This window comes from Phyllobates terribilis, unplaced genomic scaffold (genome assembly GCF_046119375.1).
Source record: "Phyllobates terribilis strain yellow unplaced genomic scaffold, ASM4611937v1 Scaffold_1336__1_contigs__length_319888, whole genome shotgun sequence".
NCBI lineage: Eukaryota > Metazoa > Chordata > Amphibia > Anura > Dendrobatidae > Phyllobates > Phyllobates terribilis.
In genome coordinates this window covers 170,404-242,492 of record NW_027364096.1, presented here as the reverse complement: position 1 = coordinate 242,492, position 72,089 = coordinate 170,404, and the positions used below count along the sequence as shown (strand labels likewise).

The 72,089-nt window shown below is 46.5% G+C and overlaps 1 long non-coding RNA gene across 2 annotated transcripts; it reads left to right on the top strand.

The window, feature by feature from the left end:
* The first annotated feature begins 13,957 nt into the window (after nt 1-13,957).
* LOC141244078 (uncharacterized) lies at nt 13,958-68,809 on the top strand. Of its 2 annotated transcripts, none has more exons than XR_012308062.1 (4): nt 13,958-14,666; nt 16,024-16,104; nt 23,889-23,978; nt 67,145-68,809. It is a non-coding gene; the product is annotated as an uncharacterized lncRNA (long non-coding RNA). The 2 variants fall into 2 exon arrangements; XR_012308061.1 differs by lacking the exon at nt 67,145-68,809 and adding an exon at nt 32,631-35,415 and having other exon boundaries at nt 13,960-14,666.
* Nucleotides 68,810-72,089: the final 3,280 nt, after the last annotated feature.

The window sequence follows — 72,089 nt, the reverse complement described above, 5'->3', positions numbered from 1 at the left end:
TCTTCATCAATCTGGGTCCAACTTTCTCTGATTGCTGTTGCCAGATCAGCTTTGCAGGTTGGAGCCTTGTCATGGACCATTTTCTTCAACTTCCACCAAAGATTTTTAATTGGATTCAGATCCAGAATATTTGCAGGCCATGACATTGACCTTATGTGTCTTCTTTCAAGGAATGTTTTCACAGTTCTTGCTCTATGGCAGGATGCATTATCATCTTGAAAAATGATGTCATCATCCCCAAACATCCTTTCAATTGATGGGATAAGAAAACTGTCCAAAATATCAATGTAAACTTGGGCATGTATTGAAGATGCAATAACAGCCTTCTCCCCAGTGCCTTTACCTGACATGCAGCCCCATATCATCAATGACTGTGGAAATTTGCATGTTCTCTTCATGCAGTCTTTATAAATCTCATTGGAATGGCACCAGAGTTCCAGCATCATCACCTTGCTCAATGCAGATTCGCGATTCATCACTGAATGTGACTTTCATCCAGTCATCCACAGTCCACAATTTCTTTTCCTTAGCCCATTGTAACCTTGTTTTTTTCTGCTTAGGTGTTAATGATGGCTTATGTTTAGCTTTTCTGTATGTAAATCCCATTTCCTTTAGGCGGTTTATTACAGTTCGGTCACAGACATTGACTCCAGTTTCCTCCCATTCGTTCCTCATTTGTTTTGTTGTGCATTTCCTGTTTTGGAGACATATTGCTTTAAGTTTCCGGTCTTGACGCTTTGATGTCTTCCTTGGTCTACCAGTATGTTTGCCTTTAACAACCTTCCCATGTTGTTTGTATTTGGTCCAGTTTTTAGACACAGCTGACTGTGAACAACCAACATCTTTTGCAACATTGCGTAACGATTTACCTTCTTTTAAGAGTTTTAGAATCGTCTCCTTTGTTTCAATTGAGATCTCTCGTGTTGGAGTCATGATTCATGTCAGTCCACTTGGTGCAACAGCTCTCCAAGGTGTGATCACTCCTTTTTAGATGCAGACTAACGAGCAGATCTAATTTGATGTAGGTGTTAGTTTTGGAAATGAAAATTTACAGGGTGATTCCATATTTTTTTCCTCAGAATTGAGTGATTCCATAATTTTTTCCCTCTGCTTGGTCTGAAAAAGATTACCCTTACTGAGTACCACATTTTTTTTCTTGATTTCTTTTAGTGTTTCTTAAAGCCCTCAAGCTGCTATTTCAAATGACTTTAGTTTTGTGCCATGTCTGTGATCTGCTTTTTTGCATGCTTTTTGCATGCCAGTAGTAATAAAAGGTGAGAGGTAGAAAGCTGGGCCACTTTTTTTTTGTAAAAAATTAGGTTTTTTTTATATTATCACTTTTCATAGTTTAAAAACCTACACAAAGCTCTGATTGTTCATGTTTGACAAAATTTTACTTTTCTTGTCTGTCCACCAGTCCTGGTCAGCACCAGCATTTTGAAGAGCGGGTGGACATTATCATAATTTACATCACAAAAGTGGCAAAAATTATCACATAAATGTTGTCTAGCTCCACCCACTGTTCAGAAATGTCGGTGCTGTGGCTGGGACTGGTGGAAATACAGGAAAAGTCAAATTCGGGCAAAACTGAACAATCAGTGCTGTGTGTAATTATGTATGTCATAAAATGTGACAATACATCCATCCATTTATAATTCCTATGCCACTAGATTGGAATCTATGATGAGCTCCTGGAATTCACTCCATTCTGGAGGTTTCAGTCATGAGCCGTCTAGATTGGATTTGAACCTATGAGGACATCGCTCCAGCAACTCCATTCTAGTCAGGTCAGCAATGAACTGTACAGAATAGAGGCTACATGGAGATCATCTAAAAATCCACTCCGATCTAGAGGGACTGGTAGAGTAGAATATACATCACCTGCTGGTTAAATGGGGGGGAGTGCAAGGTCAAACAGGAGGCAGTTACCTCCTTGCCCCCCCCCCCCTCCCCCATGTATATTCTACTCTACCAGCCCATTTAAATTGTAGGTGTTTCAGCCCAGAAGTGACATGTTCTGTCCAGAGTTATAGGCTTGTAGCCCAAGAGAGGCATGTAGGCAGAGTAGTACCCATTAGATGGGAGGTCACCTTGCAGCGGTTGATGGGCACACATGAATTGGCCAATTTATGCTCTAGGAACCTCCGTATTTTGTAAGTAAAGAAGTAAAGGTCATTGAGTAATAACACAGTTTAAATCAAACGTTTTTATTGTCTATGTATTTTGTCCATAATGGAGTGCTGCTGCGCTTTCTTTTTATATATCTTATTCAGTTTCTGCAGCTTGCACCTGCTCACATTAGGATGTGCTGGTCAGTTCTTTTTACAGATCACTAGTAAATCAGCTAAAATGGAGTTGCTAAAATGAGTCCTCAAAAATCCACTCCAATACAATGTTGTAAATTATGAGGACTCTGTTGCTGCGCTCTGTTATGTTTCTCCCTGCGAAGCGAAGCTCACTCTTTGAAAAACTTGATTCCAGTCACCTCAGCACCAAACTGTACAGATTGGAGGCTACAGGGAGATCCTCAAAATACCGACTCCGATCTAGATGGCTCTCTAGTGAATCAGGTAGAATGGAGTTACTAAAATGAGATCCTCAAAAAATCCACTCCGATCTAGACGGCTCACTAGTGAATCAGCTAGAATGGAGTTGCTCAAATGAGGTTCTCAAAAAATCCACTCCGATACAATGTTGTAAATTATGAGGACTCTCTCGGGTGCACTCTGTTACGTTTCTTCCCGCGAGGCTCCACCCGCTCTTTGAAAAACTCGATTCCAGTCACCTCAGCACCAAACAGTACAGTTTGGAGGCTACAGGGAGATCCTCAAAATACCGACTCCGATCTAGACGGCTCACTAGTGAATCAGGTAGAATGGAGTTACTAAAATGAGGTCCTCAAAAAATCCACTCCAATCTAGACGGCTCACTAGTGAATCAGGTAGAATGGAGTTACTAAAATGAGGTCCTCAAAAAATCCACTCCGATCTAGACGGCTCACTAGTGAATCAGGTAGAATGGAGTTGCTCAAATGAGGTCCTCAAAAATCCACTCCAATACAATGTTGTAAATTATGAGGTCTCTGTTGCTGCGCTCTGTTATGTTTCTCCCTGCGAAGCGAAGCTCACTCTTTGAAAAACTCGATTCCAGTCACCTCAGCACCAAACTGTACAGATTGGAGGCTACAGGGAGATCCTCAAAATGCCCACTCCGATCTAGACGGCTCTCTAGTGAATCAGGTAGAATGGAGTTACTAAAATGAGGTCCTCAAAAAATCCACTCCAATACAATGTTGTAAATTATGAGGACTCTGTCGCTGCGCTCTGTTATGTTATGTTAAAACTGAACAATGAGCGCTGTAATTATTTATATTACAAAAAACGATAATAAAATGCAAGTTTGATTAATCATGAAAAAAATAAATTTTTGCCCTTTGAAAATACGTAATAAATATAACAGTTTGAGCAAGTACTTAAAAAATAAAAACATGAAATCATTACAATTATAAAGTTGATATATATCTACAATGTGTGTACATTCCAATTCCACTACATTGCAGGCTATGAGGAACCAGGAATCTACTCCATTCTGGACATTGGAGGTGAGTTTTTGAGGAACGTCACTGTAGAAACTGAACAGTCTAGAATGGAGAAGCTGCAGAGAGATCATCAAAAGATCAACTCCAATCTAGTCACCTCACCAGTGAACCGTCTAGAGTGGAGATGCTCGAATGAGGACCACAAAATATCCACTCCGATCCAGTCACTTCAGTAGTGAGCCGTCTAGAGTGGAGTTGATAAAATGAGACCTCAAAAAATCAACTCCAAACTAGACGGCTCAATGGTGAATCAGCTAGAATGGAGTTGATTGTTTGAGGATCACAAAAAATCAACTCCAAACTAGATGCAACCACCGCAGCATGCCACCACAGAGCACCCAGAGCCCGCAGCTTGCTCCCCCCACGCGTGCATCATCCCCCCCCACAGAATGTCTCCACAGAGCCCGCCGAAACCCGCAGCATGCCCCCAGCAGAGCCACAAGCCCACAGCATGCCCCCACAAACCCGCAGCATCCCCCCAGAGCCCCCACAAACCTGCAGCATCCCCCCAGAGCCCCGACAAACCTGTAGCATCCCCCAAGAACCCGCAGCATGCCCCCAGCGTCCCCCCAGAGCCACAAGCCCACAGCATGCTCCATAAACCTGCAGCATCCCCCAGAGCCTCTACAGAGCACGCAGCATGCCCCTAGGGCCTCGACAGAGCACCCAGAGCCAGCAGCATGCCCCCCCACACGTGAATCATGCCCTCACAGAGCCAGCTGCATCCCCCCACCAGCCCCAAAGAGCCCGCAGCATGCCCCCAGAGCCTCCACAGAGCCCGCAGCATGCCCCCAGAGCCTCCACAGAGTCCACAGCATGCCCCCAGAGCCTCCACAGAGCCCGCAGCATGCCACCAGAAACCCCACAAACCAGCAGCATCCCCCAGAATACCCGCAGCATCCCCACAGAGCACCCAGAGCCCACAGCACGTCCCCACAGAGCCACCACTAGCCCCCACAGAACCCCCACAAACCCGCAGCATCCCTCCAGAGCCCGCAGCACTGACCTCCTCCTGCAGCTTCACCGGCAGCTGTGTCTCTCTGCCTGAGACTATGGAGTCTGGTGCTAAACTAGAACACGCCCATAATGCAGTCAGGACACGCCCCCCGGAAATGAGGTCAGACCTGGAAGGAGTTTATACATTCTAGTGTTTACCGTGGTGGGTGGTGAGGCTGCTGATGATTACTGGGGAGACATGGCGGATGGCTGTGCACCCCACACTGAGCTCCTGGGGGGGCAGCCTGGCTTCCTGTGGATGTGGTTAGTCCTCTGCACTATAGAGAGCGGCACATAGACTGCTGTATAGCAGCAATGGTCGGTGACGGGTCAGAGCCGGTGATTACAGGGAGCCGCAGCCTCTCACCTGTCAGCAGTTGGACTATAAACCAGGTTTCCAGTCACTGACAGTATGGCTGGAGCGCTGCCCATTATGCACTGTTAGAATTTAGCGATTTCTGCCATGTTTGGGGGTTTCCAGATTCTGTATTTTTCTGCACAGTGTTTGTCCTGGAGGAAAAGTAACACAGAGCGCCAGTCCTGGCCACAGGTTGTGTCTGGTACTACAGCTCCGGTCTAGTGACGTGACAGGTGCTGAGCTGTAATGCCACACACAGCCTGTGCCCAGGGGTGGCGCTACAATCCAACAGCTCTGGCTTTCTACTCTGGGAAAACTTATGTAAGGCTGAATTCACACATCTGTGCTCCACGGACCGAGCTCAGATCTGACAACCGCTGGGTCACCAGTGCTGATCTGTGATTACCTCCTAGGAATAGATGAGGCATTGATCAGGTCCGGAGGGCCGGGCCGGGTGGTCTCGTCCCACCACGGATGTGTGAATTCGTCCTTAAGTTAATATCTTAGTGTTAGAGTTCTCCTTTAGAATTTGTGTTCACATGAGAGTAATTTATTATAGTTTATTGTGTAACTTTCGAAAAAGGTATCGATTACTAATCCTGAGTTACAGCCAGTGTTATAGTCTAGAGCTGCGTTCAGAGATCTGCAGGCTTCTGAGCTGAAATCTCCCAGCAGTCTTTGCTGAGATCACTATTGTTAGCGTTGCTATGTTAAGGCAGGCGCATACAACCGTGTTTTCGGTCGGAGTGCGATCTGACAAAACATTGAATCGCACTCTGACCAGTGTTTGTCCAAGGAGAAAAATCGGACATGTGCACGGCCCCATAGACAGTCTGTCCAAGGACAAAAATCACTATGCTTGAGTTTCATCTAATATACGGATCGCGCTCGGCCATGCGAGTTAATGAGTTCTTGGAAAAGATCGGACTGCACTCAGATGACATCTGAGTGCAGTCCCATTTTTCATGGATTGACGTAATGGAGAAGATGGAGAATTTTTTTTGACCTATGTCTTGTATCTTGTTTTGTGTCACTTTATGTATAGTCGTGGCCAAAAGTCTTGTGACTGATACAAATTTTGGTGTTCACTTCAGTGTTTCTAGATCTTTTAGTCAGATGTTTCTGTGGTTACCGTAATACAATTATCAGCATTTTTATAAGTTTTACACTTTTATTGACAAATACATCAAGTTTATGGAAAGATTCAATATTCACAGTGTTGACCCTTATTTTTCAAGACTCGTTCCCTTCGCCCTGGCAGCTGGATATCGGCTGCTGGGCCAAATCCTGACTGAGGACGGACAATTTTTGTCTAATCAGTGCTTGGAACTGACTACATACATTTCTGTTTGTCCACCCGCTTTTTGAGGATTGCCCACAATCAAATTGAGATCTGGAGAGTTTACTGGCCATGAACCCAAAATGTCAATGCTACCCAGACACTTAGTTGTCACTTTTGCCTTGTGACATATTCTCCGTCATGCTGGTAAATGCATTGTTAATCACCAAAATGCTCCTGCTGTGTTCTTAGGCAAAATTGTGAGTGAGCCCACTCCCTTTTGATGATGGATAACTCCACACATGACTTCTCTCGGGGTGCTTTACTGTTGGCATAACACAGGACTTAAAGTAGCGCTCCGCTTTTCTTCTCCGGACATTCATTCTTCCATATGCCCCTAACAGCACTGACGTCTGCCTGCTGCCATTCTTGAGCAAGCTCGGCACTGGTGTTGAACCAATTCCATAGCAGAATCCTATGTAGGAGGTGATACAGGGACTTGCTGGACTTTCTTCGGAGTCCTGAAGTCTAAACAGCAAATTAACCTCCCCCTATTAAGTTATTTATTATAGTGCTATTTATTACATGGAGCTTTACATGTGAAAAGGGATATACATAGCAAAAAACGAGTACAATAATCTTGAACAAAATCAAATCACCGACTGGTACAGGAGGAGCGAGGACCCTGCCCGTGAGGGCTTACAGTCTACAATGAATGGGTGAGGATACAGTAGGTGAGGGTAGAGCTGGTCGTGCAGCAATATGGTGGAGCGGTGGTTACTGCAGGTTGTACGCTTGTCGGAAGAGGTGGGTCTTCAGCTTCCTTTTGAAGGTTTCCACGGTAGGTGACAGTCTGATATGTTGGGGTAGAGAGTTCTAGAGTAGGGGGGATGCACTGGAGAAATCTTGTGTGCGATTGTGGGAAGAGGAGATAAGAGGTAAGTGTGGCACCCCCAGGGGTCTGGTTGCCACAGTAATAGAAATATTATGTCTGAGAGTAAGTGGGAGGTTTCTCTGGTCAGGAGCCCTAAGCATGCAACACGGCCCACCCAGACCTGGGAGGGGAGGAATCTGCCCTTATAGACTGGGTCTGGGGCGGGAGTAGAGAGTGAATTCCCAGACAGAGACGCAGTCTGGTCTGGAGGACAGCAGACACAGGGAAAGGAAGACCTAGGAGCTCTGTAGGAACAGTAGCTGAATACCAGGGGCTGGAGCTGAGCAGAGTTCGCCCTGGTTGAAGACACTAATACCGGACACGGAGTCCGAGGCAGTGGGGACATCCAGGTCCAGCAGCAGAATCCAACCGGCAGGGGATTTCATGTCCTCTGGCCATAGAAACCCGAAGGCACGGTCACAAGCAAGGGACCAGCAACGCCATTGTGAAGCGGAGGCTAACAGAAGGCCTCAAGTCACCGGCCATACGGGTGAGCACCACATGGTATACTCAGGGACGTGGGCTACTTTGATCCGCATACAGCAAGGTAGCCAAGAAAGAGTACAGATAGACGGGGAGGCCTACAACTCCACCTGGCCAGGGGGAGATCCTGCTTGCTCACAGACTGACCAGGCCTCTACTGCTAACCAGTACTCCCGGGAGGGTCTGCGTTATACCATCAGTAAAGACCCTGAACTGCACCACATGTCTCTGTGTTTCATCGCCGCACCAGCACCATCAGTATTGGGACGCTCACACCATCACTCCCATCATCCACACTAGCTGCCCTGAGGCAATACTTCTCCCTTGGGGAGTTATTCCATACTTGGCTGCGCAAACTACATCAGCCTCAGCGGTCTGCAGCGCAGCGGCGGTCCCCACTGACCGCAATCCACGGGTGGCGTAGTCAGACATTGTTATCACACTCAGACTGCCACTGGTTTGACCGCCCTGGGCACGGACCGGGTCACCGCCACGGAGGACTACAACCCCCAGCGATCCAGCTCCGGGTATCCCCCTGCACAGCACAGGCCCAGGGGGCGCGTCATAAGTAGAGAAGATCTTGTGAGGATCGGAGGTTGCGTGCAGGAAAGTACAGGGACTCGAGGTCACAGTTATATGGAGGAGACAGGTTGTGGATGGCTTTGTATGCCATGGTTAGCGTTTTCAACTGGAGTCTCTGGATAATGGGGAGCCAGTGAAGGGATTGACAGAGGGTAGAGGCCAGGGAATAGCAGGGGGACAGGTGGATTAGTCGGGCAGCAGAGTAGAGTTATCTGACAGGAGAAAACCAACTCCTTTGCCAAGCTTGCCGATGGGGCGAGGGGTGTGGGAAAGGTGGAATCCAACATATGAAAGTGCAGCTGGAGAGGCCATGTCAGAGGGGGTGAGTCAGATACCATTGATGCCAAGGAAGGAAAGTTTGTTAGTAATGAAAAGGTCATGGATGTAGGAAAGTTTGTTGCAGACGGAGCCAGCGTTCCATAGAGCTCCTGTTAGTGGGATTGGGGAAGTGGGGGATGGGCAATGGGTATAGGGTTAGAAAGGTTGCGGAAATTTGATAGATTGTGGATGAGAGGTAGAAGTGACTGTGGGTATGTGGTGAGGAGGGCCATGATTTGGAGAGATATCGCCAGCAGTGAGGAGGAGCAGAGAAAGTGATATTAGTGGGAGCAGGAGAGAGTGTGAGATGGCTGTCTGTGTTTGGAGACAGAGGATTGTATGTTGAGGAACAAATCTGAGGAGGTGAGATGGAGGGAGAGATGATCACTTCATTACTAGGTGTATGGATGAGAAGGGTTAGTAGAACGTGTAGGACTATAGTGGGGGGGGTGAAAACCAAGAGAAACATTTTTTACTTTGGCTGTGCAGTTACCCTCGGTTATCTTCTGGTTCAATTCTGGTCTAACTCAGTGCTGCACACTGTAAGATTGCTGCCGGACAGGTCGTGGACGGGAGGTATGTGTCCCCAAAGTACCAAGCTTTGGTGATGTAGGACCCGAAGAAGCAGGCTCCAGCACACATAGTGTAGGGAGTTAATGGGCCCAGATTAAAGGGCCGAGTTTTACGAGCAGCAGAAAGAGCTGTTATGTTCCAAGTTCACTGATGAACATCTGCTTTCTTCATATTTCGTTGCGATCTACCAGTGTCTTCGTAAGATTTGGCCGCTCTCTACTGTTATATGCAAGAGTGTGCCAATTTTCCAAAGGAACAAGGAGATTGAGTACCTCAACAGCCTCTTGTCACTGATCGGCAAACAAATTTGGAGAAAATAATTGGACAAAGCCTGAAGGACGCAGTAATGCAGGGCTGTGTTCTGGGGGATCGGTGAAGACATAAGAAGTATGATCTGTGCTGAACAGTATGGATGGTAATCCAAAGCCTCCATAACTAAGCTTGGCATGGAAGGCACTCGGGAAATAGGAGTGTGAGTTGGGGGTCTCCCAGTGGTAATACAGTTGGAATCACTGCCTTATTAATACAACGGGGAACTGTTTTTATTTCAATTAACAATTTAAAGGGGTTGTCTGAAACCAACACTGATTTAATTCTAAATCTCTATTTAATTTAATAATCTAATTGCTTTTCTAATATACTTTAATTAAAAGTTAATCTGAATTTATCTAACTGGGGTGTGTTTGTATGTGTGTGTATATATTTGTTTTTTTTTTACCAACTTCCTGTTTGATAACATTTAGTTTGAAAATCCCCAGTGCATCCTGGGATATGAAGATGGGGGCGATCAGGGAGCAGAGGCTGCGGTCACTGCTGCTGCCTCTTTCCGCACCCTGAATGAAGAGTCATCAGTGATGCCTGTTTCAGGGGCTGGGCTAGTCCTTGCTACTCAGCGCATGTGTCGCTTGTCCATTCCAACTCTCAGTTGCTCAGCAGGATCTTGTCATTGTGCAATATTCTTTTTAATGCGCAGCTTCAGGGATTCCTCAGACGACACCGGGGAGATCACGCAATATCTCACCCTGCCATCACTGTGTCACGGATTTCGTCCGGAATCGCGAGCACACAATCCAGATTACTTGACAGTTTAGCAGTTTTTGGGGATTATGAATCTCAAGACTGCTACCTACCGGAAGCTAAAATACAATAAATGAGGGGCCAGGTGAAGAAAGCCATAGCAAATTCGATCATGTCCCTTAGAGGTGCAATGTACCTGTTGGGTACCCTGACATCGTGCTTCCCAGGGGTTCTGTGAGCACATTACCATTCCAGGGTTCTACAGTGGGATGTGCTACATAATGAAGTTTCTCTTAAGGGGCACTTGGAAGGGAAGATGTCCTTATCACCCCGGTCAGTAAAATCTTTATAGTGGTGGCAGGATGAGCCTAACCTATCTCGAGGGGTTCCCTGGGTACTTAGGGTCACTAGAACAATTACCGCAGATGCGAGTCCCAGAGGGTGGGGAGCCCATCTGGGAGATATGGTAGCCCAGGGGACCTGATCAGATATCGAAAAGGGTCTCTCCTCCAATGCAAAAGAACTTCTGGCGGTAGACAAGGCGGTGAATAATTTCTTACCTTTCCTTCAGGGCCAGAATGTAAAGATCCTTTTGGATAATCTAGTTGCGGTAGCATATGTGAACTACCAGGGGGGTACATGGTCAAGATCACTGATGAGAGGGACAGATCATCTCTTCCAGATTACAGAAAGTCACCTCCTTTCCCTGATGGCCCTCCATATAAGGGAAAAAGAAAACACCAGAGCAGATTTCCTAAGCTGCTATCCTCTGATGCAAGGGGAATGGGAACTAAATCAAGGAATTTTTACCCAAATAGCCTCCTGTCAGGTAGATCTGTTTGCCACAAAACTAAATCGGAAGACAAAGATCTTGTGTTCCCTAAATCCCCTAGCTGTGGACGCTCTCCTGATACGTTGAGATTTCAGCCTGGCGTATGCCTCCCCCACCCCGGTTGGCTCTTCTTCTCATGGTCATAAGAAAGATCAGGGAGGACAAGGCCAGGGTTCTGCTGATCGCACCCTTTTGGCCCAGGAGGCCCTGGTTCTCATGCCTGAGGAGCATGTCCATCTCCGATCCTTGGGTTCTTCCAGAGATTCCGTATCTCTTTCTCCAGGGTCCAATATTCCATCCTCAAGCAACTGGCCTCCACTTGACGGTGTGGAACTTGAAAGGACACTGCTAAATCGGAAAGGTTTTTCCCACGGTCTAGAAACCATCCTGATGCACAGCAGAAAACCTGTTGCAACCCAAATTTATGCCAGAACTTGGAGAAAGGTTTTGTCTTTCTCTGGTTCTGGGGTTGATGGGGGGCGCCAATAGGAAACATCTTGGAGTTTTGACAAAAAGGTCATGAACTAGGGTTATCCACCAGCACCCTTAAAGTTCAGGTTTCTGCCTTGGGTGCCCTATATAGCTGTGATCTAGCGGGTAACTACTGGGTTTCTCGGTTCATTAAGGCAGCTTTTAGATCTAGACCTATTATTAAAAGCAGCTTGGTTCCCTGGGATTTAAATTTGGTTCTAAAGGCCTTGACTAGCTCGCCGTTTGAGCCAATAGAGTCAGCAACCCTTAAATCCCTCTCCCTTAAGACCACTTTGTTAATAGCTTTAACCTCGGCCAGGAGCATTAGTGACATCCAGGCCCTGTCTATGGCCTCGCCGTTTACTCAAATTCTGGATGATAGGCAGGATCTGGTCTAAAAATCACTCTCTCTCCCTAAGGTAGCCACTCTTTTCCACAGACTTCAGGAAGTCCTCCTACCCTCCTTTTGTCCAAATCCTAGTAACCAGAAAGAGGTGGAGTTACATACGTTAGAAGTGAGGAGATGTGTGGTTAGGTACCTTTCAGTTACCAAAAGCTTTAGAAAAGATAACTCGCTGTTTATATCCTACCAAGGGGCTAGGAAACGGTCTAAGGTCACGAAGTCCACCATAGCTAGATGGAATAGGGAGGCCATTTCTCTAGCATATACATCTAGCGGCGAGGAAGTGCCAGAAGGGCTGAAGGCTCATTCCACCCGGGCTGTGGCGACCTCCTGGGCTGAGAAGGCAGGTGTCTCGACAGAAGACATATGTAGGGCTGCTACCTGGTCCTGTCCCTCTACATTCCATAGACACTATATAGGTTAGATATGGTTATATCGGCTGACCTCACCTTTAGGAGAAGAGTGTTCCAGGCTGTGGTCCTTCAATAGATTACTTCATCTCTGTAATTCTCTCGTGGTGCTGTCATGGTCGACCGATAAAATCTTAAGTTACTTACCGGTAATGGTATTTTTCGGAGACCATGACAGCACCCTCACATTCCCTCCCTTCACGTTTGTGGGAGCACTCCCCTTTTATTAATTATCTCACACTCAATAGGTGTCGAGTGGTATGGCAATTTTGTGATTGTTTGCTGTGTTCATTAACCTGGCGGTACTCTCAATGCTCTGTAATCCAAACTGAGGCGGGAGAGAGGTGGCTCCCTTTTTAGCCTGTAGGTTTCCTCTCCTTGGTGGGCGGATCCCCTCTCTCGTGTTGCCGTCATGGTCTCTGAAAAATCCCGTTACCGGTAAGTAACGACTATTCATTTGATGGAGCAATCAAAAAATTGTTCCCCAAAATGGTAAGTATTAAAAACGGTCTTAGAAAGTTGAAACACAAGCCAATTTGTTTGCAAAGTTTAGAATTTTTTAAAAGCAGTAAAATGTTTTTGTTTTTTTCTTCTGCACCATTTCACTTTATTTAGAATTCATTGCCCTTTTTTTCTATATCTTGCACAGTAAAATGAATGGTGTCTTTTAAAAATGCTGTAATTTTGTCCCACAAAATACCTCTCAACCCTGCTGCATTGAATAGTGTCTGTGTTATTCACTATGTAATATGTTGTTGTTTTTTATGGTATACTAATGTATAGTGACTAGTGATGATCGAGCGTGTTCTATGAACCCCTTCGGCGAGCACGCTGTCTAACAGCCGTGGCACTTGCAGGCACGGCGACCTTAAAAGAAATGCCGAGCATGCCAAAATACTCAGCGAGCACCCGAGCGTGCTCGCTGAAGGGGTTGATGGAACACGCTCGATCATCACTAATAGTTACCAGATGCCTCTAAGGAATCGTTTTTGGCCTCTGTTTTACTGATGCTTGAAGTGCAAATTTTTGTAGCGCTAATGATTAAGTAATATACCCCTCCCTCCTATTCCCATTCATGACCATGCAGGATTTGGAAAGCTAAATCCATAGACACCTCTATATCTTTTATCTGTTGCTGCATTTGAGTGCTCTGGGTGTAACGGAGCACTTACCGAGCCTCAGCCTTCCAAGGTTGCTTCCCTGCCCAGCATCAACCTCTTTATTTTGATTGATAGCTCACTGTCTGATTTTCCTTGCCTGGTGCCTGACGTTCCAAAAAACTGTGAGCTTTCATTGACACCTGAGGCTAAGTTCCCACCATAAGCTTTCGTGAGTTTTTGATGTTACAGATTTAAAGCAAAAAAAAAAACAAGTAACCTATTTTACTTAATAGGTGCAGGAATGCTGTAGAAAATCTGCAACATCGAAAACTCACCAAAAGCAATGGGAACGTAGCCTAAAGAGACCGGATGCTTGATGTGGGAGATAATCTCAGGAGACAGAGACTTAACTCCTTATTTGCATGTGAACCAAAATTCTAATTACTTAGAAGTGCAGCAACAGATAGAAGATATAAAAGTGTCCATTGGTTTAGATTTACATTTCAAAGGCCTGCATGCCCACATCTGAGGTCTAACAGATTTCCTTTTAAAATTAGTGTATTGCTTTGAACTGGAGCTATTGCTCAATCAGTAGCGCCACACATAGTCACAAGGTAGCCCTAGCCTAATGGAGCACCATAGACACTAGCACTGGGAACTTTCCCTCCGTACACGCAGAACATAAACAAAAGCAAAAAGCTATTTGGCACATTACTTAATTATTTATGTATATTTATAGAATGAAATGTTGGATCTCGTACGAGCTCTATCCTTGTTTTTCACAGAACTCCTATCTATTATAGTCTAGGGCTGTTCACATATTTCTGCGGACCGCGTATTTTTCACTGAAACGCGTTGACCTGTCGGATTTTGATCCAAATCAAAGTTTAGAACTTCTCGGATGGAAAACAAAGCTGATGAAAATCGGTCATTTTTTTTTTACCTACAAGAGAAATCACTGTGGTCTGAATGAGGCCTTACTCCATTATTTATTTTTTTAAGCAGCGTTCATTCCAGGCTGCTCTACAATGAAGAGGGTTTACACACCTAAAATACATATATAAAACACAGAAACAAGCTACCATTGACAGACTATTATGGAGGGGGACACTGCCACCACGAGCTAACAGTGTGGATTCTGGGGTCTCGCTCCTTCCCTCAAGGTGTATTCCAAAAGCCGCCTCCAATAAGCAAGTTCTGGCCAAGCTGCAGGTGGAGAGGGAGCCAGGATTACGGTGAAGGCCCAGACTGCGTCTCTGTTTTACACTTACGAGAGGGAAAGAAGTATCTCCTGAACCTGATCGACACTCCGGTGAGTGTGACGTTTCTTCTTGATTTGTTTCTCTGTGGTCTTGTTGCGGATGTTCAGATACTGAATGAGTTATACAAAATGCAGCAGCTGCTCTAATAATAATAATTAATTTACAGGATGGGCCATTTATATGGATACACCTAAATTAAATGGGAATGGTTGGTGATATCATCTTCCTGTTTGTGGCACATTAGTATATGGGAGGGGGAAAACTTTTCCAGATGGGTGGTGACCATGGTGGCCATTTTGAAGTCAGCCATTTTGGATCCAACTTTATTTTTTTCAATGGCAAGAGGGTCATGTGACACATCACACTTATTGAGAATTTCATAGGAAAAACAATAGTGTGCTTGGTTTTAACGTAACTTTATTCTTTCATGAGTTTTTTACAAGTTTATGACCACTTATAAAATGTGTTCAAAGTGCTGCCCATTGTGTTGGATTGTCAATGCAGCCCTCTTCTTCCACTCTTGACACACTGATAGCAACACCGCAGAAGAAATGCTAGCACAGGCTTCCAGTATCCGTTGTTTCAGGTTGATATCACCAACCATTCCCATTTAATTTAGGTGTATCCATATAAATGGCCCACCCTGTAGATATAACACTGTTTTTTTGTTTATTTGTTTGTTTTTTATAGACGCCCATAAGAGCTATCCAATATTTTAACATTGAAAGAGTTTGCTCTCAGATTACAGCTTATCACTTCTCCACAGAACAGATTGCTTGCTAATTGCTGGGGGACCCATCTCTGGGACTCCCAATCACAGGAAATCAGGTGCACGAGCCATATTACGCCCATGGATTGGCAGATGAGCGTGTGCACTGCTGCTCCACTCAAAGGCTAATGGGCTGCCGGAGATGGCCGAATTCAGAGCTCGGCTATCTCCATCAGTCCCGTAGACAATGGCACCACTCCATTAAAAAAGGGAATGTGAGACATCTGTTCTTCTGATCATTGGAGGTCCCGGTTGTCACACCCGTACAGAATAGCCAAAAAGTTGCGATCTTGGCACAGCCTATTTAAGAATGCTATAGAAAAAAAAACACCAGCTCACCCACAGCCCGGAGATCGTGTGGCCACACGTGTGTAAATCACAGGAAAAAGAAAAGGAACTCCAGCTCCATAAAATCGATCTTTATTATTTCATCTTTAAAAGTTCATTAATCCACAAGGTTCAAGTGAAAACTTTATGCAACATAGCAGCATGTTTCAAACGCTCAGCATTCTTTGTCCATCTACATAAGAAATGACTCCCCTCACATTTAAATATGGTTATTTAAGAATGCGCCTTGTATCCATCAGTCCATAATTGTCCAACATGTTTTCCCTTTTAACGTTTTTGTACTTTTGTAGGGTCATGTTGATTTTAGCTACGAAGTTTCAAGGTCCCTTTCTGCATGCCAAGGTGTATTATTGGTGGTCGACGCAAATGAGGTACTTTTTCTTAGTGACGTTGTATATAATTATAATGCTTATGCTACCTGTAAGGTAGATATAATTTATGATATACTGTTACTTCTTTATTCTTCCAGATTTATTGTACACTTGCATCTATACTCTTATTAGATTCTGATTATATAGAGACAGAGACTCTGATTCCAGCCAAGTCTCAATAACTGGCTGCTTGTTTTAGTTTTATCACTCAAGGACTAGTAAACCTGCTACCATGTAGTCCTCCACATTCATGAGCTCTATATATAACCCCACCCGCACCACTGATTGACAGCTTTCTGTGTACCCTGTTCATAGACAGAATATCTGCAGCTAATAAAGGGATTTTATCAACACTGCATCAAGCAGCTCAGTAAGTGACACATCGCTGGAATCCAGGTACTACGGGTTTACCGTAACTAGAGGGGCCAGAAGACTGCGGCGTCTGAGCTCCTCCACTGATTAGAAGCACTTCACTATAATATTAAACCGTGAAGGTTTCTGCTAGCAGTGCAAAGGTTAATCTGTTCAGTTGAGAGCTGCTAGAGCTTTCCAGCATTGATGGTCTCAGCTGTTCAGTGTTGGCCTCTCCCTCTCCTATATATGCTCGCCTCTGGCAATCTGGGATTCCCAGTGTTAGATTTATGCTGCCTAGTTCCTAGTTCTGGAGTCGGAGGTGTTGGTTGTTTGAAGAGGCGTTTGTGTGTTAACTGCCATCTTTGCCAGAGACATAAGGAGACACTCCAATTTGCAGGGGGCCTGGGGTCAAGGGCACCTAGGTTTGAGTTAACTGAAGAACCCATGCTGTTGGGTGTGGCAACTTGTTCTGTTGCTCCAACTGTAGTTCGTCAGAAAGGGTGTCTGTGTGTGTGTGTTTCTATGTGTGTGTGTGTTTGTGTGCGCGCTTTTCCTAAACACCCACCGGAAAACTAAGGTGCCCGAGTTGTGGAGGGAATTGGCAACTCGGGGATGTACTTAATTCCTCTGTGGGTAGGTCACAATTTTTTTTACCGTTCAAGATCCATCTTGGCAAAAGTATGGTGGTAATTTCTGACTTTTTTGACAGTGGGGCGGGGTTTAGTTTGATCGACGCTAGGTTCGATCAGGACCTCAAACCTCATAAATTCTCTAGATCAACACCCATAATCGCCATTGACTCTGCACCCTTGAGCTAGGGCTATTTTACTCTTGTCGTTCGTGTGCTACATCTGCAGGTAGGGGCATTGCACTCAAAATTTATTGACTGTTATGTGCTAGAGGGCTTGCCCGCTCCTGTGGTCCTTGGACTACCTTGGTTTACGCTGCACAATCCTGTGGTAGGCTGTGTGCCCACTATGTGTTTTTTTTAAGCATTTCCGCAGCGGCAATTCCGCTGCAGAAACGCTTAAAAAAACGCTTGGTAGAAGGTCTGCAATGTTCCCCAATGATAATAAGCATGTGCTATGCACATGCCGCAGAGATTTCCGCTGCGGATTCAGTGCGGAAAAATCCGCAGCACTACCTATTATTTTGCGTAATCGCGGCGTTTTCGCCGCCATTGACTTGCATTGAATCACTTCATATCCGCATGACTACATGTGCACATGCGGATATTAAGCGATTCAATGTGCGAATGGTACCCGGGTCTGGAGAAGAGGAGACTCTCCTCCAGCCCCGGGTACCATGGTACCTGTAGAAAAAAAAAAATACATTATACTTACCTTCTGATGGCCCCCGGTCTTTTCTCCGCTGCGTCCAGTCCACAGGGAGCAGCACAGAAGCCGGTGCAGAAGGGGAGACAAGGGCTGAGCCACTTACACAGACAGAAAGCTGAGGAGAGGAGGACATGTTATTACTCCAGGATCCGCTCCATTCATTCCCTATGTGGCGTACAAGCGCTGAGCTCGGCTTTTCCGGAGCCCCATAGAGAATGAATGGAGCTGCAGTTGATCCCTGACTTTCCACTCCTTCCCGATCAGACGATGGTTCGCAGCGTCAGACCCCACGATCAGTAAGTAATCACCGAGCCTGTGGATAAGTGATAACTTGTTTTCTTCAGACATCCCCTTTAAGCAATGGAGCATGCCAGCAGAGAAGGTGGGAGGAGGCGCTGGTTACAGGGGAGACTTTACCTCTGGAGGCCCCATATAGGGCATGTGAGGGGCAGACACTTCCCGTATTCATCATTACTGAACCCCCGCTCTGTACGGCTCTTATCTGAGCTGCAGGAGATGCAGCAGTTACTAATCAGCCGCTCTCCGTTCACTTGCAGCCGCCCGAGCTCTGCTATGCCTGTTAGGGGTGAAGTTCGGGTCCTAGGAGGCAGCGACTATGCAGCCTGCACAGCAGATCACAGCCCGGGCACCGCGTTGCCGGGTAAATTTCCACTTTGTGAGTTGATTCTTGTGCAGCAGCCCCATGCAAGTTGCTCCGCTCTCCTCGGCCAGCTTCTGCTGAAGACTGAGCTCCTCTGCCCAATCTAGGAGCTCAATAGCCCTGATCACGTCAGTGGTAGCCCAGCGCTGCTGGATCAGATTTACAAATGGCAAACTAATCAGCCCTAGGTATTTCTAATATGTGCAGAGCAGGCGACATAAGTCTGACCGGTGTCCTCATAGACATTTCCACAGCCGGGGTCTAATAGGAGCAGTAAGATGGCCGTCATGGGGTCCATTGTTAGATCTCGGCTGCCATAGAAACTCATCGGCACCAAGATCGCGCCTCCCTCTCCTGTCTAAAGTGCCTAAATGCTGTGGAAGCCCCCTACTGTGTCATACAATGGATTAAGCTGCCAGGATCAGGGTTGGCTCTACTGTCGGCGGCTGAGGCAGGAGCAGGACTGTGTTATTCAGCCACACTTCTGCCGCAGATCTTGCTGCTTCTGGTTGAGACCTTGCCCTCATTTATCAATGACACGACGGATGTCCTTACTAGGTTTGACAGCATCTTTGTGGATGATAATACTCTTTTTGTCACTGCTGATGTGGAGACACTATATACTTGCATTGAACATGATGTTGGTTTTGGAGGCTGTCCGCCTCTTCCTGGGTGCCTCCGACCTGGACGGCCCTTTGTGCGGGTTTATCCTTGGGCTGCTGCGCTTTATACTTACCACAATTTTTTTTACTTTTAAAATCTGTTTTACCTGCAGAGGCGCGGTACGGCCATGGGTGCGGCCTGTTCCCCCTCATATGCCAATCTCTTCTTGGGTTTATGGGAGAGACACATCTTTGGTGGCGAGGGGGTGTGGGTCACTGACCATGTGCTGTGCTGGCACCTGTATATTTGTTTTTGTGGAAAGGTACGGCGCAGCAGCTTGGGACTTTCATGAACAGACTAAATCAAAACAATTTAAACATTCATTTAACATATAAATACCACTCAACGAAAATTGATTTCTTGGACGTCAGCCTTGGGGTCGACTCTCTGTCGTCCGTCCAGACTGTCGTCTTTAGAAAAACAACAGCAGTCAATGCTCTTATTCATGCTTCGTCTGCCCATGATCCCGCCACCATAAGGGCCGTCCAGGTCGGACAGTTCTTCCGGGTGAGGCGGATATGTTCCTCCAACCAACTGTTTGAGGCACAGGCAAAGGACCTCCAGACCCGATTTATACAACGTGGCTATAGCCGTGATTCTATTAAGAGAGGATATGCCAGGGCTAAAACAACCCCAAGATCCCAATTATTATACCAACGTAGAAGAAAGGACACAGGGAAAGGCCAAATTCATTTTATTTCCACGTTTAATAGCGAGTGGAATAATATGCGGGCAATTTTAATGAAACACTGGCCTATCCTGAGTGAGGAAGCATGTCTGGCTCACCACTTGGGCGAACGACTGTCTGACACCCAGAAGGTCTCGCAATTTAAGCGATCTTATAGTCAGCAGCCATTACGTTCCTCCTAACAGTATGTTTTTGTCATCCTTCAAAAATACACTGGGGTTCTACACCTGTGGCCACTGCCTGGCCTGCACGAATGTACTTCGCTGCAAGACCTTTGACTCTGCTGGAGGTGACCGACAATTTAAGATCCTACATTGGATCTCGTGTAGTGATCTATTATGCTTCATCTATGTGGGACTCGCCTCCAGAGAACTCAGTCAGGGTCCGCGAACACGTTAGGGACATTAATGCGGCGAGGCATGTGACCGATACCTCAGAACTTAAAACGATTCCCCGTCATTTTAAAGAATTCCACAACTGCGACCCTCGATCCCTCATGATTAGGGGTATCGATTTGATACACCTCGGGACGAGAGGTGGCAATATAAAAAAAACTTCTTGCACGATGGATCGTTACGCTTGACACCATGGCCTCCAAGGGCCTCAATGAGTCTTAGTTTTGCCTCTTTCCTCTAGATCAGTGATTTTCAACCAGTGTTCCGCGGCACACTAGTGTGCCGTGACACATGGTCGGGTGTGCCGCGGGGAAAGTTCCCCAAACTATGGTGCCCCCTCTGTTTTGTTTCCCGGCAATGCGCTCGATGCGCAGTCACGCCTTCTTACAATGTAGGAGACGTGTACAATAACACATGCGCAAGCTTTGAACCTCGCGCGACTTAATGACGTCACCGAGGCCGGCGCGTCATCCTGAGAGCGGAGAGACTCTCGCATTTGCCCGCCGCCAAGGTAATGCCCGCCAATAATGCTGACTATATGAGCTTTTGCCTGAGTATATGAACTGTTGGCAGAATACTCAGCATAAGAGCTGGTACTTTTAGTACTCCAGCAGTATACTGCATATAACAATGAGAAATGTAAAATGAGAAATACTATAGTCATGAGGCTGGAGTACTACAAGTACCAGCTCATATGCTGAGTATATGAGCTGGCACTTGTACTCTGGCCTCATGGCCATAGTACTTCTCATTGTACCCCTTTATATTGCAGTATATGAGCCACATAATAATCAGCACCATATACTGTGGCGCTGTACAGTGCACATCACCACAGTATATGATGCTGATAATCATGTGCTCATATACGTGGGACTGTATTTATGAGGTTACATGGGATTGAATATATGAGGGGGTTATCCTTTTTTATTTCACTTTTTTAAAAATAAATAATTTATTGAAAGGACCTCTGCCAGGCATATTTCACTCTTGAGGGCTAAAAAAGTAGCTCTTGTGGTGGTAAGAAGCTGATTTAAAACCCCCAAGAGTGAACTCCGTGAGAGTTGTATGTATGGAATAATAAATGATATTAGTACCGTTCTTCAGCAGTCATGTCCTGCTTGAATTGACTCTAGTGGCGTAGCACTTGGCAGCCGGCTCTATTCTACTTATAGAGAAAGCTGAGTGCTACGTCACTAGTGTCAATTCAAGCAGGAAATGCAGACCGTAGTAATATAAGTTATTATCACACACATACAGCTCTCGCGAAGTTCACTCTTGGGGGGTTTAAATCAGCTTCTTGTCACCACGAGAGCTGCTTTTTAAGCCCTCAGGAATGAAAGATGCCTAGCAGAGGTCCTTTAAGTGTGGCAGATAATGTAATACTCTTCTATTTTAGTGTGTGGCTGCGCACACTATCTCAGCAGTGATGGAGAAGTATTTGAGAATAGAAAAGGCAAATGCCGAACAGGACCCTGGACACAATCCTAACCCAAATGAAGGCCCTAGTATGAGAGTTCGACAAAAGAAAAAAGACAAGACGGTGAGCTCAAGGCAATACAGTGAAAGCTATCTTTCATTTGGATTTACTTCCACTGGGGATGCGACAGCACCAACACCACTGTGCTTGGTGTGTGGTGAGAAGCTTTCCAATAGCGCTATGGTGCCAAGCAAACTTAAACGCCATCTCCAAACGAAACACCCTTCCGTTCAAAATAAACCGATGGAGTATTTTGTTCGCTTACGTACAAACAATGAGAAAGGGGCAACTTTTTTGAGAAAAAGCACAAAGGTAAACGAGAGAGCCCTCAAAGCTAGCTACCTTGTTGCTGAACTCATAGCTAAATCAAAAAAGTCCCACACTGTGGCAGAAACATTAATACTACCAGCTTGTAAAGCTATTGTAAATGAGATGCTTGGCCCTGAAGCAGCTAAAGAGATAGCTAAAGTGCCTCTCTCTGATAACACAATTGCCAGACGGATTGATGACTTGTCTGCGGACATTGAAACAGTTGTTTTGGAAAAGGTGCGCATCAGTAAGAAATTTGCCTTGCAACTTGATGAGTCGACGGATATCAGTGGACATTGTCAGTTGTTGGCCAATGTGCGTTTTGTGGATGGTGAAGCCATTAGAGAAAACTTCCTATTTTGCAAGGCACTGACAGAAAAATCAACAGGAGAGGCAATATTCCAAGTCACATCGGAATATCTTGATAAAAGTGGACTTACATGGGAAAACTGCACAGGTGTCTGCACTGATGGAGCCGCAGCCATGGTCGGACGCATCAAAGGCTTTGTAAGTAGGGTTAAAGAAAGAAACCCAGATGTTCTTGCTACCCACTGTTTCTTGCACCGTGAGGCCCTCGTTGCAAAGACCTTACCAGCAGATCTAGCTCCTGTGTTGGATGATGTTGTGTGCATAGTGAACTTTGTGAAGACGCGACCTTTGAGATGTCGCTTATTTGCGTCTTTGTGTACAGAAATGGGAGCGGAACATAAAATCTTATTGCTCCACACGGAGGTCAGGTGGCTGTCACGCGGCAAAGTGCTGGCCCGTGTGTATGAGTTGCGAGAGGAACTTAAAATATTTCTTACAAACGAGAGGTCCGATTATTCAAAGCTGCTTGCAAGTGATGAGTGGTGTGCAAAGCTGGCTGATATATTTCAATATCTGAATGAACTAAACACACGGATGCAAGGTCGAAATGAAAACCTGCTTACAAGCACTGATAAAATGAACGGATTCTGTTTAAAGGTGCAGCTCTGGCAACAACATGTGCAGGGTGGCAACCTTCAGCTGTTCCCACTCACCGAGAAACTGCATGATGACAATACTGCTGCAATGTGCGAAGCGATTGGCAGACATTTGAAAACTCTTGAGGAGAAGTTATCGTTCTATTTCTCTTCAGCCTTCACAGAATGCCTTGACTGGGTTAGGGACCCATACAGCTCATTATCCGTTGCTGGAAAGGACATGACTTTAAAGGAGCAAGAGGAACTCGTTGAACTGAAGCAAGATCGCGGTTTAAAGCTAAAGTTTGCTGATCTTCCTTTGGACAGTTTTTGGTTATCTGTTGCCAAGGAGTTCCCCATTCTGGCCAACAAAGCTATTTTGACATTGCTCCCATTTTCAACCACATATCTATGTGAGCTGGGCTTCTCAAGCTTGACTACGATAAAAACTAAAAACAGGGAGAAACTGAGAACTGTTGAGGAAGAGCTTCGTGTGTGTCTTTCCACCATTCCTGCCAGGATATCCCTTTTGTGTTTATCGAAACAGGCCCAGGTTTCACACTGAGTGAGTAAAATAAATTTAGAATCTATATTATTAACTATATGTATAATATGACTGTTTTAGTGTCATTTTGTGCTATTTTGGTTGGTGGTGTGCCCCAGGATTTTCTAAGTATAAAAAGTGTGCCGCGGCTCAAAAAAGGTTGAAAATCACTGATCTAGAGGGCACAAAGGAGGCGTTATTACTATGTAAGTGACACAGTGATGAATTTATTATGTGGGGCATTAAGAGGAGTGCTGTTTCTGTACCACACAGCAGGTGCAGTAATAGGGTCACATTCGACAGCTGTAGCTAGGTATTGGGGAATCAGCAGAATGAGGATTTTGTGCAGGTTGGGAATAGATGACAGAGACAGTGCAAGAAATGTGAGAAGTCAAATGTGTTTTCGTTACAGATGAGTCCTGGCTAGAGAAGTTGTCATGTTGGTCTGGGCTAGATGGAAAAGACGGTAAAATAGACTACTCCACCAGAAAGAGCGTCAGCTGTAAGTTACTATATATAGCTGTACAGTAATCTCTTACATGTTCTGCAGGACTGGTAACTACCACTATATGGTCACCATATGGCGGTTATATCAGTGTTGGTCTCTGTGTAGAGATTTATTTTCAGTAACAACGCAGCCATCGGCTGAGGTTCTTCTATACACATGATCAGGGTTCACCACCGTAGTTGTGTACAAAGTTACTTGGTTAGGGGCTCACTCAGATGTTTCACCCCCTCTGAGCTGAACCCCTAGCAATGCCTCTGGGCAAAGACTTTTTCACTACCGAATATATATATATATATGTATATATATATATATATATAGTACAGACCAAAAGTTTGGACACACCTTCTCATTTAAAGATTTTTCTGTATTTTCATGACTTTGAAAATTGTACATTCACACTGAAGGCATCAAAACTATGAATTAACACATGTGGAATTATATACTTAACAAAAAAGTGTGAAACAACTGAAAATATGTCTTATATTCTAGGTTCTTCAAAGTAGCCACCTTTTGCTTTCATGACTGCTTTGCACACTCTTGGCATTCTCTTGATGAGGTTCAAGAGGTAGTCACCGGAAATGGTTTTCACTTCACAGGTGTGCCCTGTCAGGTTTAATAAGTGGGATTTCTTGCCTTATAAATGGGGTTGGGACCATCAGTTGTGTTGTGCAGAAGTCAGGTGGATACACAGCTGGTAGTCATACTGAATAAACTGTTAGAATTTGTATTATGGCAAGAAAAAAGCAGCTAAGTAAAGAAAAAAGAGTGGCCATCATTACTTTAAGAAATGAAGGTCAGTCAGTCCGAAAAATTGGGCAAACTTTGAAAGTATCCCCAAGTGCAGATGCAAAAACCATCAAGCGCTACAAAGAAACTGGCTCACATGAGGACCGCCCCAGGAAAGGAAGACCAAGAGTCATCTCTGCTTCTGAGGATAAGTTTATCTGAGTCACCAGCCTCAGAAATAGCAGGTTAACAGCAGCTCAGATTAGAGACCAGGTCAATGCCACACAGAGTTCTAGCAGCAGACACATCTCTACAACAACTGTTAAGAGGAGACTTTGTGCAGCAGGCCTTCATGGTAAAATAGCTGCTAGGAAACCACTGCTAAGGACAGGCAACAAGCAGAAGAGACTTGTTTGGGCTAAAGAACACAGGGAATGGACATTAGACCAGTGGAAATCTGTGCTTTGGTCTGATGAGTCTAAATTTGAGATCTTTGGTTCCAACCACCGTGTCTTTGTGCGATGCAGAAAAGGTGAACGGATGGACTCTACATGCCTGGTTCCCACCGTGAAGCATGGAGGAGGAGGTGTGATGGTGTGGGGGTGCTTTGCTGGTGACACTGTTGGGTATTTATTCAAAATTGAAGGCATACTGAATCAGCATGGCTACCACAGCATATTGCAGCGGCATGCTATTCCATCCGGTTTGCGTTTAGTTGGACCATCCATTTATTTATCAACAGGACAATGACCCCAAACACACCTCCAGGCTGTGTAAGGGCTATTTGACCAAGAAGGAGAGTGATGGGGTGCTACGCCAGATGACCTGGCCTCCACAGTCACCAGACCTGTACCCAATCGAGATGGTGTGGGGTGAGCTGGGCTGCAGAGTGAAGGCAAAAGGGCCAACAAGTGCTAAGCATCTCTGGGAACTCCAAGATTGATTGAACACCATTTCCGGTGACTACCTCTTGAAGCTCATCAAGAGAATGCCAAGAGTGTGCAAAGCAGTCATCAAAGCACAAGGTGGCTACTTTGAAGAACCTAGAATATAAGACATATTTTCAGTTGTTTCACACTTTTTTGTTAAGTATATAATTCCACATGTGTTAATTCATAGCTTTGATGCCTTCAGTGTGAATGTACAATTTTCATAGTCATGAAAATACAGAAAAATCTTTAAATGAGAAGGTGTGTCCAAACTTTTGGTCTGTACTGTATACATACACACACTGTATACAGGTGCATCTCACTAAATTAGAATATCCTCAAAAAGTTAATTTATTTCAGTTCTTCAACACAAAAAGTGAAACTCATATATTATATAGAGTCATTACAAACAGAGTGATCTATTTCAAGTGTTTATTTCTGTTAATGTTGATGATTATGGCTACAGCCAATGAAAACACAAAAGTCATTATCTTAGTAAATTAAAATAATTAACACCTGCAAAGGCTTGATAAGCAGTTAAAAAGGTCCCTTAGTCTGTTTCAGTAGGCTGCACAATCATGGGGAAGACTGCTGACTAGATGGATGTCCAGAAAGCAGTCATTGACACAGTCCACAAGGTCGCAGATTTCCAATTTTCATTTGGAAATCAAGGTCCCAGAGTCTGGAGGAAGAGTGGAGGGGCACATAATCCTAGCTGCTTGAGGTCTAGTATGAAGTTTCCACAATCAGTGATGGTTTGGGGAGCCATGTCATCTGCTGGTGTAGGTTCACTGTGTTTCATCAAGACCAAAAAGTCAGCACAGCATTTCTACCAGGAAATTTTAGAGCACTTCATGCTTCCCTCTGCCGAAAAGCTTTTTGGAGATGCAAATTTCATTCTTCAGCAGGACTTGGCACCTGTCCACGCTGCCAAAAGTACCAATACCTGGTTTACAAACAACAGTATCACTGTGCTTGATTGGCCAGCAAACTCGCCTGACCTGTATTGTCAATACGAAGATGAGAGACACCAGACCCAACAATGCAACGAGCTGAAGACTGCTATCAAAAGAACCTGGGCTTCCATAACACCTCAGCAGTGCCACAGGCTGATCGCCTCCATGCCACGCCACATTGATGCAGTAATTGATTCAAAAGGAGCAAGACCAAGTATTGAGTGCATTTACTGAACATACGTTTCAGTAGGCCAACATTTTGGATTTTAAAAACATTTTCAAGCTATTGTTATAAAGTATTCTAATTTACTGAATTAATGACTTTTGTGTTTTCATTGGCTGTAAGCCATAACCATCAACATTAACAGAAATAAACACTTGAAATAGATCACTCTGTTTGTAATGACTCTATATAATATATGAGTTTCACTTTTTGTATTGAAGAACTGAAATAAATTAATTTTTGATGATATTCTAATTTAGAGAGATGCACATGTATATGCCCTCCATCCTGGTATATATTTCCCTCATCCTGGCCCCATCCTGGTATATCTACATGTCCTCCATCCTGATATCTATGTTCCCCTTCATGGTCTTATCCTGGTGTGTGTGTGTATATAATATATATATATATATACATATATACACAGTACAGACCAAAAGTTTGAACACACCTCATTTAAAGATTTTTCTGTATTTTCATGACTATGAAAATTGTACATTCACACTGAAGGCATCAAAACTATGAATTAACACGTGTGGAATTATATACTTAACAAAAAAGTGTGAAACAACTGAAAATATGTCTTATATTCTAGGTTCTTCAAAGTAGCCACCTTTTGCTTTGATGACTGCTTTGCACACTCTTGGCATTCTCTTGATGAGCTTCAAGAGATAGTCACCGGAAATGGTCTTCCAACAATCTTGAAGGAGTTCCCAGAGATACTTAGCACTTGTTGGCCCTTTTGCCTTCACTCTGCGGTCCAGCTCACCCCAAACCATCTCGATTGGGTTCAGGTCTGGTGACTGTGGAGGCCAGGTCATCTGGCGTAGCACTCCATCACTCTACTCCTTGGTCAAATAGCTCTTACACAGCCTGGAGGTGTGTTTGGGGTCATTGTCCTGTTGAAAAATAAATGATGGTCCAACTAAACGCAAACCGGATGGAATAGCATGCCGCTGCAAGATGCTGTGGTAGCCATGCTGGTTCAGTATGCCTTCAATTTTGAATAAATCCCCAACAGTGTCACCATCAAAGCACCCCCACACCATCACACCTCCTCCTCCATGCTTCACGGTAGGAACCAGGCATGTAGAGTCCATCCGTTCACCTTTTCTGCATCGCACAAAGAAGAGGTTGGAATCAAAGATCTCAAATTTGGACTCATCAGACCAAAGCACAGATTTCCACTGGTCTAATGTCCATTCCCTGTGTTCTTTAGCCCAAACTGTTCTCTTACGATTGTTGCCTGTTCTTAGCAGTGGTTTCCTAGCAGCTATTTTACCATGAAGGCCTGCTGCACAGTCTCCTCTTAACAGTTGTTGAAGAGATGTGTCTGCTGCTAGAACTCTGTGTGGCATTGACCTGGTCTCTAATCTGAGCTGATGCTAACCAGTGATTTCTGAGGCTGGTGACTCGGATAAATTTATCCTCAGAAGCAGAGGTGACTCTTGGTCTTCCTTTCCTGGGGCGGTCCTCATGTGAGCCTTTTTCTTTGTAGCGCTTGATCGTTTTTGCAACTGCACTTGGGGACACTTTCAAAGTTTGCCCAATTTTTCGGACTGATTGACCTTCATTTCTTAAAGTAATGATGGCCACTCGTTTTTCTTTACTTAGCTGTTTTTTTCTTGCCATAATACAAATTCTAACAGTCTATTCAGTAGGACTATCAGCTGTGTATCCACCTGACTTCTGCACAACACAACTGATGGTCCCAACCCCATTTATAAGGCAAGAAATCCCACTTATTAAACCTGGCAGGGCCCACCTGTGAAGTGAAAACCATTTCCGGTGACTACCTCTTGAAGCTCATGAAGAGAATGCCAAGAGTGTGCAAAGCAGTCATGAAAGCAAAACATGGCTACTTTGAAGAACCTAGAATATAAGACATATTTTCAGTTGTTTCAAACTTTTTTGTTAAGTATATAATTCCACATGTGTGAATTCATAGTTTTGATGCCTTCAGTGTGAATGTACAATTTCCATAGTCAAGAAAATGCAGAAAAATCTTTAAATGAGGTGTGTCCAAACTTTTGGTCTGTACTGTGTATATATATATATATATATATATATATAAATAAATAAACACCCCATCCTGGTATATATGTCCCTTATCCTGGGCCACATCCTGGTATATATGTCCCTTATCCTAGGCCCCATCCTGGTATATATCCCTTATCCTGAGCCACATCCTGGTGTATATATCCCCCATCCTGGTATATATGTTCCTTATCTTGGGCCCAGAGGCATATCTTAGTTCAGGGGGATGAAACTTCTGAGTGGGCTACTAACAAGGAAACCCTGATTACAACTATGGTGGCGCACCCTAGTAGTGGATGTAGAATTCCTCTACTGTATCCTCCACACGCACAGTATGATGACCCTATAGTACCCCACCCCTCAACTCCCCCCGGAAAAGTATGGTGACGACAACACAGTATGATCCCCCAACTGTGACCCCCCCACAGCCTTCCATGCAGTGTAATGGGCCTACACAATATAATGGTCCCCACACAGCCCTTTACACAGTATGATGGACCCCACACAAACATTCACACTGTATAATTGCTTGCATACAGTATAAAGGCTCCCACATAGACCTCCAAATATTATAATAGCCCCCACATTGCCTTCCATATAGTATAATGCACCACATAATCCTTCATATAGTGTAATGTACTACCATAGCCCTCCATATAGTATACTGCACTCTCCATAGTTCTCCTTATAGTATAAAGCGCTCCACATAGTCCTCCATATAGTATACTGCACTCCCCATAGTCCTCCATATAGTGGAAAGCACTCCCCATAGTCCTCCATATAGTAGAAAGCACTCCCCATAGTCATTCATATTGTATAGCACACTCCCTATAGTCCTCCATAGAGGATAGTGTACTCCCCATATTCCTCCATATTGTATAATATAGTCCTCCATACAATATAATATAATGCACCTCATAATTCTCCATATAGAATAATGCACTTCCATAGTCCTCCATATTGTATAATGCACTCCCCCATAGTCCTCCATGCAGTATAATGCACTCCCCATAGTCCTCCATGCAGTATACTGCTCTCCCCATAGTCCTCCATATAGTATAATACACTCCTAATAGACATCCATATGGTATAATACACTCCCCATTGTCCTTCATATAGTATAAATAACTCCTCCTACTCTTCCATATAGTATAATGCACCCCCATAGTCCTCTATACAGAATAAAATGTACCCCATAGTCCTCCATACAGTTTTATGGCCACCACAATGTTCTCACTGATTTTAAAAAAAAAATATATATATATAATACTCACCTTTCCTCATTCCCCCGCTGCTCCGGTCTCTGCAGCGAGCGTTTTGAGCGCCCACACAGCCCAGTGCAGTGGGCACTATGTAGTGACGTCAGATACCGAGAAGGAATGATGTGGGAGGAAGCGTCAGCTGACGCTCCCTCTCATCATTATTTTCAACTGTATCGGCCTCCAGAATGCCAATATAGTTGAACATGCGATGACAGGCAGGGGGGACTGGTGCTGGCACTGGATCACCCCCCCCCCCGACTCACAGGTCTCATTTCGGCTCCATGGTGGCAGTACAGGGAGATCGTATTTCTCTGCTCTACCGCAGAGTTTAACAGTTAAAAGTAGCATAGCTCCGGGTGGGCCCCTCAGAGTGTGGGGCCAGGGACTACCTGCCTGCTACGCTACTGCCTGGGCTCCATCCTAGTTTGTGTCCCTTATCCTGGGTCCCATCCTGGCATATATATCTCCCATACTGTGCCCCATTCTGGTATACATATCCCCCATCCTGGTATGGATGTTCTCCATTCTGGTATATATATTCTCCAACGAGGTATACATGTCCCCATTCTGCCACTGTTCTTTAAAGTATAGAAAATAAATATTCTACTCACCTTCCCTCCGCTCCCCCGCCGCAGTGGCATATCTTTTTGAGACCATCAGCTAACTTCAGTGTGCAAGTGACTGGAGCGCATGACATCCCTGCCATGCGCCCCAAGTCAAGTACACGCTGGCGTCAGCTGCTGGCATGTGATTGGTCGGCAGCGTGTATTGCAGAGCTGCACCTCAATACACGTCAGCATAATGTGTACCCGAGGATGCACATCCAGTTGAAGCTTGCGCTGGCGTCAGCGGGCCCCTCACCTGCATGGGCCTGGGTCGCGACCTCTGTGACCATGATCATTATGCCCCTGTTTTTTACCCATTCAGGGGACTTTCCTGTTTGATGTTATTGCATGGATTGTGCCACATACTTTTTCCATAGGGATTTAGGGATGGGGAAGAGGTTCATATGACGGCTACTAATGTTGACTAGACAGCTCTGAGAGTATACTTATATTAAATATAGTGAATACAGAGTTGAGAATAATTACCATGTCATTCCTGCAGGTTAAGATGGTACTGGCTGTAGATGCCCGTGTGATGCTGTGTTGAAGTATAATGGGTTTGATAGAAAAGTATACAAGAAAAATAACTTGATGAAATCTGAGGATCAATACTGAGGCTAAAGAGAAGCAAAGATGGGGCTGAATTGTAGGGAACTGAGCACACTTTACATAAAGCAACTTCTGAATTTGTTATGCAAGGGTGGTGTAGGGATGGGAAAAATAACTGGACTACTTCTTTTATTATGAGTTAGTTTTTTATTCCAGATATTGTTTCACTATCTATAACAGGGGGTCTCAAACAAGCGGCCCCTCCGGCTGCTTCATGCGGCCCGCAGACACCATAGACCCCGATCGTGGCCCGATCCAGGAGCCGCAGACATCAGCGCTGTAGTGCAGTGTATTGTCGCGCAGAGACCGGCTCTCTGCACAGCAATACCAATGCCAGCGGCCGACCTATCAGAGGCCAGCAGCTGACATCTGTGTCCCAGCGCAGCGGCGTATGTCGTCACTGACGCAGATGTCAGCTGCTGGCCTCTGATAGGCCGGCAGCTGACACTGGTATTGCTGTGCAGAGAGCCTGTCTCTGCACGGCAATACACTGCACTACAGTGCTTATGTCGGCGGCTACTGGACCGGGCCGCGATTGTCAAGGGGTCTATGGTGCCTGCATGCTGCATATGCAGAAGGACGCCGAGGGAACGGAAGACAGGTTAGAAGAATTTTTTTTTTCTCTGTTATGTGCACTATGGGCATCTGGATAGGGACATAAGGGCACGTGGGTGAGCACATATGGCCACCTGGATGAGAACGTTCCTACAATATGGGTACCTGGATGGGGACATTCCTACAATATTTGGACCTGGATGGGGGGCATTACTACAAGATGAGGACCAGGATGGGGCATTACTACAAGATGAGGACCAGGATGGGCACATTGCTACAATATGAGGACCAGGATGGGCACTACTACAAGATGAGGATCAGGATGGGCACATTACTACAAGATGAGGACCAGGATGGGTACATTACTACAAGATGAGGACCAGGATGGGTACATTACTACAAGATGAGGACCAGGATGGGCACATTGCTACAATATGAGGACCAGGATGGGGCATTACTACAAGATGAGGACCAGGATGGGCACATTACTACAAGATGAGGACCAGGATGGGCACATTACTACAAGATGAGGATCAGGATGGGGCATTACTACAAGAAGAGGACCAGTTCAAAAGGTGTATAGAAAAAAAATGGTATCACTAAAAATGTCTATTTGTCATGCAAAGAATGCGGCCCCCCAAATTCAATTTTTTTCTGTGTGCGGCCCATATACCCAGCTGAGTTTGAGACCCCTATTCTATACCATTTTAATATTTTGATTTTGTACTTCTGAAATCATTCTAGAGTGAAGACATCAGTAATCAATACAGAGATGGATTTCACACTGACGGCATTATTGGATGAGGCGTGTTGGCCGATAATGTTGATATGGGAGAGGATTAACCATGGATATGCATCAGATTCTCCCCCAAAGTCATTGGGGTTCCGAAAAGGAGGCTATGGATACCAAATATGGGTTTTTAGCTCCTACAACGAAAAATATTCTGTTTTCTGGGACACTTTTCACTCATACTGGAAAGTGCACACTCCATTCGGCCCTGTTTTATATTTCATTGGACCTCGGTTTATTGATGAGACAAGCCAAGGATTATATGTACCGCCATCATTTACTGTCATTGTATCAGATACAAATGTTTTAATGCCTGCTCGAGCTTCAACGGTAGCTAAGCAAATATTAAAAATTACCCATTTTGTTCTAAACTCTATTTAGTGCAGTGATTTAGATGATAAACACATTTGATGTATGAAAATTTTAAACTTTATATATATTTTATTGCAAATTTACATTTTTCCCTGAATGTCAAGGTGTTCATATCTCTTACGTGGGTATTTCATGTTCTAAAAAAATAGTTAATAGCATTTATATGCAATTACATGCTGTTAAACAATATTGAGTAAAGAATCATTTACTACATCTAAACATATAATATGACACCGTTATATGTTCAAAGTGTTTATCAATGTGCATGTCCACCTAATGAGCCAAGTGCTGCTGGATATGCATGCTTGGTCTCTCTCCTGAAGTAGCATTATATACCTATGAAAAGTCCTAGCATTATATACCTATGAAAAGTCCATGTGCAAGGGAAGTAAAAGGGACCATACTGTCTGCTGCCAGAAGGGGAAGAAAACTGATTATGTGCGGAGTTGGCACCCAGCAGCACAGATTAATAGCAGCTAAGAGATGGGGCAGTACAGCTGAGCTGACAGCACTATGAGAAAAGAGCTCACAAAAGTATAATGAGACAAAGCTAACCTCTGCTGTACTGCCCCTTCCCCAACACTTTCTGACATGATGAAAGCTGAAGAAGTGTTAGTAATCACACATATGTCTACTATTCTCCTAGAACTATGTAATCACATACAGATTTGCAGGAAAATCAGTGAGAGCAGACAGTCTATAATTACAAAATAGAACCTACAAAGTCGCAAGTAACAAAATATAATTTTATTAATTAATAAATATAGCTGGACAACTAGAGATAAAAAAACAAGATATAGGACTAATTAAAAACCAATAAAACACAGCAGGCACAATAATAAGTACTGAACATAGGTCCCGATGCCCAAATACTCCCTGTGCAGCCTCCACCTTACCCTCCAATGCACGTTTCACTAATGCTTCCGAAGGGGTGGTGAAGCGGAGAATGGAAGCCAACTTTTTAATGAGTGAGAAAGGTGGTGGAGGTGATGGCCATTTCTATCAACGCCTTCCACTATGATTATGTGGCGTGGTCACTATCAATACCTGCATTGGAGGGCGCTGATGGAGTCATTGAAGCTGAAATTCCGGGTCCCAGCCGAGCAGCCAGTGCGCATGTGCGAAATGGAGTGGCAGCCATCTTGGATGAGGAAAACTTGCCCAATGCAACTATGAAAGTAGAAATATATGGGAAAATGTGGGGCGGCGGCTATATTGGATGGGGGAAACGTGCCTATTGCAGTGGGGAAAGTAGACCTTGGTGGGAAAAAGAGGCAAAATGAAAAACAATATGTATGTGAATAACTGATGAAAAATGACAGAATGTGGAAGCATGGAGTGAAAAGTGAGGGTGCTAAAAAATAAACAAAAAAATATCATTGGTTGCGTTGTGACATGTCAATGAAATGAATGATGAAAAAAAATAAATCTAAATAAAGTGATAGGGGAATAGGGAAGATCATAAAATGAAAAGCTAAGAAAAATTAAAAAAATATATATATATATATATAATGATAATAAATAGTAAGTAATAAAAAATTATAAAATTAAAATAATAATAGTGTAATGAGTAAGCAAAGAAAGAGAACATATGAAAGTGAAAAAATGTATGCATAGTGGTAGAATAAAATAGTGTGTATAAAACACACAGAACAATGAAAAAAATATATAAAAACACATTTAAATGGAAAAATGTGCAGCAATATCCAGATGAGACGACAAAGTAAAAAATACTGGAAGAAGGAAAAAATGTGGGACTTGTTTTCATATTAGCCACTGAGATGAACTGCATCCTAGATGGAAAGAGAAGAAGTGAGAAAACAAATAAAAATGAATAAAACTAAAAAGCCACAGCCGACTTCGCAAATATAAGGAAAATAAAATGAAATGTTGGGAAACAATAAGGGAACAAAAAGATGGTAAATTGTAGTCCTGAAAGAATACAACAATTAAAGATAGGAAACAAAACTGAGCTGTTCTTATAAACCAAGAGGTGCCAATGTTTATAAAGTAGTTATCCACTTACATTCAATTTGTACCAGTTTTTTCTTGTTTCAGAAAAAACTGTTTCAATATAGGCCAATGGACTTCATCTCTTCGACTATGGAAACTGGTGACTGGCAGGACACGTTCATCTAGATTTTTCATCTTTTTCAGTAAATCATCAAGGTTACATACTCTAGCTAATCTGTAACCTCGGTCAATATCTTTTACTCGATATCCGCGTTGTGTAAATCTGTCTTTCAGATCTCTAACATGGCTCTCAAAGTCAGATGTTTGATCACACAAAATTACTTATCCATTCATGTGAATATTGTATGTCTGAACCATATCTCTCACCCATAGCCCTACAAAAAAGATTTTCATAAGACAGCGCAAATGTTACACCCATAGTCTGCAAGAAAAATCTGTTCCTGAATACAAAAAAAATTGTGATCCAAAACAAAATTGAGTCCATTGGATGGATAAGGAGGTCTCTGGATAGACCCTGCGTGTTGAGAAGAAATTTGGTTGCTGGCATCCCCTGTTGATGACTAATGCAGGTATAAAGGGACTCAATATCACATGTCACAAGGAACATGTCAGGTTCCAATACTTCACCATCCAATCGCCTTAAAACCTCTCTCGACTCCTTTAAGTAGGACGGAAGATCGACCATACAAGGTTGAAGACAATGATCAAGGAATCTACAGATCTGTTCATTCATACTTCCACGTCCTGATACAATGGGACAACCTGGGGGGTTGAGTAAATTTTCATGAACCTTAGGTAATAGAATGTAGCAATAACTGGACCGTCAACCATGAGATCTTCCCATGATGGTTTAGGGATAGTGCCTCTCTCAAGTGTCTTATCCAAAATAAGGAACATATTATTTTGAAATGTTCTTATTGGCAATCTGCAAAAAAATACTTGACATCATTCAGTTGACAGGAAGCCTCCCTTTCATACATGTCAGTATGCCAAATGACCACATTCGATCCTTTGTCAGTTTACCTTTTTACCACCTGTTTCATGATTTTTTTTATTTCATTTAATGAAGTCATCTGTTGTTTAGTAAAATTATCATTGATTCGCAGTGATGAGTGAATATTTTAAGTTACTCAGACTGTTCTCATGAAAATTTCAAGAGGGACAAAGAGAGAGTAGAGGAAATATGGCAGATTTCTTGACAATTCAAGAAGGGTTTTCTGGTCATTGAGGATCTTTCCCACCCCCTTTCATTATTAACCTCCCTTTAAAGAAACACATGGCTGCATGCGACATGGGTTAAACAGAAGGCACTATACTCCAATACTGACTTCCCACCAAAACGGACATTTTTAATATCAGCTTCTGAACCAGACCTATCCCCCGCCACAGCTCCGGACACGTGACACCTTACTTGGCCTGGGCCCGCCACACACCTAAAGCTTGCTCAATACCCTCTCTCAAGGCCAAAGACCATAAATCCATCCCAATATCATTTAGATGCACACTGTCCGATCTCAAGTGCTCCCTAGAAGGCACCTCCAAATCCTTATGCCTTACCACCACACCACCATTCCTTGCTACAAAACGAGCCATCGTTTTGTTAACCTTAATCCTGGTCTTGTTAATACGCTCAACCGATTTTGCGTACCTCCAGTTCAGCCGAGCAACAATGTCCGACCAAACAATAACGATTCCTGGATACGCTGACCACAACCGTAACATATCTCTGATGAGTTTCCATGATGATCTAACCCCAAGGTAATTTCCTCCAACATGTAACACAAGTACATTCGGCGGTTGATTCACCCTACAATAGTATGCCACCTCCGGCAAAACTCTCCCCCAGGTCATACCGCGGATACCCAGCCACTTGATCAGTGCCGTGGACCGAGCCTGCCTGAGCTGCCGACCATCCGTGCGAACATCGGCCTGTAACGCACCCCAAAACACGCAAGAATGACCGAGGATCCAAATTAAACATGCACTTTAATAAAACAAAACAATGACCTCATTAATAAACATAAATATCAGTCGCCGCACCAATGCGGAACGAATGAGACCCATACTCTTCTGGCTTTTTACCCATTAACATTAATCAATGTTTAAAAACTGCCACAAATTGGTACCGAGACAGTGAAAATTCGTCCACATGTCAAAAGAACACACCCAGCATTACACCATGAACTGCCATAAAATGCCTTACTACAACAATCGGGCAGGCTAAATAACCAGGAATAGCGTAAACATTCCCACATTGATCAGTCTTAGAATGCCTGAACACACATTCCACCCTATCATCCAACACATGAACGTCACCCAAAAGCAAACCCCCTTCCACCATACGTGGAGGACTGATTAGCTTGCTTATGCGAAATGCACCAAAGAAGGCTAACACAAAAGCCGCCGAAAACAATGCTATCTCATAAAGGGAATAACAAACACATTGCACACAACCCAACAACTTGTTCAACAGTGCAAAAGAAACTGGCCTCCTTTTATCTTGACTAGCTACGCCTTTCCGAAAATCCTTCATGGCCTGATTCAGCAAAAATTCCTTTGTGGCATCCTTCACACCCTGTAACTTAAACAGAAATGCCAGCGTCGCTAATCTCTGCGACACTGCGTACACCGATCTACCCGAAATTAAATCTTTTCCTAAAAAGGATTAAACTAAACACAACCTGTCCTTATCAGAAGAATCCACCTCCATGCACGCACTCAAAGTTTCCCATTCTAGCAATACTTTTTGATACCTTCTTGAGTTCTTGATTAACTCAAAAACTACACATTGACTAGACTCCAAAGCACATTGGGACATTCCGCTCCCACTTTATCTGCCCATGGCACCAGCTGGAGAAACCAGTCAGCGCATCAGCCACTTCATTCAATTTCCCCGGAAAATGCCTTGCCACTATACACACATTCCTTTCCAAACCGCGCAACACCAAGTGACGTAGGTACGCCACTACAGGAGGAGATTTTGCCAACAAAGAATTTATTGCATGAATCTCCAACAGGTTATCACAATAAAAACAAACGTTCTTTCCGCTAAACTCGGCCCCCCACAATTCCAGGGCCAGTACAGTTGGGAATAATTCCAACAAGGACAAGTTTTTTTACCAAACCTGTTTCCTGTCAGGTCACTGGCCAAGGACCTACGCACCAATGTCCCTGAAAAAACGCTCCAAAACCCAATGACCTAGCAGCAACCGTGTAAAGCTGCAAGTTATCATTGGACACCACTTTGTCCATCCACAGCGTGCAACCATTATATTTCGCCAGAAAAGAGTCCCAAACCTCCAGATCCGCCTTGATCTCCTGAGTAACGCGAAAAAATGATGCGACGATTTTCCTGCCAACGCCTCCGATAATCACCTGGAAAACACCCTGACAATCAGAATTATCCTGCAAGCAAAATTAAGCTTACCCAACAATGACTATACTACCTTCAACCTTATTTTCTTGACGCGTCGCACTGCCGCTTCCGCCAGCCGCAAACCCATCAACTTTCCTTTAGGAAGCCTACACTCCATCGCCACACTGTCAATTTCTATACCCAAAAAACACATCAGCAGGGCCCTCCGTCTTGTCTGCGGCTAATGGGATTCCAAACAACACCGTCACCTTCTTTAAAGTTACCCACAAAACTGAACACACTAACAAGCCAGAAGGCCCAACACGAAAGAAATCATCCAGGTAGTGAATTATTGAAGAGACCCCCGACATGTCCAGAACCACCCATTCAACAAATAAACTAAAAGCCTCAAAGTATGAGCATGATATACAGCAGCCCATGGGCAAACAATAAATCTACAAAAATGTTTTCATCCCACATGCAGCCTAACAGATGAAGACTATCCGGATGCACTGGAAGCAAGCGAAACGCCGCCTCAATATCCGATTTTGCCATTGTGGCGCCCCTGCGGGTTCAGCCGCCACAGAGGTACTGCATCTCACCCAGAGGTGTGGTATCTCACTCTCAGGTAAGGATGGAGTACTGCCCGGGACCCACCCACTTGCATCCAACACTACACCCTTCCAGGCCAGCAGGTGGGGCAAGATGCACTGCCTTATGCTGAGCCCTGTCCCTGTTGGAAGTGCGGGGGAACCGAGTGAGGGGGAACCAAGTAGTGGGTGGAGGAAGCAGCTAGGGGAGCACTTCAGTAGGTGAATAAAAAAGGGGAGCCATCTTGAGAGAGAGTCCAGTCAGTGTTCAGTCTGAGGAGAGTGGTGGAAGCAGGAGCTCTGCTCAGAGAAGAGGGCCTAGACATAGAGGCCCAGGAGGACTGGCTGAAGAGGAAGGGAGCAGAAGAAGGCTCCAGGAGTGAGGGGATCCCAGGGGCACGGCAAGTGCGGAAGCCACAAATGCGCCCGAATCTGCAGGAACGTGGAGGTATCAGGCCGCAAAGAGGACCGGCCCCTAACTAGTGGAGAACTACAAGGCACAGCTAGAAACCGGATGCTTCTGTACTTTCAGGGTGCAGCTGCTCACAACCACAACTACATCGCTAAAAAGGTAGCCACATAGGATTCAGGGGACTGCAGGTTACCCGCCAAAATCCGAGGTTACCGGCTTGGGACACTGGTTGCGAGGCGCAGGGCAGGAGGGTGAGAGCCAGCGCAGGAAGACGACCGAGTAAGGCACACAGACTGGGGTCCCGTTATGTACTCCTGAGGCACCTGGGAGATTGCTGAACCCCTGCCTTGGTAAACACAGGACGGTGTGGGAGGTTACCCTGGTCCTGGTAACCTGGAGTTCAACAACTGTGAGTAAACCTTGAAGACTACACCCCACTGTGTCCTAGAATTATTATCTGCGCCATCACCTGCATTACACCGCACCAACCACATCCGCCCTATAGTATCACTACTTACTGCCCTGGAGCTAAGCTCTCCCTGTGGAGAGCTGAACCAACTCTGCTGCGTCATCATCAGTTCCAGAGGATCTGCACCGCAGCGGCGGCCCCATATAGCCGCATATCACAGGTGGCGTCACGAACATTATATAAAAACTATATTCCCTTTTCTTTAATCCCTTTTATTGACCGCCCTGGGTCACGGACCGGGTCACTGCCACTGTGACACCCCCAGCACCGACCGGCCCGGCTACCGAGTACCCCACGGCCCGAGTCACCATCAACGCAGCTTGCCCTCCTGCCCTTACCAACCCCAATGCCTTATCAAACGATAACTCTACCGGGATGCCATCATTCACGGAGTCCTCTTCTGGAGAAGATAAGTGATGAATAAGCCAAAACTTATTTGGTACCAGCTTGGGTACAACATCCAAAGGGGAAATTCTCAATTCTGGTCAAGGAGGATCCAGAAACGGTCCCGCCGTGCTCCCCAAAGCCACTTCATTATACAGCGTTTCCATCACCACCTCAGGGTGTTCCCCTGCCGATTTCAAATTTCCCGGCCTAAATTTTGGCGCTCCAGGATCAAAAGGAATCCTGAAACCCTCAGAAAAACCCAGCTCAATTAACCTAGCCGCCTCCATATCTGGATATCTATTTAAAAATGGAAGCATCGCCTCGACCTTCACGGGAGTCCTCCCTCTTTCCAGAACCCTCACCTGTTTTGCCTTTTGCTCGTTTAAAGCACTTACTGAGCCCCTGACTTCCCCTACATCCAAAACACTCGTGCTTAAACTTGCATGTGCCCCCAAACTTACATTGCCCCTAGTTGAACTGCCAACAAAAACCTTTCTTTTGAGACACCGAAGATCCACTGGCTGATCCTGACCCTCCGGTACCACCCCGAAAGGGCTGAAACACTAGGGCTGTCATTAAACGCATCCATAAGGAAATATCCTTGTGATCCCAACGCATACCTGTCCTCATAGCCTTGTAACGGGAGCAACAACAAAAATTTCCACAAACTCCCCTTTCCAAATTTTTTCTCGCAGACATACATGACGCGCCCCCTGGGCCGTGTGGTACTCTGTGCCGGGCCGGTCGTTGCTAGGGGAAATGTCACAGTGGCAGTGACCCGGTCCGTGACCCAGGGCGGTCAATGAAAAGGTGATATTTACAGGGGAATTAAAGTTCTTATACACAGTTCGTGACGCCACTTGTCGTATGCGGCTAAAGGAAGCCGGCGCTGCGCAGCAGGTCCTCTGGAGCTGTTGTTAATGCAGCAGAGTTGGTTTAGCTCTCAACAGGTAGAGCTTAGCTCCAGGGCAGTGTAGACGTTGCTGTGATGGTGTGGTGTAGAGGATGGCGCAGTTAATAATCAGTCCACAATGCAATGGTGGTTTCCTCTTATCTTTACTTGCGGTGGTTAGGCAGACCGGGGCACAGGTACTAGCTGGTAGTAGAGATCCGGGCTGAATGGAAGCAAGTTGGGGGGATCCACCTACCCAGGTGGAGATGTAGGCCTTCCCTTTGCGTTACCTCTTTGGCCCTGCTGCGTATAGCTGTGGCCCTCGTCCCTGAGTAAAACGTCTTTGTGCTCATGACGCGCCCCCTGGGACATATTCCTTTTTGAGGGGAATACCCGGCACCGGATCAGATGGGGGGTTGTAGTCTCCGAGCGGCTGTGACCCGGTCCCGTGCCCAGGGCGTCAAGCTCAGGGTTATGTGGCAGTCTTTACTGATGTTATTAAAGTTCGTTGTGTCGACTACGCCACCCGTTGTGATGCGGTCACTGTGGCCGCCGCTGCAGCAGGGTCCGCTGAGGCTGATGGTGGATGCGCAGCTTGGTGGGATAACCCCCAACGGGAGGGGTATAGCCTCAGAGGGGACAGGCGCAGAGGATGGGGGTTGTGGTGGTGCGGTGCAGCCGGTAATGATGACAGACTCGGGTAGTGCAGTTAAGGGTCTTTACTTACTGCAGATGTTCCTGGTCACTCTAGCTCCAAGTGACCTCCCGAGCCGTGCTGCGTCCACCAGGTCCTGGATCCGGCCAACCCCCAAACAAGTCCGGAGCGTGGCCCTGAGCTCTCCCTCTGTCCTTCCTTCAGCCGTCCCCACCAGTGATTCACCTAAATCCAGCTCCCTCGGGCCTTCTGTTGGGCAACCTTTGGCCTCAGGTTCCCTGACCCTCCATGTGGTGTGCCTTCAGGGTGAATGTAGTGGGTGACCGTGACAGACTCTGCCCACGGTCTCCGGTCTCTGGCTGGGGAATGTCTTTACCCCCACCAGCTTGGGTTCCGGTACCCTTCTGCTGACTCCTCACCCGGTGTTCTTATTTGGGTTCTTGGGTCCCTTCTTTGTCCCCCTCTGGGTCTCCTTCTTTACTCCACTCTCTCTCCAGGGCTGTTGTTTCTTTCTGCAGGCTTGTCCTCTGCATCTGACTTACTCTCTGCGTCTGACCCTGATCCTAGTTGGTGCCCTCCTTATATATCCCTCTATGTGTGAGCTCAGGTGACCAGCACCCAATGAGCTCCTACCACTACCCAGACTGCTCCCCCTATCTGCCCCTACACTACATGGGATGTTCCTCCCCCCTCCCACTCCAGCCAGGAACAGGCTCGGTCGCACCTGCACATTTCTAAGTGGGAGTGCCGTCGGCCTGCTCCTCTGGAATGGGATGTATGTAGTGCATGCAGTCTATCTGAGCTCAGTTCCACACTCCATCCTTACCCGGGAGTGGAATATCACACCTCTGGGTTGAGGTGCAATACCCCTGTAGCAGCCGAATCCTCAGGGTGCTACATTCCCCCCTGGTAAATCACAGCACGTCCTCGGGCTGCAAAGACAAAAACACCAAACATACAAATTTTTATAAACATATAAAACACATAAAACATAGATATATAAAACTTTCTCGTCGTCTTTTTCTTTCTTCCTCCTCTGGTCACCGTGCAACTCGTGACCAGGTAAAGTGCGACAGTTTTTTGAAAAGCAGTTTCTCATAAAACCAGTAGGGGGCGCCTTAGGAAGCGCAACTATGTACAGGGAAGTTTTGGCCGTTCTCAGTCCCCGGCCAGGTAAGGGAAAGGGATGGCTGCTCACAGTCCTCAGCCTGGTTTGGGTAAGGGACACACGGGTTAAACTGTTCACTGGTCCCAACGGGGACTAAACGTTAAAGCAGCCACGGTTTCTTGTGTACCCCGACGGGTAACTATATACAGTTTTTCTTTACTACTGTTCTTAATCGTAGTACCTCCTAGCCTTGAACCCGTCCGGGTCTTCTGGCTCTTCCTCCCTACACCGCAACTCCTCCTCTGTCAGGCGATGCACGTGGAGGGCGTAAGGTCCCTTGGCACACTTGTGCCGGGTGAACGTTACCTCGTCACCGACGTAGAGGTCACGGCCTTTGTGACCCTCTGGCAGGTGAGACTCGACATCTCGTCGGGTAACGAAGACGTCACCCATGGTGTTCTGGTCCTTTATGAAGCCCCACCCATGCTGCGCATTAAACTTTATTACCGTCCCGATGGTACGGGGACGATCTGCTGCACGGGGGTCCCTTCTGGTCCGGCTCTTTTGCTCCGCGCTGCGGGTCCGGGCCCATTGCTCTCTGGCCCGCCTCTCCTCCCGCTCTCTCTTGAACTCTGCCAGCTGTTGACGGCAACACTCGGTACGCTCTGCTGCAGCTGCCCGAGTCTCTCCGGTGAACCCCATCAAATCTTCTCCCGTGGGGTCCCACACGAACTGGGCTTCCTCGAGTGGAGGCGAGACCCGAGTCACGGGCTTTGGAGCCGGGATCAGGGGCTCACACAAGGGCCCTAGTCTTTGCTGCCGCTCTAGCTCAGGGTACCCTTCGGGCCAGATGAAGGGCCGCCCGTCCGGCCATGTGAGCTGGCCGAAGAGGTCCTCCCCCAGGTGTGGCACCCTTGGTATTACGGGCGCGGGCGCGGTGGTGATGGCGCCCGGGTTGCCCAGGCCTTGCGGCCAGGCCTGGGGCACCTGGAAGGTGAAGGGCACCGTTAGGACGGCGGCGCCCTGGGTTACCTGGCCTTGCGACCAGGCCGGAGGCTCCGCGGAGGTAGATGGCTCTGCTTTGGATGCGGCGCCCGGAAACGCTAGGCCCTGTGACCAGGCCGGAGGCTCTTCTTCCTGCGCCACGCTCCGGGTCACGACGCGTGACGTCACTGGGGTCGCGACGGCGGCTTCCGGTCGGGGCCTAGTCGGTGGCGGTGTCATGGCGGTCTCGGGTACGGCAGGGGGACTTTCGGGCTCTGCGACGGGGAGCTGGGGCAGGTGGGTGGTCTTCCGGTATGGGGTATAGGCATCCCCCTTACCTGCTGCCATACGTCTCGCTCCCTCTTCTGCGCCGTCTCCGGCCTTGGGTCCTCCCGCGTCATCCGCAGAGGTAGTCGGTGTCTTCTTCCAAGGGAGCGGGTTCCGTGGGCGGATTCCAGCTTGCTGGGCCATCTCCCGGCCCCACTCCGCCAGGATCTCCCTCTGCACTCGGGCCATCCTTCCCGCGAGGCCCTCCAGGGCACTCCGCGCGCACTCCCGATCTCGGGGAAGCTGCGCCAGGATCTTCGCTAAGCCTAGCGGGGTTGTTGACTCTAGCAGGCTCCTGACCATCGGGTCGGTGCTGCTCTGCTCTTCTTCCGGCAGGCTCCTGGCCAGCGGGCCGGTGCTGCTCTGCTCTCCTCCTTCTTCCTTCTGCAGGCTCCTGGCCAGCGGGCCGGTGCTGCTCTGCTGCCGCTCCATTCCCGGGTCTACTCTTTCTCTCCTCGACTCCGGGTGCTCTTGCTCTGGACACCTCGCCTCCGGGTGCGCTCGTTCTAGACTGCTCCAAGCGACACCCATCTTTGCTCTTTTCTTTCGTCTCCTCCCACTTCGAGGGCGGTCCCGGGGCAACTCGGTGACTGTCAGCTCCAGGGGTAGTTCTTTCACGCTGACAGACACCTCCAGCATCACAGTCTCTGTTGGTGGGGGCGGTTTCCACTTTTGGCGCCATTTTCTGTCCCGGCCCACGATGGGAGGTGGCCTCTCGCCCTCCTTTGGCACGCCCATAATGGCGTCCGCTGCTCTTCCAAGGCGGGAAATCTGCGGTTTTGGCGGGAAGCGTCGCCCAGTGGCGGGAAACTCTGCAGATGGCGGGAACAAGCTGGAAATGGCGGACAATCGGCGGGAAACGACTGGTGATGGAGTCCGATGGCGTGGACCCTCCGGAACCGGCAGGAGTCTTCTTTCTGAGGTAAACTTGCACTTTTCTTCAGGCACGCAGTACCCGGGTGTTGCGGGCACGTAATCCTGCCGACTACGCCAAAGTTGACGCGCCCCCTGGGACATATTCCTTTTTGAGGGGAATACCCGGCACCGGATCAGATGGGGGGTTGTAGTCTCCGAGCGGCTGTGACCCGGTCCCGTGCCCAGGGCGTCAAGCTCAGGGTTATGTGGCAGTCTTTACTGATGTTATTAAAGTTCGTTGTGTCGACTACGCCACCCGTTGTGATGCGGTCACTGTGGCCGCCGCTGCAGCAGGGTCCGCTGAGGCTGATGGTGGATGCGCAGCTTGGTGGGATAACCCCCAACGGGAGGGGTATAGCCTCAGAGGGGACAGGCGCAGAGGATGGGGGTTGTGGTGGTGCGGTGCAGCCGGTAATGATGACAGACTCGGGTAGTGCAGTTAAGGGTCTTTACTTACTGCAGATGTTCCTGGTCACTCTAGCTCCAAGTGACCTCCCGAGCCGTGCTGCGTCCACCAGGTCCTGGATCCGGCCAACCCCCAAACAAGTCCGGAGCGTGGCCCTGAGCTCTCCCTCTGTCCTTCCTTCAGCCGTCCCCACCAGTGATTCACCTAAATCCAGCTCCCTCGGGCCTTCTGTTGGGCAACCTTTGGCCTCAGGTTCCCTGACCCTCCATGTGGTGTGCCTTCAGGGTGAATGTAGTGGGTGACCGTGACAGACTCTGCCCACGGTCTCCGGTCTCTGGCTGGGGAATGTCTTTACCCCCACCAGCTTGGGTTCCGGTACCCTTCTGCTGACTCCTCACCCGGTGTTCTTATTTGGGTTCTTGGGTCCCTTCTTTGTCCCCCTCTGGGTCTCCTTCTTTACTCCACTCTCTCTCCAGGGCTGTTGTTTCTTTCTGCAGGCTTGTCCTCTGCATCTGACTTACTCTCTGCGTCTGACCCTGATCCTAGTTGGTGCCCTCCTTATATATCCCTCTATGTGTGAGCTCAGGTGACCAGCACCCAATGAGCTCCTACCACTACCCAGACTGCTCCCCCTATCTGCCCCTACACTACATGGGATGTTCCTCCCCCCTCCCACTCCAGCCAGGAACAGGCTCGGTCGCACCTGCACATTTCTAAGTGGGAGTGCCGTCGGCCTGCTCCTCTGGAATGGGATGTATGTAGTGCATGCAGTCTATCTGAGCTCAGTTCCACACTCCATCCTTACCCGGGAGTGGAATATCACACCTCTGGGTTGAGGTGCAATACCCCTGTAGCAGCCGAATCCTCAGGGTGCTACATTCACCCGTATGGCAGGCAGCTCGGACCTTCCTGGAGTGTCGCTCCCACGTGCGGTGCTGGGTCCTATGGTGCTGCTGAACCTCCGGGCGTCTGTTGGGGCCAGAAGACCTGCAGTCTCCTGCCCTCCGGTTTCTGCTGCTGGGCTTTCGGTGCCCCACAACCTCGGACTCCAGTGTCCAGTTCTTCTGCGCTTCCCCTGGGGTGAACTGCTGTGCAGCTCCACTCCCTAGGTCTTTCCTCATCGATGTCCTGACTTCAACTCCTTTCTGCTTTCCTCAAACTAACCCCGCCTCCAGATCCCAGTTGCTAAGGGGAGGAGCTCCCCTTGCTGGTCTGGAGCCAGGAAAGTGTTGCATGCTAGCAAAACCTGATTAGGGGACCCCTCCTTGCTTCCAGGCATGGCATCACCCCTTGTGAGGGAGGCAATGCCACTGTGGCACCCGGACTCCTGGGCTGCCACATACACTTCAATAATCCAACAGAACCACCTCATCCTCCTTTTCTCAGTATTACTCTTTTTCCTGTGATACCACCGAGCCACCACCCTGCAGGCGCACTCCCGCCTGCCCAGATCCTGCTCCTGAACCTCCGGAAGCCACTCACGCCACTGCCGGCGACCTCACATCACTTGCCCCCTGTGACGCCGAGCCCTGCAATACACCAAATAATTGACCCCATAGATCGTGCACCCACCAATTGCCCCTTGAATATTCCCTATAACACCCTCTGAATTACTAACCCCCAACACACCCCGAGCACCACCCACATCAGTTAAATTATGAACAAGGGTAGTCTCCTCATCAGGCTGCCTCAGAGAGATCCTCTGACCAGCCACGACATCTCCTGATGGAACTTGCTCATGTTCTGACGGTCCCTATGAAATCTCGCCCTCCTCTCAGCTTTTCTCCATGTTTTCAACGTTGTCAGGTCTTGATAAAGGCGCAGAAGGGGCTGCCTGACGCCGCTGCCGCTCCGGATCCAAAGATAGCTCCCTAAGGTCCCGCACATCTGCCGGCCGCTTCCTGCCCGATGATCTTAAAAGGGCCCCGCAGGACAGCCTGCCCCCGCAATCTCCCGTGGCACTCCTGGACCCCAGATCCTCCCATCCACAGACCCACCCTGCCGCCTGCAGGAGGGCCGCTCATCTCTCATCTGTCCCCTTTCTTGACCACCTGCTGCTGCGCCAGTGTTCCTCATGGCTCTGCTGCACCTCCCTGCCGACTGTGGGAAGGCCCTTCACGCTCCCTCCCCCGCCGGGGTCGACCCCAGCATGACATCGGGGCCACCGCTGCAGACAGCAACTCCTCCCCCGCCGTACACTGGACGCTGGCCCCGCCCTCATCCGCAGACCGTGGGAGGACTCCTCGTCCCGCCATCTTGCCAGGTATAACCCACGGCTGGCTTGTCACCGGGGGTCACCGCCGCGCTGCTCGGGGGCCTTTTAGGCCGCAAACCGGAAGTAGGCCGCAGCGCAGGCACGCCCACTTCTGGTAGGCTGCGGCTCCGGCGAGGATTCCTCCTGGGGATCGGAGAAGGAGCCTCAGGCACGCGCTGCTCCCCTGGCTGCAGAGGTCCCCGAGGGGGCTCCTGGAGCTTCTCCTGCTCCGAACCTCACCTGCTGGTGAGTAACGCTCCGGCGGCCGTGACCGCTGCAGGCCTCCCTGAAGCTTCTTCTGCAGCCGACGACTGTGCACAGGTCACCCGCAGCTGCTGCTGCACCAAGTCTGCCCCATGGATCGCTGAGACAGGCCGCGCTAGGTCCAGCAAGGCCACAAGATCTGCCATGGCTCCACTGCAGGGTCTGGTCTGCTTCAGCTGCGATCCAGGAAGCAAGAGGAGGTAACTGACCCCTGCCCTTCCCTATATCATCTCTTGCTCCTCCCCCCACCTCTTCCCCTCCAATCAAAACTCCCCACACTACTCCTAATCCCTTATTCAAAATTTTAACTCCTTCACTCCCACCCTCCTATCTTGTCATGTGGCCTATACGCCCTATGGGGCTCCCTGGCCTTCCTTACTAATGGTAGAGGGAAACTTACCCTTGTATACTTCGCCTGCCCCAGCAAGAGATTTTCTAATGCCTGGATTGCTTGGAGTTCCCTGTCTGTGGTAAAAATAGAATTGGTGGAATTTATCATGAAACATTTCTTAAACAACAGTTTTTGAATAAAAAGATTTATCTTTAATGGCTCAAAAATGGTTAAAATTTGCTGCGGGTCTCACACACACACAGTCTGGAAAACAACAAGGCTATGTGATCTGATCCATAGATTATAATGGGTGGGTGAACACCGCGGATATAACCCGTACGTGAAACACTGTCGTGTGAATGAGGCATTGACGCGCCCCCGGGGCAATGGGGTACTCGGCATCCGGGCCTGTGGATGCTGGTGGGGGATATCACGGTGGCTGGCCCGGTCCGTGGCCCAGGGTGGTCAACCAAAAAGGGGGATTTGTAACTTGGATAGGAAAAATATAATAAATAGTTTGTGACGCCACCTGTGGTACCTGGTAAGGATTACCAGCGCTGCTGCAGACCTCCGGGGGGTGATGGGATGGCAGCTGAGGTGGAGCGGCCCCCGGGGCCGTGTGGAGTTTGATGGTGGTGATGCTGGGACTTGTAGTGCAGGCGGATGGCGCAGCAGAAGTAACTGACAGAGACAGGGGATTCGCTTCAATACCTTTACTGGTGCGGATGTCAGGTACGGTCCAGGGTACTCAGTAGGATGGGTGCACTTCAGAACTTCTCCCCAGTGAGTGGGTATAAGGCCTCCTGGTCCGTGTCTGCCTCTCTGTATGCTCCTGGCCAGCCTGGGCCTAGCTTATGTGTCGTGTTGTTCCTTCACCTGTCGCTCGGTAGTAGGACCTTCTGCTGGCAACCACTATCCCTGGTAAAGCTGGGGCCTTCGTGGTACCTGATCCTGTAATGGGCCTAGCTTCAGGTCATCGAGGGACTTGTAGTCCTGGAATGCCGGTGAACCCTACTGGGTATAAAGGGACCCTGTAGGCGCGGACCCAGTGTCCGGTTTGTATATCGGGGTGAGCCTATGAAGCTCCTCTGCCCCCTCAACTCCTCTCTCCTTTCTCCTCTCTGCCGTCGGCCACACTCGGGGCCCTCAGAACTTAGCAGCAGACGCGCTGCGTCTTCGCTGCTCTCAGCGTCAGCACGCTCTCTGACTCTGACTGAACTTCTCACTGACTGAGCTGCCTGGCTCCACCCTCCATATATATATCCCTAACAGGCTCCCTCTGGTGGTGTGAGGTGGAAGGGTGGAGGTGTTTGTATGTAATGAGGGCCTCTTGTGGAGAAGTCCATCCATGCACCCTGGGTCCTGTGGTACCTGTGAACAGCAGGGTGCCACAGCATGAGGGGAGTCTGATTAGGCATTATTTCAAAAGGAAGTCTGGGGTTTGTATTACAGAGGATTGTGGTCAGGAGTCTGCATTAAAGGGGTTGTTGGACAACCCCTTCTTGATCTAAATGTTTGGCCATAATAAAATTAAAACGCCTGAGTATAGGTGAGTATAAGCTTTTTTATTTTATTGGGGCCAAGCGTGGGGGTGAAGGAGTTGTCCAAGTAGTGGACAACTTCTTTAAGAGAGAGTCTGGTTTGGGTATGGATTTATGAACTCTGGTAACTGTATCTTTTAGGGCTCTGTTCCAATCCGAGTTCACAGAGCTGCAGTACTGAAAGGAGGGACGGAGCCACTGATTACACAGGAGGTCACTGACCATAAGTTTTTCCTAAGAAATCAAAGGTCAAAAGCAGCAGACACTGAAGAAATGATATAGCAGGTAGGCATCAAACATGTAGAAGAGACTTAAATGTTTATTTTTTGCCCAATTTATATAAACCCTCGTCATGATTCATATCGTCTAAATAATACTAACTGCATCACTAGGATAGGTTCATAATTAGTATTACGCTTCCTACTTCCATTATATCTACAAACTATTGCTCTTCTTATTTTCTGCACACATTGTTATACTTGGGGCTCACTGTATATTACATACTAGGGATTTTTTAGGCTGCAGGGGCCGTTGTTCTTTTCCCCATGGGAGATATTGCATGTGTTATGTTGCACTTATTGTGTGATAATGATTATTTGCTGGATATGTTATTGCAGATTTACATGGCTTTGAATGTGTTGTGAACATGGGTCAGAATGATTCTCGCTGTGGCATAACTTGAAGCTCATGGGCCCTGATGCAAAAGCTCCAACGGGGCCCCTAGTTATTGCAAATCTTCAATAGTAATGGTCTTTTCACATGGGCCAAAGGGACCTTTGAGGCCCCTCGGCTCCAGGGCCCGCGTGCTATTGCAACCCCTGCACCTATAGTTACTCCCCTGGATTGTAGATGTGACATCTATTTTGTCATCATATTGGGGAGAAATCAAGTATCATGGTCAAATTGGCATATTGCTATCACTTAGCCAGCGTAGGAATTCAGGAGAGGCAAAGACGGCTAGTCACCCATGTGGGAGTAGAGAAATAGGTAGAATAAATAGGTCATATTCCCTATTTAACCCCTTTATGGTGCGACCCTTTTCTGTTTTTGCACTTTTGTTTTTTACTCCTCTTCTTACCAGAGCCATAAATTTTTACATTTTCTGTCGATATGGCCGTGTAAGGGCTTGTTTTTGCGGGACAAGTTGTACTTTTGAACGACACCATTGGTTGTACTGGAAAACAGGAAAAAATTCCAAGTGTCGTGAAATTGCAAAAAAAATTAAATTCCACAGTTGTTTTCTGGGTTTTTCTTTTACCATGCTCACTAAATGCTGAAACTGTCCTGCCTTTATGATTCTCCAGGTCATTATGAGTTTGTAGATACTAAACATGTATAGTTTTTTTTTTTTATTTAAATGGTAAAAAAATCTAAAGTTTGTTAAAAAAAAAAAAAAAAAGTCACCATTTTCTGAGACCCGTAGCGTCTCCATTTTTCGGCTTCTGGGGCTGGGTGAGGGCTTATTTTTTGCTCACCGAGCTGATGTTTTTATTGATACCATTTTGGGGTAAACCTTGGGGAGACTAGAAGCTGCAATCATCCGATCGCCTGTGCTACACATAGCGCTGTATGTAGCAAAAATGTTCACTTGCATCCCTGCAATGACAACTGTAGGGGTCTCCTGCAGACACCGGGTTGTCATGCCAACCCATCGACGATGCGCAGTCATGTGACATGGGCGCCGATGGGCGGGTCTTGTGACGCTCTTCCAGCGGAGCCGTCTTAAATGCCGCTGTCAGAGATTGACAGCGGCATTTAACATGTTAATAATCACGAGAGAATCGCGATTCCACCCGCGGCTGTTAGGAGCACATGACAGCTGATCAGATCCGCTGTCAAGTCCCCGGAAAGGTGCGGGCTCATCGTCGGAGCCTGCATCTAAGGCGAAGACACGTCATGCGCCGTATATGTACGGCGCATGTCATGAAAGGGTTAACAGGACAGGCTTAGCCTTTGGTGTGACCTACTGATAATATTATTTAGAATCTGATAACTGTGACCGAATTGTTGGCCAAATGATGCTTCAGTTGATCATTTGGCCGACAACCATCTTGGCCGTCTCTCCCATACACGGAAGCGCTCACTTGGCCGAGTGCTCCTGTGTTCTCTATGAGAGAAACTGACAAACATCTCTGTCAGCAGCTTATCTCAGAGAGAATGAAGTGATCGGCAGTCCAAAATTGTATATGCCCAAATAATATCTTCCCTGACCAGTTGATTGGCGCGCCAATATGACGCGCCACATGGGCCCTGGGGTACTTGGTGCCGGGCTGGTCGTTGCTAGGGGAGATGTCATAGTGGCGGTGACCTGGTCCGTGACCCAGGGTGGTCAATAAAAGGGGATATTTACAGGGGATTTATAGTTTTTATATAATGTTCGTGACGCCACCTGTGGTATGTGGCTAAAGGGAGCCGCCGCTGCGGAGCAGGTCCTCTGGAGCTGATGTTAGTGCAGCAGAGTTGGTTCAGCTCTCCACAGGCAGAGCTTAGCTCCAGGGTAGGAAATGGTGATGTTGTACACTGTGTTCCAAATTATTATGCAAATAATATTTTCTCAGATTTTCCCAAATTACCTATATGAATTGCAGTCATTGTAATTTTCCAGTCAAATAACTATTAGAGTACAATTGAAAGGTTTTTGTACAAACTGCCTATGATAACAGTATATTTAAAAAAAAATAAAACACTCAAACTGCACTCAAAATGCACGTTCCAAATTATTATGCACAGCAGCGTTTTCAACCTTTTCATTTTAATAAAGAACAAAAAAATGGTCATTTTTGAAATTATAAGCATTAGCAGGTTATTACAAACTGAAATCAAACAGTTTTCAACTCAAAACTTTATTCTAGGTGATGTTACATTTGCACATAGGACCCCCTGTTCGAAAGGAGCTTTTGAACTCTCTCGTCCATTGAATTTGTCAGGTTTTGGCTGGTTTCTGCTTCAATTGTTTTGCATGAGGACAGAATACCCTCCCAGAGCTGTTGCTTAGATGTGAACTGCCTCCCGCCATCATAGACACTCCTTTTGATGATGCTCCAGAGGTTCTCAATGGGGTTGAGGTCAGGGGAGCATGGGGGCCACACCATAAGTTTGTCCCCTTTTATGCCCATAGCAGCCAGAGATGCAGATGTGTTATGTGCAGCATGAGACGGGGCATTATCATGCATGAAAATGATCTTGCTGCGGAATGCACGGTTCTTCTTCTTGAACCATGGCAGGAAATGCTGTTTGAGAAACTCAACATACATTATGGAGTTCATCTTTACCCCTTCAGGGATCCTAAAGGGGCCGACAATCTCTCTTCCCATGATTCCCGCGCAAAACATTACTCCACCTCCTCCTTGTTGGCGCCATAGCCGTATTTGCATGGGGTGTCCATCAACCAGCCATCCTCCTCCTCCACTCCATCCATCTGGACCATTGAGCGTTGCACAGCACTCATCGGTGAACAAAACAGTTTTGAAGTCAGTCTTCATATATTGTTTGGCCCACTGGAGCCGTTTCTGCTTGTGTGCAGTGGATAGAGGAGGTCGACAGGTTGGCTTACGCACAGCTGCAAACCTCTGAAGGACCCTGCATCTTGTTGTTCGGGGGACGTTGGAGGCACCAGCTGCTTCAAAAACTTGTCTGCTGCTATGACAAGGCTTTTTTGCCACTGCTCTTTTAACCTGACGTAATTGCCTGTAGGAAAGTCCTCAATTTTCCCTTATCAGCACGCACACGTGTGTACTGTGAATCAGCTACATACTTCTTGATTGTGAGATGATCACGATGAAGTGTCTTGGCAATGTTGATTGTAGTCATGCCTTGACCTAAACGCTCCACAATTTGTTGCTTCTCAGCAGCCGACACATCCCTTTTCTTTCCCATTTTGGCAGAAAATGTAGGCTGCTTAATAATGTGGGACAGCCTTCTTAAGTAGTCTTGCCTTTCATTGGACACACCTGCCAAACTAATTAGCACAAGTGTCTGCTATTGCTTACAGTGATTTAAAGAGCCCCGACACACATCACCATCAATGAGTTTAACTGACAAACAAAAAAATTCTTACTTTATCACCCCTAAACACTTTTGCTGTGAAGTGTAGTGCAGGGAATGATGGCGCAGTAATAAGTCGCAGAGACAGTGGGGTGCCGTCTTCCGGATTTACTCACAGTTCTCACTTTGCTCCTGGTTACAACTGCAGATCATAACTTCCCACGTTGTCCTGTGCTTACTCAGGGAGGGGTACAGCAAACCCTCAGGTACCTCCTGAGTACATAACAGGACCCCCTTCTGTGTGTTCCTTCTGGCTGTCTTCCTACACCTCACACCCAGTGTCGCAATCCAGTGACCGCGGACCTTGTCGGGTGACGTTTTCTCTGTCCCCTGGGTCCTCTATGGCCACCTTTTCGGTGAAATAGATGTGGCTTTTGGCTGCAGCACTTGAAATGCTGCACCCTCCGGTTACCTAGTTGAATATTGCAATTCTCACTAGTTAGGGGCCGGTCCCCTCTGCGACCCGATCTCTCCACCGCCTGGTAGATTTGGGTGTACGGGTGGCCTCCAGCACTGCTCATACCCCTGGGATCCTTTCTTCACTCCTGGAGCCTTCCCTCTGCTCCCGTTCCTTCCTCTTCTCCTTCTCCTGGGCCTCCTCACTAGGCCCTCCTCCTGAGCAGAGCTCCTGCTCTGACTCTCTCTCTGACTCAACCCCCTCAGAACTTCACTCACTCTAGAATGTTCCACCCTCTCTTTCATATTGCTCCTTACTGTGCTCCCCTGAACTGCTTCCTCTACCCACACCCACTACATGGTTCCCCCTACTTTGGTTCCCCCAACTCCAGCCAGGGACAGGGCTCAGCAGAGGAGCAGCGCATTTTGCCCCTCCTGCTGGTCTGTAGTAGTGTAGTGTTGAATGCAGGTGTTAGGATTCCGGGCTGTACTCCTTCCTTACCTGAGAGTGAGATACCACACCTCTGGGTGAGATGCAGTACCTCTGTGGCGACTGAACCCGCAGGGGCGCCACACATACATATGACGCTCCCACTGGGCCGTGGGGTACCCGGTGCCGGGCTGGTAGATGCTGGGGGATGTCACAGTGGCAGTGACCCGGTCCGTGACCCAGGGCGGTCAATAAAAAGGGTTATTGATTGGGGATTTATAGTGATTGTATAAAGTACGTGACGCCACCTGTGGTATGCGGCTAAGGGAGCCGCTGCTGCGGAGCAGGTCCTCTGGAGCTGATGTGAGTGCAGCAGGGATGGTGTAGCTCTCCACAGGTAGAACTCAGCTCCAGGGCAGTGTAGATGTTATAGGTTATGCTGGGCGTTGTAGTGCAGGGGTTGATGGCGCAGCAATAATCACAGAGACAGTGGGGTGCAGTCTTCCGAGTTTACTTACAGTTGATAAGTTCCTCCGGTTACAGGGTCCGGACTACAACCTCCCACATCGTGCTGCGTTCACCAGGCAGGGGTTCAGCAATCCCTCAGGTGATTCAAGAGTGTCTGACAGGACCCCTTTCTATGTGCCTTCCTCAGTCGTCTTCCTGCGCTGGCTCTCGCCCTCCTGCCCTGTGCCTCGCAACCAGTGTCCCAATCCGGTAGCCTCGGGTCTTGTCGGGCGACCTGCTGTCCCCTGGACCCTCTGTGGCCACCTTTTCGGCGACATAGTTGCGGATGTGGCCACTGCACCTTGCAAGTACAGCAGCCTCCGGTCCCTAGCTGAGCCTTGTAGTTCTCCACTAGTTTAGGGGTCGGTCCCCTCTGCGGCTCGATCCCTCCACCGCCTGGCAGATTCGGGCGTACGGGTGGCCTCCAGCACTGCCCGTACCCCTGGGATCCCTTCTGTTCCTGGAGCCTTTCTCCTGCTCCCTCTCCTCTCTCAGTCCTGGGCCTCTCACTAGGCCCGCCTCCGAAGCAGAGCTCCTGCAGAGCCTCTGCTCCACACACTCTCCTCCTCTGACTGGCTTGTCTTTCTAAGATGGTTCCCTCTTTTATATCACTCCCTCACCAGTGCTCCCCTGATTTACGTTCTCCACCCACACCCACTACATGGTTCCCCCTCACTAAGTTCCCCTCCACTCCAGCCAGGGCCCAGGGACTGTGCTCTCCCGTAGGAGCAATCTCGCCCTGCCCTACTGAAGTGGATGTGTTGAATGCAGGTGTTAGGGTCCCGGGCTGTACTCCTTCCTTACCTGAGAGTGAGATACCACACCTCTGGGTGAGATGCAGTACCTCTGTGGCGACTGAACCCTCAGGGGCACCACACATATTAGAGTGTAAGGCATACTTATTGATATGAATGCGTCGACCGACTTTAGACTTATGTATGGGGGACTGAAAGCTGCATTTACACCTAAAATACAGCTTTCAGTCCCTTCTAAAGAGGCAGCCAATCACACACAATAAACAAGCAAAATGCTCATTTATCGGGTGAAATGATCTAGATGTAATGATGCAGATAGTGAGGATGCAGGGATAGTTAACCAAAGCTATTTATTTTCCTACCACAGAAAGAACGTTTAACTATAGGAACACATGGTGATGCAGGTATATGGAGACAACTAACACAATCTTAGCAGTAATGACAATAAAAGCAGTGTAATAAATGCAATATCTTACTCTATGTTCTATCTGCGTGCAGTCTCATTTCACAGTTAAACGACTATTAATGTCTTTAGCTCAAAGAGCGTCACTGCCAGCGCCAGGCTTGTAGCTGTAATATGCGCTTCAAGCGCCTTTGATTGTTATACTGGCACTAACGGGGGACACCGGTACTTTCCGCTAAGCCACAAGTGCCTCATATGTGAGTCACTTAGTGGGTTCTTCACACTGGCCACCCTCGTTCGTTTCTGAAGCGCAGCCACGGCCCACACCCTGTACCGTTCGTCTACGCTTGAATTAAAGGCCTGGTTCACTTGGGTCTTCTCGTCAGCACGGCAGACGTCCTGCTTCATCCAATGACCACCGTCTGATCTTCGGTGCTTGACCTGCGGCATCTTGACTGGTGAAGACTGGGGTTTGGGTCTTGACCAACCGAATCTGGGCTTAAATCAGCCATTATCTGCTGTGAAAAATCCGAGCTCGGCATATGAGCCTGCATTAAAGTCAGGGACATGACCTTTGAAGTACATTAACGTCATAGGTCGTGAAGGGGTTAATGTCATTACCTAATCTCTTTTCTAATATACATTACTTAAAAAATCCCTATTGTTCACTAGACTATCTGACTCCTTTTTTTTAGTTTTTTTTTTATCTTCTTCCTGTTTCACGTTGCTTCGTTTGAGAACCCCAAGTGCATACTGGGATTTACAAACAAACCATCATCAGGGAGCAGAGGCTGCCGTCATTGCAGTAGCGCCTGTCCTTTCCCTGAATTAAGAGCCGTCAGTGATGTCCTTTTCAGGGTCTGGGCTAGTTCCTCCTCTACTGAGCATGCGTCTGTTGTCAACATCATCCCACACTGATAACATCACCTCCACCTTCCTGATATAGGGCCACATGGCTCATATGTTTCGCTGTGACCACTGCACCCTAGTTGCACTCTTGTGAAACAGTGTAAGGCTATGTGCCCATGATGCAGAAATGCTGTGGATTTTTCCTGAGCGTTTCTGCATCTCTCTGGCAGAAAAAACGCATGCGGATTTTACATGCGTTTTTTCTGCCAGGTAGAAGCGTAAGTGAAGCTTTTTTAACATGCGATTTCGCATGCGGGTTGTGAAGCACTTTTCTAAGCGATTTTAGCATCACTTGGAAAAGTGCTTGACAACTTGGTCACACTATAAATCCATGCAAACGGCATGGATTTATATAGTGTGACCAAGTTACGATACTGCAAATGCAGCATCAATAGTAAAAAAAAGAATACAAATGGTGAAAAATAAAAAAAAAACATATACTCACCTGGCCCCTGATCTCCTTCTCCGTTGCGTCCGGTGTCTTCAGCGGCTCGCGGTGGTGTAAAAGGACCTTCCATGACGTCATTTAGTCATGTGACAGGTCACATGACTAAATGACATCATGGAAGGTCCTTTTACCACCGCGAGCAGCCGAAGACACCGGAGAAGGAGACCGGGGGCCATCAGAAGGTGAGTATATGTTTATTTTTTATTTTAATTCTTTTTTAACTACAGGTAGTATGGTACCCGGGACTGAAGGAGAGTCTCCTCTTCTCCAGACACAGGTACCATCTGCGCATTGAACCGCATAATATCCGCATGTGCACATGTAGTCATGCGGATGTTATGCGGTCCAATACAAGTCAATGGTGGCTAAAACGCCGCGATTCCGCAAAATTAATGGTAGTGCTGCGGATTTTTCCGCAATGATAATCTGCAGCGGAAATTTCCCAGCATGTGCTCAGCAAATGCGGATTATCATTGGGGAACATTGCAGACCTTCTACCAAGCGTTTTTTAAGCGTTTCCACGGCGGAATTGCTGCTACGGAAGTGCTTAAAAAACATTGTGGGCATCGTGGGCACGCAGCCTAAGGGGGCTCTCTCTAGCTACCACCTCTCTAACATGCTGTAGCCTTGCTGACCATGCATTCGTTCACAGATAATCTCCAGGTCTGGCTGACACAACTGACACCTTTACAAAATCATCACTATCCCGGAGTCAGTATGAAAAAGGTCCTGAGCTCAATGCTCCCACACATTATTCACATCTTTAAATTTGCTATGACTGAGATAGCTGCTGCTAGTGCCCTTACTACAGTGCCTGACAGAGCCAACCAACAAAACTAGGCTTTTGTTACACGCACGACACTAGGTTCAAATAGGGCGAGACGGGTTTCATAAATTCATTGGAATCTTGGGGGAACCGTTACTCAGGGCAACCATAGGCTGCAGCTTCTCTCAGGCACATGATAGATTCAGTTGCTGACCAGACACATCTGACAAGAGTCTTGTTCAACAGTTTAACAGTGGAATTTAATCTGAAGCATGGCCAGTGCAGTTCAGGGATATTACAGCAACAATCTTCATTACAGCACAGTCTCATAAAGCAGGCACAGGAACCTCAGTCTCTTCAGTAGCATAATTCAGCACAAATTAGATCTCTTGGCAGCACACTTCTATACGTAAACAGCAGGCTTTTCCTTCACAAGGACTCACTAGTACACAACATTCTTTATTCTGCATGGAGATGGAGGGGGGAGGGTTTGATGAGGAAGATGATCTCTGTGACACAATTCCTTCCATTCCTTATCTTCCTGCCCGATGGTAGATTTCCTGAACTAACAGTGCAAGGTATCTGACCTGTGTTGAGTTTCACCCTAGACTTGAATCCTGTTCTCTTTCCTGCACTTCTGTGAGATACAGATCACATACCACTTCTCCCTTTGGCTGCAGCCAGAATAGTAAACAAGTTCCCCACAATCCCCCTGGGGCTCTGCTAACCACTCCCTGTCTCTTGTGACTGTGTTAACTCTTATAGTTGCTGGATCCTTTTGAAGCAACAGCACTATTTCTGCATGTCACACTTTCCCTTCTTTTTTAATGTCGTTCTCGATATTCGTTTTAATTGGTCAAGCTGACCAATTCTGAGACAGTGCTAAAAGTTGAATAACTTTATATACAAATTGGCATTGTCATATTGGCATAAAATTTACAAACATCAATAACAACCTGTTCTTACGACCTTTTGCTTGTAGAACTCCTGAAAGAAATACACAATTAAAACAATCAGCATCTCTTCCGCTGGAGGTTTTCATACGTCTTCAACCAGCTCTCTCTCTCACTAGGCCAAAACAAGTCTTTCCACCAGGTAACATTGTCCATAATATCTCTCGGTGGTGAATACCACTCAAGTGAGCTTACCTGGTCCGTAGGCAGAAATACCTGTTTCCAATGGACAGTCCTTGGCACTTGACTCGGTTCACCGAGTGTCTCATATGTCAGCATCACAGGCCTCCTCACTTCTCGAGTCGACATCCTCCTGGTAGGTTGTTCCTCAGATACCACGGGTTCCTCGGTTGCAGGAGTTTCTTCTGCCACACTCATTTCTCGAACTTCCTCAAATGATCTTGGAACTGCCTCTGTAAGTTACTGTACTTCTCTTGAATCGTTCGTTTCCACCTGGTCTGGTAATTCTGCTACTCCTAAGTGTCGATCGGTCTCTTCAGTGAACGGTGTTAGATCATCAAATCTGAATTGGACTATATCTGTACTCCTTGGTACAAACTCTGGAGCCTGGGGACTTACTTCACTCTCCTGAGGATGGTACATCCCTCTCCTTGCCGGTCCGAGAAATACAACGGTGTGTTCTTCTTCATGTGAACTTTCAAGATCACTATCCATCTTCGGAGCTTCAGTCTGTGGTGGTCCCTTAGTCGATCTCGGACGATGTTGTTCTACTTCTGGAAAGTCTTGTTGTGGTGGGAGATAATCACAGGGTAGTAGTAAATTCCGATGGACTATTCTGGTTTCCAATCGGATTTCATACACTGGACTGTCATCGGCTTTCCTCCTTACGACCACATACACCTTGTCTTCCCAGTACAAACAAAGTTTTCCCGGACCGCCTTTTGTTCTTGACTAGCACACGGCTTCCCAGTGCCAATTCTGCTCCATAACATTTTCAGTCATAGTACTCCTTGCTCTTGCTCTGTCCTTGCGTAACCACTTTGGACGCTATGTTGTATCCCTCTGCCATCCGTTCCTTCCATTTCCGAACAAACTCTGGATATGTTCTGTAAGTCTCTGACACTGGAGTATCGAACATGATGTCGATTGACAGTCTTGGCGATTGACCGTACAATAGAAAGAAGGGTGAGTAACCCATTGCATTGCTCTTTGTACAGTTATAGGCATGTACCACTTTTGACAGAGAACTCTTCCAGTCTTTCTTCTCGTCAGCTGTTAAAGTGCACAACATCGACAATAATGTCCTACTAAAACGTTTCACTTGTCCATTACCCTCTGGGTGATAGGGCATTATGTGGGATCTCTGAATCCTACAGTACTTTCCTATCTTGGCAAAGATCTGGTTCTCAAATTCTCTTCCTTGGTCATGGTGTAACCTCGTAGGGAACCCAAACCTCAAAGCAAAATCATTGAAGATCTTCTCTGCTGCTGTTCGACCCGCTTTATTGGTGGTGGCATATGCTTGAGCAAATCAAGTAAAATGGTCCATCACCACCAAGATGTATTCGTCACCACCCTTGCACGTCTCGAGATGTAGAAAGTCTATTGAGACCATCTCAAACGGATACGTAGTTTGGATGTTGCCCATAGGTGCCCGGGTTGATGTGTTGGGACGTTTATCTTTCAGACCCCCACACTCCCTGGTCACGTATCTCTCAATATCTCACTGCATGTACGGCCAGAAGAAACGTTCACGGATCAAGTTTGTTGTCCTTTCCACTCCCAGGTGTCCCATGTTTTCATGGAGTTCTTTTAAGACCAATCTACGAAATACTCTGGGTAGTACCAACTGCCGGTTTTGACCTCCTTTACGATACAGGATACCGTCTTCACTGAGGTAGAGCTTCATCCATTCTTTAACTAAAACAGATACTGCTGGTGACTCATTATCTCTCTCCCATTTACTTGGAAACCAATTTTGGTCCACATAAAGTAGTATTCTACCATTTATCTGATCTTCCCGTTGTGCTCTATGGATTTTTCCTTTTGGTAGTCGTTGAATAGACAGGGGGTAATCTTGTTCTCTCGCTTTTATGGTGGTTTCCACCGTCAACGGACACCACAATGGTGTGTTGTCCTTTTGATAAGCTTGTACTGCTTGGGCAGTGCTCTCAATTGCTTCCAAACTGACTTCCTCTGAGCTTTCTTGCATGAACTGATCAGGCTCTAGTGGGATTTTCCACAATCTGTCAGCATCCGCCTTGCATTTTCCTGGCCTGTACTTGATGCTGAAATTGAAGTCAGCTAGTTCAGCGACTCATCTCTGACCTGTTGCATTCAGTTTGGCTGTAGTGAGGACATAGGTCAAAGGGTTGTTGTCAGTGTATACCTCAAACTCTTTGCTGTAGTAGAGATAATCTCTAAATGGTTCACAGATAGTCCATTTCAACTCCAGGAACTTCAATTTTCCGGAATGTAGATGGTAATTCTTCTCGGCGTCTGTCAACGTTCTAGAACCTTAACCGATGACTCTCAATTTTCTATCTTGATGCTGATACAGGGCAGCTCCCAGTCCAACTTGAGAAACGTCACAATGAAGAACAAACGGTAAGTTGAAATCAGGATATCCCAAGATGGGTGGTTTTACCAGGTAGTCTACTAGTTCTTCCAATACCTCCTGGTGGTCTGCTGTCCAGAGAATGGGCTTTTGGGATGAAACGGCGTTGCTTCTTTTAAGCCCAGTTCTACCCGCATTCTTCTTTTTCTCCGTGGGTGTTGTTGACTCTGTCGCCCCCCCCCCCCCACCAAGAGGAGGTATAGTGGGGCGGCAATCCTGGAGAAGTTCCGAACGTAAGTACGACAGTAGGAGGGGAATAATAATATCTACCTCAACTCCCCGACAGTTGAGGGCCGCTTGTCTTTTAAGGCCGGTACCAGAGCGATTTCTGCTGGGTCTATGGTATATTCTTCTCCGGACACAATTTTCCCTAGAAATCGGACTTGCCTTTTGAACAGTTCACACTTCTTTGGGGGTCAACTTAACTCCATATTGTTGACTTGATATCGTTGTAATACGGTCCTCACGTGTTCAACATGCTCCCGGAAAGTTTTTCTGTGTACCACATTGTCATCCAAGTACAGCTGGAAGATATTATCCCTCAATCCTTCTAAATATGTCTCCATGCTCCTCTGGAATTTTTCTGGAGCTGAACTGAGCCCAAACGGTATGCAGATCCACTCGTATATCCCGCATGGTGTGATGAATGCTGTCAAAGGTCTACTGGACTCTTCAACAAACCCTTGATGGTATGCTTTACCCTGATCGAGGACAGAGAACCAGGTACTTCCTGATAGGTTATCCAGCATATCTTGAATCTGTGGTATCGGGTGCTGATCAGGTACTGACTTTCGGTTTAGTTCCCGGTAATCACAGCAGAGTCTCAACGTACCGTCCTTCTTCCTAACACAAAGAATAGGAGAGGAATAAGACGGCTTTTACTTTTGGACCCAAACTCTGTTGATTAGATCTTGTAAATACTCTTTCACTTCACGGTGTAATGGTTTTGGCACAGACATGTAACTTCTGGTTACTGGGGTCATGTCTTTCAAATTGATTTCCAACTGCACCAACGGGATACCGCCTATATCAGAGTCATCTTTGGAGAATGCATGACACTCTTCTCTCAGCATCTGTTTTGCTACCGCTCTATCTTCAGCACACAAGTGTTCTAGGGGTACTGGGGGATCCCAGGACCCCGAGGTGGGTCGTGCAATTTCCTCCCCTGGTCAACTCCTGTTCCTTGGTGGGGAGACTGAATTCATGGTAGACCCGTGGGCGGGTCTCACACTGGCTGAATATACAGTTTTAACGGTTTCAATGTGACCTAACACAGTCTTTGGATCCCTTGTTTCGTAGTATTCATCACCGGTACTGTCACTCGAGTAAACCCACCAGTAGGAATCGTAAGCACAGTCTCACCTTGAACTAGGCCTTCCGGAAGTTCTGATGAGTCTTTTGGCATGAACAGTCTTTTCTGAACTTTTCTTACCAGTTCTACCTGGACTCCACACCTCACCCCCACCATTTGGTTTGCAGGAATGATGTTTGGGCGCCAGCCTACCTTGACTTCTTTTAGGTTCATTGTATTCTGTGCTTTCTTTACTCTATGAATCACATTTTCCACCACGACATTGGGTATGGCAAGCAATGTGGCAGTTGCATCCACCACCAGCGTCACTGACTTGTGTTTCATGATGACCTCACTGATTACATTATAACCCAGGATAGGATCCTCTTCCACGTTCTGATCACTGGTCACGAGAAAAGGTACCAAAAGCTCAATGGTGTTGCTGTTGTTCGTGGCCCTCAGTTGGAAAGTCACTTCCACCCAGCCTATGAAAGGGACTTCGGTCAGGTTGACTGCTTTGCCGTGGAGTTCCACTGGTCCTAAGAGTTTGAAGGCACGTATGTGGCAGGTAGCGCCTTCTCCATTCTTCATTTAAAAGGCTCGCTTGGGCTCCTGTGTCCCACAGTGCTGTTATCAGGAGTCCATCTAGCGGGCACTATATAAAGCATCTTTCGCTGATTAGGCCGATGATGCTATCTTTACTGACCGAGGAATCCTCCTCCCAGGAGTTCATCATTTGACCTCCACACTGGGCATTAAGTAACTGATGCCCCTGTCTCTCTTGCAGCTGTTGTAGACGGAAACACACTTGGGGATAGTAATGACGCAGCTGTTTTAGCTCATATGCCGTTCTGGGGTTTGGTGAGATTTGGATTTGCTTCTGGGACCTCCTCTGTGTCGTGGTTACCAGTCGCCCCTCTCTGGCAACCTCCTGTCTTTTAACCCAAAAGACCATGACCATTGGCATTCCTTGGCATAATGTCCTTCCTCACCACATCTTAGTCAGTGTACACATACCGTACTCTGATTTGATGAACGGCACGCTTCACAAGCCGGGTATCTTCTGTTTTGGAACCCACTCCTGGGTCTGAGGGATGCAGGTTCTGTTCTGGAATGAATCAACTTTTTCATCTCAATCAACTCAGCTCGCAGTTCTCCTATTACTTCTTCCCAGTCAGCGCTGGCGGTCCTCTCTTTTGTTGGTGCTTTAAGGTTCCCTCTCGGAGGTGGCACTGGAGGGTCTCCATGATTATCTTCAGACTGGCCACTGGGGGTCTCCAACCTCAGCTGACTCATTTTGGTGATTTAGAAGCTAATTTAAAAAAACATCACAGTATAAGATAATGCCTTATCAACACCAGGTCTGATTACCAAGGCATTGCAGGATGCAGCAAGCCTCCATGATAAAGGCCGGGGCAGCACATGTGCAAAATACTGAGGCAGACAGCCACTCACTAACCTACCAATTCATGGAGGGGGTGACTGTGTAGTATTATACATGCACACCGATGGAGTTTGCATAGGGCACCAATCACTCAGATATGTGTGATGCACAGTGTCTGGCTTGCAGCCTATTGATGACGCCCATACTATTAGATCAGGGGGGCTGCCCAGCACTATATACGTGCACCCCCACAGGACAGACGCCCCAATTTACCCAGCCAACACTAAAGAGGCCTGGCTGCATCCTGCACAAAAATGTGTAAAAAAGATGAAAAATAGTGTATAAGATAAATACACCACATGAGGTAAGGGTCGATATTTTGACCAAAATACGCAAGCTCGCAACCCAGCATCAAGGGTCCCCATACTTGCGAGTCCTAACATTAAACATTAAAAATATGCAAACTCCATCGGTGTGCGTGTGCATGTATAATACTACACAGCCACCCCCTCCATGTAATCTGACCTGGTGTTGGTAAGGAATTTATCTTTTACTCTGATATTTTTTGATTTAGGAGCAGAGCCTTTCTTTATCTTTTGTTCGCTCTCTGACTCCAAACTAGCTGCCTCATTCATTTGTTCAATTAGGATTTTGTCCAGAATGCCAGGATCTTCTAGGTACTGTTTCAGCTGCGACTTGATGTATGTGCTGATTAACCCTGTTCCCAATGATCTCAAGAACTTCTTCTGGACTAGTCCAGTATCAAACCTCTCGTCCGCTTCTACATCTCTGGATGCAAACAACAGTCTATCCTTCAGTTCAATTTCTCTGCACAAGAAACTTTGGGGTGATTCATTATTTTTCTGTGAGAGGTTAATGAGTCGGTGGAACAATTCTGAAGTACTCTCTTCTTTATAGTGCCCTTTTAAAATCATCTTCAGTTGTTGCAAGGTCAATTGACTCTTCATTTCTAGCATACTACAGAGGTTCATTCCTGGGCTGATCACTTCACCACCCCCTCAACGATTTCATCTGGCTGGTAGCCTTTCTGTAAGCCTGCATCAATCTGGTGAAACAAGTTCATATAAGACAGTTTCTCTTTCTGTTCACACTCTCCAATCTTTCCCAGGATCTTGAATTCTTTACTTATGGTGATTTGTGGTGTTAGAGAGGACTGTCTTCCTGATTTATCTAACCCGAGCAGGTTAAAGGTTCTGTCTGAGTCTGTCACCCGTTAAGAGATTTTGGTCGATTCCTGCAGGGCTGTTGTTAGGGTTTTGAGTTGTTCTTTCAATTCCCGTAGTTCAGTCTGCGGACAGAGATTCCCGCTTTTGGTAATTGGTGCCGTCCCTCCATCCTCCAACTTCAACCTGGTTAGAAACTGTGTTAGCTCCTGGAGGCATGTCCCCATGACGTCTTCAGCTTCTTTCTCCCCCAGCTCATCCATTTTTGCATTAATGGCAGCTAACAGTTGCCTGCGGTTGTGTGCTTTAGAAATCTGTTCTTCTGACATCTTTATATGCTACTGTTCTTAATTCTTCGCAGGTTAACTGAAGAAACCGCTCACTAATTCTGTCTATTTGTATTTCAACATCCATTGCTGCTAGTGAGTTTTCTTTAGGGATGGTCCCCTTTAAGTGGTGTAGCAGAGTTAAGTTGAGGTGCTGTGCTGCTGTATTTTTCCAGACACTTTTCCTCTTCTCCCTCTAGACATTAATCCCCGCTCAGTCCTCCCCATATGGGCCACCAATGTTACACGCACACCGCTAGGTTCAGATAGGGCGAGACGGGTTTCATAAATTCATTGGAATCCTGGAGGAACTGTTACTCAGGATGACCATAGGCTGCAGCTTCTCTCAGGCACATGATAGATTCAGTTGCTGACCAGACACATCTGACAAGAGTCTTTTTCAACAGTTTAACAGTGGGATTTAATCTTAAGCACGGCCAGTGCAGTTCAGGGATATTACAGCAACAATCTTCATTACAGCACAGTCTCATAAAGCAGGCACATGAGTTCATATCACAGCTACTGATGATGACTAAACAGCTCTGACTGTTTACTTATGTTAACCTATCTAGGGAATGCAGAGTGGAGGATAATTACCATGTCTTTCCTAGAGGCTCAGATGATCCTGGCTGTGGATGCTCATGTGATGCTGTGCTGATGCATCATGGTACTGATAGCAAAGTATACAAGAAAAACTTCTTTGTGAAATCCGAGGCTAAAGAGAAGCAAAGATGGGGCTTAACTGCAGGAAACTGAGTAAATTTTATATAAAAGAATTGCAGAGTGTGATAAACTTGGTGAGGGGTATAGTAGCTGGATTGCGTCTTTCATCATGAATTTTTTTTTTTTTAATTCCAGACATGCTTTATTATCAATACCAATTTAACACTTCTGAAGACATTACAGAAAGAAGACATCAGAAATCAATACAGAGATGGATTTCGTACAGATGGCGGCATTTGATGAGGCATGTTGGCCAATGAAGTTGATATGGGAAAGAATTAACCATGCATTTACATCAGATTCTCCCCGAAGTCATTTGGGTTCCAAAAAGGAGAATATATATGGGTTTTTAGCTCGAACAATGAAAAATATTCTGTGGTCTGGGACACTTTTTGCTCATACTGGAAAGTGAAAACTCCATTCGGCCCTGTTTTACATTTCATTGGACCTCTGTTTATTGATGGAACAAGTAAAGGATTATATGTACCACCATCACTTACTGTCATTGTATCAGATACACATATTTTAATGCCTGCTCGAGCTTCAATGGTGGATGAAAACATTTTAAAAATTTCCCGTTTTGTTATAAACTCTATATAATACAGTGATGTATATGATAAACACATTTGATTTATAAAGGTGTTTTACTTTATATATACTTTGTTGCAAATTTACATTTTCCCCTACAGGTGTTCATATCTCTTATGTAGGTATCTCATGTTAGAAAAAAAATAGTTAATAGGAGTTATATGCATTTACATGTTGTTATAAACATCAATTATGCAGTCATTTTCTTCATTTAAATATATAGTATGGCACCCTCTTGTGTTCAAAGTGTATATCAATGTGCAGGTGCAGTTAATGTGCTTAGTGCTGCTGGACATGCATGCTCGGTCTCTCTCCTCTGTTTACTGTAGACAAGCCAATAGCTGTCTGCAATGGTTCTCAGGTAAAAAGCCGAGCTTTAGCAATAGCCAGGGGCGTACATAGAAATCATGGGGCCCCATAGCAGAAATTCTAATTGGGTCCACCCTCCCAAAAAAAAAATAATTGTCAGCGTCACAGAAGACCATATCTCACAACTTTTCAGCCTTTGTATAGTCATTTTCCTCCTGCTGAAGTCTTAGATTCCTCTTTCAGTGCCCCCATAAAGTATAATGCCAACAAAAGTGCCCACCAAACACAATATGATACCCCCACAGTGAATTCCTCCACATTAGCCTCCACATGCACAGTATAATGACTCAACTGTACCCCACCTCAATTCCTAAGGTAAAGTATGGTGACCCTAACACAGTATAATCCCCCAACTGTGGCCCTCACACAGCCCTCCATGCAGGATAATGGGTCTACATACAGTTTAATTGCCCCATACTATATAATGGCCCTCCAAACAGTAAACAGTATAATGGCCCCCACACAGCCCTCCACACAGTATGATGGACCCCATACAAACCTTCATGCTGTATACTTTCTTGCATACAGTATAATGGCCCCCCACATAGCCCTCCAAATATTAAAATGGTCCCCCACATAGTCTTCCATATAATGTAATGCGACCCCTCATAATCCTCCATATAGTGGGATGTATTAACAGAAGCATACAGTCTAGATCACGTGAAGTCATTATCGGTCTTTACTCCTCTTTGGTCAGACCTCATCTGGAATACTGTGTACAGTTTTGGGCACCACATTTTAAAAAAGACATAGACAAACTGGAGCAAGTTCAGAGAAGAGCGACCAGAATGGTGACTGGTCTGCAAACCATGTCCTATGAGGAACGGTTGCAGGATTTGGGAATGTTTAGCTTGCAAAAAAGAAGACTGAGAGGAGACTTAATAGCTGTCTACAAATATCTCAAGGGCTGTCACATTGTAGAAGGATCATCTTTATTCTCATTTGCACAGGGAAAGACTAGAAGCAATGGGATGAAACTAAATGGGAGGAGACACAGATTAGATATTAGAAAAAACTTTTTGACAGTTAGGGTGATTAATGAGTGGAACAGGCTGATACAAGAGGTGGTGAGTTCCCCTTCAATGGACGTCTTCAAACAGAGGCTGGACAGACATCTGTCTGAGATGATTTAGTGAATCCTGCTTTGAGCAGGGGGTTGGACCAGATGACCCAGGAGGTCCCTTCCAACTCTACCATTCTATGATAATGCACCCCCTTAATCCTCTATATAGTATAATGCGCCCCATGATCCTCCATATAGCATAATGCACCCCCCATAATCCTCCATATAGTATAATGCATTCCCCATAGTCCTCCATACATTATAATGCACCCCCATGGTCCTTCATAGAATATAATGCACTCCCCATGGTCTTCCATACAATATAATGCACCCCCCCATGGTCTACCATAAAATATAATGCACCCCCATGGTCCTCCATACAATATAATGCACCCCCCATGGTTCTCCATACAATATAATGAACCCCCATTTTCCTCTATACAATATAATGCACTTGCCCTGGTCCTCCATATAATATAATGCACCTGTCATGGTCCTCCATACAGCATCATTTTTGAAACACCATTTTTTTATTGTTAGGAATTTAGAAGGGTTAAAAGTTGACCAGCAATTTCTCAATTTTCAAACAAAATTTACAAAACTATTTTTTTGTAGGGAGCGCATCAGATCTGAAGTGACTATGAGGGGTCTATATGACAAAGTACCCAAACGTGACACCATTTTAAAAACTGCACCCCTCAAAGTGCTCAAAGCCACGTTCAATAAGTTTATTAACCCTGCAGGTGCTTCACAGGAATTAAAGCAATGTGCAAGGAAAAAAATTAAAATTGAACTTTTTCCCACAAAAATTTCGATTTAGCCCCAAATTTTGCATTTTCACAAGGGTAACAGGAGAAAATGGGCTATATAATTTGTTGTGCAATTTCTCTAACAGCAATCAGAGAGCGGGATCAATGAAATGGGTCCCTGCATTTCTGTCAGTGGAAGCTGTCTGCATGGAGCAGTCACTGTTTGATTTCACACAGTGACCGCTTAAATTCATGATGGACATAGCTCGTCATGATGCGGGAACTGACACTTGCTCATGAAGTGCTATGTTCATCATTCATCGTTAAGGGGTTAAAGGGAAACTGTAAGATCAAAAAACTGGATGAGTTGTAGTTTTTAATGACAACTTTTTACCATATAATGTTCTGTTAAATGGGAAAACAAATCCAAGTGGGGTGAAATGGTGACAAAAATGCAATTTCTTCACTGTTTTTTGGGGATTGTTTTTACAGAAGTCATTCTGCAGCAAAATTTACTTGGTAATATGATTCTCCCAGTCAGTATGATTACAATACCAAACTTTTTATATTTTAAGGGGAAACAGTCATGTAAAAAAAGCTATTAACCTGCAGATATGAGGTTAATCTGCAGGTTAATAGCGTTCTAAAGCTGCCTGGTTCACGCACTGAGAGCCCCGCTGCCAGAAGGGAATTACCTTTATTCTTTGCAGCAGCCTCAGGCTTTCAACCATAGGGGTATGGCTAGTGCAGCTTCAGTCGCTGCTCAGTGCATAATGAGCGATGGCTGTAGCTGCGCCCCGGCACTGTTTGACAGCCAGCTCTAAACCTGAGCTCTAATGTTGAGCCGGCTGTCAGTCAGTGCCAGGGCGTGGTTTCAGCCACCACTCACTATGACGGAAGCTACACCGGCCGCACCAGCATGACTGAAAGCCCGAGGCTGAAGAGAGGAATAAAGTTAATTTCCTCCCGGCTGCAGGGCTCTCAGTGTGGGCACCGGACAGCTTTAGAACGCTATTAACATGCAGAGTTACCCCATATCTGCAGGTTAATAGCATTTTTTTTTAACATGAGAGGTTTATTTTAATAGTTAAGAAAATTCAGAACCTTCTTTAACAAAAAAGGTTATTGTCACTATTTTCTGAGACTGGTAACCTTTTCTATTTATTTTTTTGTCCAAGGAACTGGGTGAAGGCTTATTTAATTGGTTTAATTGTTTTTTATTGTATGTTTGGGGAGAAGCGCAGAAACCAAGAGATGTTTCATTTTTTTGCCTTCCACCATTTAACGTACACTTTAAGTACTTTTATACGTTGAGCCTTTTAGCACAGAAATAATAAGTTTACTCTTGTACTGCAGTGCGTAAGACGTGCCAGTGACTCACTGACACAGCCTGTTAGGCCCTGCTTATAGCAGAATCAACAAACCACCGTACTGTGGGGTCATCAGATGACCTTGGGGTACCATGGCAATTATCACCATCAGCGATTAGGATCACGGGGGGGGCGATGGTATCAAACGGAATCTTTAAAACCCCTTTTAACAACTTAGGTGCTGTTGTCGCAATTGACAGTGGAAAGGGGTTAATTGGGCCCGATCGTTTCCAAAACCGGTAGGGGCCGAAGCTGCAGGGTGTCAGTTTTCGTATACAGCTGTCACTCATGAGAATTTTGCTCACTTGCAGGTGCTATACACTTATTCCTAATCGCCGATCAGGAATGAGGCCTCTTTATGACTGATGTTTTAATGTGTATTGGTGGTTTTTAAAGGGAATCTGTCACCACTTTGGAGTTACCAGACCTCTACTATGGGCATACAGAGTATAGAAAAGTAAATCTATACATACCTGTATGGCCCATGGTTTTTCACAGGCTTGGTGTCCCCCGGATGCCAAGCTATCTTCGCCCATCTGCTTGTTCTTCTACCAATTCCCCGCCTATGTACATGTTTACCATATTTCCCCCCCTCCCTGCACGTCACAGGGCCCTGTGACATGCGCTTTTTTCCCCCTCACCTCCCGGCGCATGCGCAAAGCGCAGCTCACAGGGAGCGAGCTTTGTTTCCTCCCAGGCCCGTTTGGCTGAGTACAGTGCAGCAGTGTTCTATTGCGCAGGTGCCGGGGAGTCACTGTGAAAGTCTCATTTATACTAACATAAGCCCATCTTTTTATAGGGGGGGCTTGGTTACATAAGAGATTGCATAATGGTTGCATAACTATTTGCATGAGTATTGGTAAGACAATGATTTGGCAGAAATACTGATTTTGTGAGATGATGGATTGTCTTTATGGCACCTGAACTACTGTACGTCTCAA